Source organism: Coturnix japonica, chromosome W (genome assembly GCF_054131305.1).
Source record: "Coturnix japonica strain WE chromosome W, WE-NBRP24, whole genome shotgun sequence".
NCBI classification, from domain to species: domain Eukaryota; kingdom Metazoa; phylum Chordata; class Aves; order Galliformes; family Phasianidae; genus Coturnix; species Coturnix japonica.
The window spans coordinates 4,325,112-4,396,086 of record NC_140701.1 but is presented as its reverse complement, the minus strand read 5'-3'; the positions used below and the strand labels follow the sequence as shown (position 1 = coordinate 4,396,086).

The 70,975-nt window shown below is 44.1% G+C and overlaps 2 protein-coding genes, 1 long non-coding RNA gene and 1 pseudogene across 8 annotated transcripts in view; 3 read left to right on the top strand and 1 right to left on the bottom strand.

The window, feature by feature from the left end:
* LOC146754306 (uncharacterized) overlaps window positions 1-6,751 on the bottom strand; it is a 17,864-nt gene extending 11,113 nt beyond the window's left edge. For 2 of the 3 annotated variants that reach the window (XR_014938888.1, XR_014938889.1), the window contains exons 1-2: window positions 3,245-3,697; window positions 2,194-2,314 (exon numbers count right to left, since the gene is read on the bottom strand). This is a non-coding gene — a long non-coding RNA (uncharacterized LOC146754306). Of the gene's footprint in view, window positions 1-2,193; window positions 2,315-3,244; window positions 3,698-6,500 lie in introns of those variants that run through there. The other variant, XR_014938890.1, reaches the window with a different exon arrangement.
* A 37,004-nt stretch (window positions 6,752-43,755) lies between these two features.
* LOC146754305 (uncharacterized) lies at window positions 43,756-46,542 on the top strand. Its single transcript, XM_085527512.1, has 5 exons — window positions 43,756-43,777; window positions 44,213-44,363; window positions 44,554-44,637; window positions 46,222-46,308; window positions 46,431-46,542. Exons 1-5 carry the CDS (start codon window positions 43,756-43,758, stop codon window positions 46,468-46,470), a joined length of 384 nt encoding a protein of 127 aa, XP_085383638.1. The 3' UTR covers window positions 46,471-46,542.
* On the top strand, window positions 46,497-56,795 carry LOC146754304 (kinesin-like protein KIF20B; annotated as a pseudogene).
* Window positions 56,642-69,747, top strand: LOC146754303 (kinesin-like protein KIF20B). Of its 4 annotated transcripts, none has more exons than XM_085527602.1 (12): window positions 56,642-56,794; window positions 58,014-58,209; window positions 60,655-61,858; window positions 62,299-62,437; window positions 62,859-62,981; window positions 63,381-63,542; window positions 63,933-64,097; window positions 66,360-66,560; window positions 66,983-67,063; window positions 67,792-67,918; window positions 68,456-68,598; window positions 69,612-69,747. In XM_085527602.1, the coding sequence occupies exons 1-12, from the start codon at window positions 56,642-56,644 to the stop codon at window positions 69,690-69,692; spliced, it is 2,775 nt and encodes a 924-aa protein (XP_085383728.1). In that variant the 3' UTR covers window positions 69,693-69,747. The 4 variants fall into 4 exon arrangements, with proteins under 4 accessions (XP_085383728.1, XP_085383729.1, XP_085383730.1 ...); XM_085527603.1 differs by lacking the exon at window positions 66,360-66,560 and adding an exon at window positions 64,732-64,851; XM_085527604.1 differs by lacking the exons at window positions 63,933-64,097; window positions 66,360-66,560 and adding an exon at window positions 64,732-64,851 and having other exon boundaries at window positions 69,612-69,746.
* Window positions 69,748-70,975: the final 1,228 nt, after the last annotated feature.

Here is a 70,975-nt window from a genome sequence, read left to right as displayed (position 1 = left end):
GTTGTGATCTTCCTCTCCCTTAGTGACAAGGAAGGGGCCAGGTAACGGGATGGGAGACTCAGGCCGTGATTGCCAAAGCTATAGAGGTGCCAGGGTGACCTGGAGCCTGGCACTCAGCAGCTTTACAAATGCTCCCTCCTGGCCACGTGCAGCACCCCTCTGGGACCACGTGGAAGAGCATACAAAGAAAAGGTGCCTAAACCCATCTGGGCTACAGCTGGGGGTCTCTGTTGGGAACCGGGATTTTTCTATGGGGAGCATCAGGCAGCTGGAGCAGAAATGCTCATGCTTTTCCCAGCACACATCTTACGAGTTCTCCCCTAGGACACCCCCAGGATGAAGAGCATGCTCCAGCCATCCAGCGGCAGAGCCGTGGGAGCACAGGGCTTCCTCATGCCCTTGCCCAGCTCCTGTGGTGCTGCCTGTCTCCCCTCTCCAACACACCCCCCATCGAAGGCAGCCCTAGGGCAACACGGCACAGAGCCACTGCAACCAGAACCTGGGCTTCTCACCCTCAGTTCTGCTCATTTTTTACCCAACTCTGCCCACCCACCTGCTTCTTCTGCTCGCCACGGAGCAGCACAAGCCTCCTGACAACACATGGCTATCAGTACGAGGAGGAAGGCAAGGCAGGTGGGGGCCGAGGCCCCCAGAACTCGTGCCATGCTGCTACCACCACCGCTACAGCCACGATGAGTGCTGCTACTGGGGCACAGAACTCCAAAGGCACGCAGCTGGGCATTGTGACCTCATTGTGACAAGGCAGCTATGCGGCATCGCATAGTGACCTCACATCCCCAGGCTGCAGGCTGGGCCTCCTCACGGGCTGCTCCTCCTGTGCAGCAGGGATGCATAGAGTGGGTGCTTGTGGCACCCCTTAGTGGGTGAGTGCCAGGCTGCTGCGGAAGAATTACTGGGAGCGTGTCCCGCTGGGCAGATCTGTTCCACCGCAAGGACCAGGCTCCCCCTGGGCTTGCTATGGACGCTGTCCCTGTGGCTGAGGCTTCCCAGTCATGTAGAGCAGCAGGAGACCATGGCAGATATTTTCACATTTACATTGTGGAAATATAGAATTGTGGAATGGTTTGGGTGGGAAGGGACATTAAAGACCCAGAGACGCTGTCAAAAGATAAAGAAAATCGATTCGGTGTTGTTTTTACTGCTTCATGCAAATCAAAAGATTGCGTTTTGTCTTTTAATGCCCAAAAAAGCCATTTCTTCAGTGACATTATATTTGTTGTCACAGACTCTAACAAAAATGCAAACTGAGCTTTATCTGTAGCATCAATATTTTAGTATTTCATATCTTGAATTTGACAGTTCCCTCCCAGCCAGTTGCCTGTGCCTTTCCCTCAGCCCATGAGAGCACCACTTACTGCCTCTGGGGACTTGGAAACTGGCAGCATGATGGCCAGCACACACACAAACTGCAAAACGGCTCCATAGAAGAGTCCGTGGCGCAGCATGTTCTCCATTAGCATGGGCTCAGGGATCTCAGGTGGCCAGAAATGCAGTTCAGCAGCCATAGCGAAGACAGCTGCTGCTCCACTGCTCTCACAGAGGCTGCCTGCTGTAAGGGGGGAAAAAGAGGCATCGTTACTCTCAGGCGCTGCGATGGGGTTAATATTAAACTCTCAAACTTTCACAGCAAATAATAACATCCGCTCACAAAGAAAATGTGGAGAGGCCACAAAAGAGAAAAACCAGTCATTAAAATCTTTGTATTTAGACATTCAAACTAACAATGTACTTTGTCTTTACCTAACCGTACCATTCTGTGCTAGAAATACGATGTTTTGCTGTAGAGCATAACTTGGAGAGACCAAAAGCAGTTAAAACCTGGTCCACTCTGTAATTTGACCATCCGCTGATATTTGGTTCTTATCTCCCTTGCTTTCCAGTCACTCACTCTTTAGACACACGCAAATCACATTGTTAAGGACTACAAAAACACTGTCAGCCAAAAAATTTATGCTGGCAGAATCTTAACATTAGAAATGTGTCTAAGTTGGTTGCAAAGAAGAAAGTGAAGAACAACACAGTAACCAAATACTACCTGATACATAAGGCTTCTCTCACACATCCTGAAAACAGAACCACCAGCCTTAATGAACTCTGCTCTTCAGACTCTGACTGAAATTCAAGTATTACGTGTAGCAGCCTGGATCTGGCAATAGTCAAAGAATCTTTTACCTCCAGCTCCTTAGCATCAAAGGACCGCAGATACTGCTGCGGCAGAATTTCATTGAAGCCTTCAAAAGAAGCTTGTGTCTGTTCCTCAGCGCCTCGGGAAAGTCTCCATTCTGCTACCAGCCTGGAAAAGACACAGAAGGATCATTTAAAACGGGCTACGCTAACCCAAGTTCATCTTTGTTAGTTTGTTTTGAAATGAACTGTAAGCTGTGTTAAGAAAAATGCTGGAAAGTGCTGGGGATAGAGCAGTGTGTAACTGTATTCTAATTGTGTTCGCAACCTTCACCCTGCACAAACAATTTTAAGTTAAAACCCTATGTTTCCAACCACTCAACTATGGAAAGCATTTTAGGCTCCAACAGGAGGCAGCAACTACTCACTGTTGATATTAATGAGAGCACAGGAGTCCCTTGCTAGCCGGAGGAAGAAAAAAATGCAGAGCTGTATTCATCTAATATGTTCCATATTTGTTTCTGTTAATCACGAAACTTTGCTCTGTGGTAGAAACTCCACTCTCCATTAAGAAAAGGGAGAAAAGCAGGCAGGAGACCCAAAGAACCTGAACCCAGGGAGAAGCAGATATTATGCTGAATTCAAGCCTAACCTGTCAGGAGAACTGGAATCAAAAGGAGAGATGAAACTCTGGGGAACGCAACACAGGACCCATAGTGTGACAAAAGAACATTGCTTAAGCTGCAATCTGAGCCCTCCCCGGCTTCCTCAAAACCAGAAGAGAACGATCTTCTGCAGGTACTCCCTCCTCTCTATCCCAATGAGTATTTTGCACAACAGCCAATGCCAATACGTTCCTTCTGCAAATGTCGCTGTTTCTGTGAAACCTTTCCAGATGACTCGTGACTAAAGCAATTTCTACTCCCTCATTCCTCAAACCCTTCCCACACAAAAGCCTTCACAGATCAGATGGTAAGAAAGAGGGAATTCTACGGCCACAGCAATAAAGCGCGCAGAAAGCCCATCTGTTGCAGACAGAGGAGTGAGCTGTACTTAACCAACACTGCTTCAGCGCACGCTTACAGTAAGGCACACCTACCTTGCGCTGGCCACGCACGAAGCTCGTGATGCAGCTCCAGACTGCTCTCCTGGGGCCCAGCTTCATTTCACGGCCACTCACGCTCTGCTGCTGGACATTCTGCAATGGAAAAGCCACCGGATGCAAATCCCATCCCTCGCAGATGGCATCAGACCTCCGCTCTCATGGCAGTCACCACCGCCCTGCCCTGGGCAGCGCTTCCACTGCCCTTGCTCCTGCCACAAGACACCAACGTCTGCTTCTAACGCGGCTCCACCATGGGATCCTGTATGCAACAGAAAAACACACGGAGGCTGCCAGTCACTGCAACACGCGCGCTGTGAAACCCCTGGCACTGCTGAGTCCCAAGAGAAGATGAGAAAAGCGTTTGCCTGCCATGGACGGGCTGTGGTGGGATTGAATCCTGCCTTCGAATCGGGACACCCCCAGGGAGAGCCTCCTGGGGACCCAAAGACTTACGGCAGCGCCAACACAGCAGGCAGAAACGCGATGTGCTCCTGACTGCCCGCACTGTTCAAAGCTCCCTCCCTCTCCCTCTCCCTCCCTCCGCCCTATGAAGGCAGCCCTTCAAAGCAACCAACACTTGAAAAAAAAACTTAGACTCAGTTAACCTGGACAGTGTTACCCAGGGTTGTGAGAACAGCTTAATGATATCTGAGAACCGGTCAACTCGTGAGCCTGAGACCTGGGATCCTCCATCCTAGGGTGGAACTTTACTGGTGCATGTGGATGCCACAGCAACAAAAGGGCTGTGTATAATAAACTGAGAGTTTGCTGAGTTTCTTGGTTTACAGAAAGCAGAAATAACTCAGAAATTACAGCTGGACTTTGAACCTTTAGGACTGCCAAGAAAGAAGCCATCTGCTAAACCCCTGAGCTGCAAACTGTCAAGGAACTCCATACGTTCCCAGGAATGACAGGAGGGTGCTGACCATGGATACACAGCTACGGACTGATGGTAAACCTCAAACAGCTTGAAGTGAGTAAGGGATGGCCAGGGTGCCTGAGGGCAGTGGCTGCACTAGTGCTCAATATTCAAGAAGCCCATAAATCTACACTGGGCCAAAGGATACCAGTTTTAATATCTCATACATTGTTTACCGTATTGGTGACAAAAAGGGGGACATCGGTTCATTGGTTCTCACCCCAAAGATTCCTGAAATACCAGGCCATCCTGGTAGAGTAGGGTGATGTAGAAATAATTGTGACTAATATTGTCAACCCAGTATCTTTCCTTAGTGGAACTCCCGGAGAACCAGGATTACACGACTGCTTTGAAACAACTGAAGCTGCACATTCCAGCCGGTCAGTCGAACTTGAAGGACGAACCCTTAGAAGATGCAGAAGACGCCTGGTTTACCAGCAGCCGCAGTTTTATGAGACAAGGAGACTGTAAGGCAGGACATGCAGTAACTGCTACTGACCAGGTGACCGAAGCACAACCACCAGCTGTGGGGACTTCCCCTCAGAAGCATGAAATAACTGCCTTGACAAGAGCTTTAATCATATGGACAGATGCTAAATATGCATTTGGGTGCCACACGCTCATAGTACCATCTGAAAAGAGCAAGGATTGCTCACACACAAGGAAAACAGCCTGATGTAAATCTATCAATGGCTATTATATGTTGTAAAGGACATCAGAAATGTAACACTGTACAGGAAACAGAAAATAAGCTGATAGATCAGATGGCAGAACAGGCAGTTGAAGAGGGCTTCAATTCCAGACGGTAAACTTAAAATCTCTGAAGCCAAGTCAAAACCTGTAAAATACTCTAAAGAGAACAGGAGTCCAATTAATAATTTAGAAAGGAAGAGAGCAAGATGACAGATGGGTGCATGCCCAAATGGACACACTGTTATGCCCTTTAGTATTTTATGGAAACCGGTTATAAGGTAAGATAAGAGAATATATTGGGCAAACCAACACTACAAAGTACAGTCCCAGTGCCAGGAACAGGGCACAAGTGGGCCTCACGGGAAAGGGCCTTCCAGGGCAACAGTGGCAAACTGATTTCACAGAACTCCCAAGAAAAGGGGGGGTATCGCTGTATGAAAAGTTCTGTAACCTTAGAAACAATTGAGGATGCTGCTGCAGGTGCCTGATGGACAATCCAAGAGGAGGTATCCTGTTTATCCAAAGTTGCATGGCAACATGGAGTAGGCAGGGATAACACCGATTGGGGAATAGTTTTCTCTGAACCTTGGGATAAACTTACTAGTTGCCAAATTTAGGATGACTAAAACAGTTTTTCTTAGTCTGCATCACCTTGCTACTCTTGGTGTGTTTTACTTGTGTTGTTATAAGATGCTTTTTGTGTCTGTGCCAGGATACCAGAAGGGAATATGGGGTTTGGAAGAGACATGAGCTGAGACAAAAGGTAGAGAGTGGAGCCTATTTTGAGACCCATTAAGAATCTAGCAGGTAAAAGCCTGCTAGATTAATGAAAAGGGGGGAATTGAAGAGTGAGCAAAGCCCCAGAATGGAGGCAAGGTAACACTCTGCTATAGAAAGGGAAAGGAGAACTTCACAGAAACCAAGACAAAGGGTAACTGCAGATAGTTTACATTTAAAAGTGCAGGGATAGGGGGAATTACAGACACTTAGTCAAAATAAAACCAGAGAAGAGGGCACTAAAGATAAGAAGAAATTGTCCGGAGACCTCTGACAAGAAGAAGGATTAGATACCCCCGGGCAAGATGATGCTGACATGGGAGAACAATAACAGCAATTAACACCAAGAAGAAAACAGAAGAAGAATTTCACCCCAAAACAACGGCAAGGGTCACGGGGAATGGGGTCAGAGGGAATGAGGGAATGGGGTTGAGAGGAATGGGGCCATAGGGAATGCAATGAATATGTAATCAAACTGAGGAGGAGACTATTGATTATGTATTAGCTTAACCTATATCTGTAACACACTTTTCTCCTTACGGTGTGCAGCTTTGGAGGAGCTATCCCCCTTGCACCCGGCGCTGCGCAACGCTGGAATAAACATACCTGCTTTACAACCCATCTCTGCATTATAGAGTTTGATTCCGCAAGTCAACCCAAAGACTTACGGCAGCGCCAACACTGCAGGCAGAAGCGCGACGTGCTCCTGACTGCCCGCACTGTTCAAAGCTCCCTCCCTCTCCCTCTCCCTCCGTCCGCCCTATTACGGCAGCCCTTCAAAGCAACCAACACAACCACGCCAAACCGCAGCCCGGACTCGTCCCGCTCACTGCAATCCAGACCCACTCCATCCGTACAAACCTTCATCCACGCCCACTGCCCCAGCCCAACACGGCACCGAGGCGTGCGGATCCATCGGCACCAATTCCAGCGGGGAGTCCTCATTCACAGCCCCGGAACAACAACGCACACCAACACGGCCGGGGCCGGCTCAGGCTCTGCCTCCAGGCTTTTGGCTCCACTTCGGGTGCGGCCCGCAGCGCCATGTTGGGGCCTTGGGGGCGGCTGTTGGCGGCCCTCAGCCCACAAACCTCTTCCGCTCCCCCGGCGCTTCGCTCCGCTCCCTCCGCCATTCCCCCCCCTCCGCCCCACGCCACCAGGTGAGGCCGCTCCGGTTTCCATTCCCCCTTCCCCCCATTATCCGCAATGGGTCCGTGCCGTAACTCGCTCCCCCTGGGAAACGCGATCCGCTTCACTGGCGTTCCGCCCTCGCTTTGGATCCTACGGCCTACAGAGCCGGAGGAAGGCGATCCTGGGGAGGGAGAGGGGTGGGGACGTGTCAGCTGTGTCTCCACGGAGGGCTGTGTGTCCCCCCCCCTACAGGTGGAGCTGCTGCTGCTGCTGCTCGAGTACCCCCGTGAAGCATGCGGGGTCCCGGGGGGGTCCCGGCGGTATACGAGGCTCTACTGGAGCTGCTGACTCTGCCCCACAACCCTCCGGGTCACCCCCGGGCTCTGCTCCTTCTGGCCACCGTCACCGTCCTATTGGCCACCGGCACGGGGGGGTCCGTGGGTGTCGTTGCCCCCTTTGTGACCCTCCTGCTGCAGGAAGCCGAGGGGGTGAAGCAGGGGGGGACCCGGCGGCAGCAGCTGAGTGTCTGCGGGAGCTGCTGAGGGGCCGGGGGACCCCCCCAGGATGTTGCCTTGTGGGGCTCGGAGGTCCCTGCTGGGTCTCTGCCATTCAGCCCCTGGTGCTGCTGCTGGTGGAAGGTGAGAAGCTTTGGGGGGGGATGAATCTTGGGGGGGGGGAGGGCTCTGCATTGGTACTGGGGAGGGTCTGGGGGCTGAATTTGGGTGATGGAATCCCAGGGATCATCACGTTGGTACTGGAAGGGATCAAGGGATCCATTGGAATCCCATTATGGGGGTGGGGGGGAATCCAGGGGATCTTTGTATGGATGGAGGATCTCACCCCCCATCTCTTTTCTTTCTCATCAGATCCTGTTGAATCCTGCCGTGCTGATGGACCAGATCCTGGAGCTTCTCCTATGTCTGCAGGTGACTCCTTCCACAACCTGCTGCCAGATCCCGGCCTCACACTGTGATCCACTGGGTCCCAACAGCCCTGGGCAGCCTCGTGTCACTGTGGGGCTGAGCTCCTCTGGATCCCAGTGCACCCCTTACCCTTCTAATGCACCTCCCTGCCATGCAGCCCTTACAGACCCCAGGGGTCCTGGTGTTGTCACATCACTGGATGCTGGGGATCCGCTCCGCATCGCACTGCTGGATCCCAAAGGACCCCCTGGCAAAGCAGTGCTGGATCCCAAGGATCCCCTTGGCACAGCACTGTGGGATCCAGGCCCCAAGGATCCCCCCCATGGCACAACTTCCAGGGTTCCCAATGATGGAGCACCTCAGGATCCCAGGGGGGACCCCTGTAGCAGCCCGTCGGTGGATCCCCTCCCCCCACTTCCACGCCACCTCCTTGCTAACTCCTTCCTCCTGACTCCGCAGCCCAGGCCCAGCTGCTGTGGGTGCTGAGGGACTCCGAGAAGCCCCCCCGAGCTCTTCCCCTATTCTAACCCAACTGCTGCCCACTGCAGAGTTGGCATTGCTCCATGCTGCTCTCTGGGGGTCCCAGGGGGGTCTTTGCCCCATCCCTGCGTCCTTCCAACACCACTTGGCTTCCTTAGCCCAGCACCCAGCTCTGCCCCCCTCCCTGCGCCTCTTCTTCCTCCTCTGCCTCGGGACCCGCCCCTCGCCCCCCTTACCCCCCCATTTGGCCGCCAGCCTCTTCCCCATGTTCTCCGAACCCCCCCGAGCTTCTCCTGTCCCCCTTAGAGCTGGCGGCCGCTGCTTGTTCTGGGGGAGGGGATGAAGGGCAGTGGGGCAGTTGTTGGCTCCGGGCTTTGGTGGTGGGGTTGGTAGCTCGGGGGGGTCCTCCCGGTGTTTTCTGCCGGGCTCTGGTGGCCTTATCTAAACACTTGGGGGACAGCGGGACCCCCCCATCGAGTTGGTTACAGCCGCCACCTCTTTGCTGCTGCGCTGTCCCCATTTCGCACCCCAGATCTTAGAGGCCGCGGGGGGGTTCGGGGGGTTGGGGGAGGCTCTGGGCGCCGCTTTGAGGCAGGGGGTGCTGAGCGCTGCCTCCCCCCTGCTGCCCCACGGAGCTCCTCTGTTAAGCCCACACAGCGTCGGGGGGGGCGACATCGACGTCGGCAACCGGGCTGCGCTTCACGCTGCTTTAACGACCGCTTTGGGTCCCCCCAAGCTGGGCACCGTGTTGGCCGCCCCCCCACTCCGCCTTCCACCACCTCGGGTAAGCACGGAAGGGGGGGGTCGGCTCTCAGCCTCCGCTCTGTACCCCCTCCTTTCCGCCTCCATCACCTCCCCGACCCACCCCCCCCGCCGCTCCGCCCCCTTTCGGTGCCCCCGGGATCCCAGTGGTTACAGGAGGGCTTTGGCACGATGGGGAGCCCCGGGGGGGGGGGTTACTGCTTTGCCTCCGTTTGGAGCCCGACGACGCGACCCCCCCTCATCGCCTCCACGTCCTGGCGCTGCTGCTGCAGGTGGGGGGGGGCTCAGGGCCGCTCGGTGCGGTTGGGGTCGGGGGGAGCAGAATTAAGGCTCACCCTGCACCCCTCTCGCTCCCCCCCCCACCCCCCCCCGTCCTCCCGGTCAATGCCCTCCCTGATAGCAACCCCAGTGATACCCCAACATCGCTCCTAACATCGCTCCCCAACATTACTCCAACGTTATCCCAACAGCATCACACCAGTGTCACCCCAACACAGCCCCAATGTCACCCCAATACCACCCCAATGTCACCCCAATGTCATCCCTACGTCACCCCAATGTCACCCCAACAGCATCACTCCCGACATCACCCCAGTGTCCTCCCAATGACTGGCCCCCAGCTCACCACAGCCTCCCTTTGTGAATTATAGGGAGCAATAAGACCCTCACTACCCCATAGCAGATCAATCCATGCCCCCACTTGGTGTTGTCTGATGGCTGTTTGCTGGCTGGCTCTTGCTCCATTCAACCACCACTGTCTGGGCCCATCCTCCAGTCAGTTCCTCACCCAGCACAGAGTGCACCAATGCATGCCAATGACCCCAAATGATCCGAAATCCCCCCAAGTGACCCTAAAATGACCGTAAAATGATTCCATAAGTGCCCCCAAATGGGCTGCAGCTTCCGCAGGAGAAACCCATGGCGGATGGTGTGGAAGGCTTTGCTGAAGTCAGTGCAGACCAACAGACACCAACAGCCTCAGCTGTCACCTCCCCCAGCACTCATGGATGGATCCCATCCGGCCCCATGGACTCGTGGTGCTCCAGGTGGAACAGCAGGACTCTGTTTCCTCTTGAATCGTGGGGGTTTGCTCTGCTCCCCATCCCAGACAGCCAAGTCAGAGAGCAGAGAACCCATCAAGAGCCTTTTTGTCCCCCATTTTCCCTTCACATCCCTTACCCACTGCAGCCTTCGCTTCCCTGAAGCTGCTCTCCCCATACACTGCTGGAAGGAGCCTTAAAGCCACAACTACCAGCCCTGGGGCTCAGGGTTTGGTGACAGGGATGCCTCATTGGGCATTGGGGTGCATCTAAAAGGGCTTCAATCTTCGGTTCTTGGGTTCAGGCCTTTGAGAGGGGTTCACCCTTTGATTCCTTGGGGTTATACACTTTTCTGACCCATTTGGCATCAGGGTTCTGCTTTTAGTTGCCCTTTCTCCCCCGTTTTCCATCTCTATCCCCCTCCAGGGCTCCATAGCAGAGACACTTTGCTGCAGCCTTCATATATAAACTTCATATATAATCTTCATGTATGAACTTCATATAAAAGCAGAAGAGAAACATGCAGACCAAGCAGCATCTGAGTGCAGAATGGATGCTGCCCATCCCATCTCTCTTCCTATCTATGTCTGCTCTCACTCTGTGCTTTTCAAGGGGGGAATCTTTCCCCATCTCCAAAGCAAAGGGTCCCAAACTCCAAAGTGAGGGGAATAATAGATATGGATTTTATTGAGGGCTTTCTTAACAACTAACAACAACCAATTGGGGGTAACATTGGCTAATGGGTTAATATGGGCTAATTACAATTAGAGGCCGTTCTTATAGGCCATGGCTGCTCTGATGAGCCATAGAATGAAAGACGACCAAGAGTAAAGACAGAAGAAAGGGAAGGAGGGACAGAGAGGCAGCAAAGCGAGGCGGTTCAGCGCTGGTAGATCCATTCACATCCTGCTGTCGGGTGCGGATCTTCAGTCTGATGGGCCATCAGAGGTTTGTTGTTTGACAGCAACTCCCGATGACAGTCCAGACTGATTTCCAACAAATCCAACGTGGTGGCACTCAGCCGCCTGCCAGCACTGCCCCACTGCTGTGCCTGGGGGCAGGAACACAGGAGAGGCCCCTTCCGTGGGGACAGAGCCCTGTCCCGTGCCCCAGCACGCAGCCCCGAGCTGGGAGGGGTTACTGAGCTGGGTGGTCAGATGGGCAGCAGCCCATCACAGACCACACGCAGGGTCCTGCTTGCAAAGTACGCCACGGAAGCGTACATTGGCTGGGGCAGCACCCGCAGCAGGAGCCGATAGAGCAGCTCCTGGTCATAGTGCTGGGCATAAAATAGGGCAGAGCCCAGCACAGCGATGAGCAGCAGCTGGAGGCAGACGAAGATGAGGCAGATGGTCCTGTGGGGTGAAAGAGGGTCGGGAATGAGGCGTCTGTGCCCCATGGCAGCACAGCCCCATATGGTGCCAAAGGGGCTGCAGAGGGGTCCAGGCCATCAGCACATTGATGGGAACCCAGCTGCTGTTGGCAAAGAGCAATGACAGGATACTCACTGCATCCAGAAGGAGAACCCACGTCTCCTCGCCCGCTCCTTCTTCTCCTGTAGGTGAAGATGGGGCAGAGATGGAGGTCAGGGTCTGCTGCACAGCAGGGGGATCATGCAGGACTCGGGAGCCCAGCAGCACAACAGTGCTGTAAGGAGCCCTGTCCTCAAGGAGACCCCATTGCATGGGGAGACCAGTGTTGGATGGGGACACCCCTGTTGGATGGGGTGAGGGTGCTGTGTGTTCTGCTCCTTACCAGCTGTACTTCCACAAGCTCCGGCAGCACAGCCCCAGGCTCACGCTCCACCTCCATCTCCATCTGATGCTGCTGCCTGTGGGCAACAAGGCTTGGTTGGAGTCTATCACCACAGGGGGCTCCCAAACACTGTGTGCCCTCCCCCCAGGGCTGGGATGGGGCTGCTCTGCCACACCGTGCAGGAACCAGAGCCCCATCTCCAGCAGCACTGCAGTCCCATTGCTGCCCCAGGTGTGTCAGAGACCCCTGTGTGCAGGTGTGGGGTGCAGGATCCCACTCACCAGGCACCCTCCAGCTCCAGCTCCTCCCGCTCCTCTCGCAGGCGCTGTTTCTCCCTGCGCAGCACCTGGAAGACAAAAACATGAGCTCCAGGTCCACAACATGGGGGTGGGCAGACCCCACCCCTCCCCTCAACCCACCACCCTACCTCGATCTCCATTGTCTGAGTCTTCAGCTGCTCTTCCAGCTGGGCAATGAGCTGCTTCTCCTGCAAGACAACGCGTGTGCCATGAGGGGTGGCTGCGTTGGGTCCCATGGACCCGAGGGATTGGGACCGAGGTCCTCCTGCACAGCCAGACGCGTGAGGATGCTGAGCTGTGAGGACGAGCCCTCACTGCCCCCTACCTGCTCCAGCTCCTCTTTACGGGCAGCCGTTCTTTCAGCCCTTATTTGCTGGGCATTCTGTGGGAAAGGAGAAGAGCAGCGGCTGTCAGGGCACCGGTGCTCCCATGGGGCTCCGTCCCCTCCTGCCTCCTCCATCAGGGCAAGCAGGACCTGCAGGGCTGGAGCTGCAGACCCACATGAGGGGACTTCTCCCACCCCACACCACACAGCAGCATCTCCTCACCTTCAACAAAGACTCCCTGGCTGTGGCCGTGCGGTTCTCCATGATCCGCTCATGAGCCTGTGGGAGGGGAAAGGAGCAGCGTTGTCCCCTGGCCCTCTGCTGCCATGCCATGGGCAGGGTGCCCTCCAGCCGGCAGCTTGGCCCTTCTGTGCCCGTCCATTCAGTGCTCACCTGCTCCAGCTCCTGCAGCAGCTCCACCCGCTGCAGCGCTGTTAATGTTCCACTGGCAAACTGGGCCCGCATTGCTGCACCACTCGCACAGCTCCTTGCAGGACCTGCACCGCCTGCAGAATGGGGCCGGCAGGTTAGGTGCTGACCCACTGCACCTGCCCCACCCCAGCGGGGCTTCTATGAGGTCAGCGTGTCATTGTGATGTCACCTTGAAGGTCACAGAAACAGAGCATGGTTTGTGCTGGAAGAGTCCCTGAAGGTCATTAAGAACCAGAGAATGGTTTGTGTTTGGGATGGAGGCTCCTTGAGGATCAAAGAACGAGCTTGTGTTGGAAGGGTCCTGGAAGGTCACAGGACTGTAGGATGGTGTGGATGGAGGTGTTCCTTAATGAAAATGGAAGTATAGAAGGGTTTGTGGGGGAGGATCCTTGACAATCTTAGCACTGCAAGGAGGGTTTGTGTTGGAAGAGTCCGTGGAGATCTGAGGAAATACAGAACAGGTTGGTTTGGAAGGGTTCTGGAGGATCAAAGAAGCATGAAGTGGTTCTTAGTGTTCTTGAGGGTTGTTTTTAGGTTTGGAGTTTGGGTTTGTGTCTCTGTTGGGTTTGGGTCATTTAGGGTTACTTTTAGGTTTGGGGCCTGTGTTTGTGTCTCTGTTGGTTTGGGTTCTTGAGGGTTGGTTTTAGGTTTGGGGTTTGGGTTTGTGTCTATGTTGGGTTTGGGTTCTTTAGGTTGTTTTTAGGTTTGGGGTTTGGGTTTGTGTCTATGTTGGGTTTGGGTTCTTTAGGTTGTTTTTAGGTTTGGGGTTTGGGTTTGTGTCTATGTTGGGTTTGGGTTCTTTAGGTTGTTTTTAGGTTTGGGGTTTGGGTTTGTGTCTATGTTGGGTTTGGGTTCTTTAAGGTTGTTTTTAGGTTTGGGGTTTGGGTTTGTGTCTCTGTTGGGTTTGGGTTCTTGAGGGTTTGTTTTAGGTTTGGGGTTTTGGTTTGTGTCTCTGTTGGGTTTGGGTTCTTGAGGGTTGGTTTTAGGTTTGGCGTTTGTGTTTGTGTCTATTGTGGGTTTGGGTCATTTAGGGTTACTTTTAGATTTGGGGTTTGGGTTTGTGTCTATATTGGGTTTGGGTCATTTAGGGTTACTTTTAGGTTTGGGGTTTGTGTTTGTGTCTCTGTTGGTTTGGGTTCTTGAGGGTTGTTTTTAGGTTTGGGGTTTGGGTTTGTGTCTCTGTTGGGTTTGGGTTCTTGAGGGTTGGTTTAGGTTTGGGGTTTGGGTTTGTGTCTCTGTTGTGTTTGGGTTCTTGAGGTTTGTTTTAGGTTTGGGGTTTGAGTTTGTGTCTGTGTTGGGTTTGGGGTAGGGTTGTTTTTAGGTTTGGGGTTTGGGTTTGTGTCTCTGTTGTGTTTGGGTTCTTGAGGTTTGTTTTAGGTTTGGGGTTTGGGTTTTTGTCTCTGTTGGGTTTGGGTTCTTTAGGTTGGTTTTAGGTTTGGGGTTTAGGTTTGTGTCTCTGTTGGGTTTGGGTTCTTTAGGGTTGGTTTTAGGTTTGGGGTTTGGGTTTAGGTCTCTGTTGGGTTTGGGTTCTTTAAGGTTTTTATGTTTGGGGTTTGGATTTTGTTTTCGTGGGTTTGGGTTTGGGTTCTTTAGGGTTGTTTTTAGGTTTGGGGTTTTGGTTTGTGTCGCTGTTGGGTTTGGGTTCTTGAGGGTTGGTTTAGGTTTGGGGTTTGGGTTTGTGTCTCTGTTGGGTTTGGGTTCTTTAGGGTTGGTTTTAGGTTTGGGGTTTGGATTTGTGTCTATGTTGGGTTTGTTTTAGGCTTAGGCGTTCGATTAGGGTTAGGGTTTGGTCTAGTGTTTGGGATAGCGTTTGGGTCAGGTTTAGGGTTGTGAATCATGAGAGCAGCTGTTTTATGTTTTGCGGATAGCCTCTTGCACAACTTGGGCAGATACAGCCTGAAGGACAAAGGGCTGGCATTAATGTCAGCTCAGGAACAGAACTGGGAGGTGGCCACAGAGTTTGCTGTCAAGGGAAGATTAGAAAGTAGAAATGTGCTGGTGTTGAAGATAAGATGGCAGAACAGATGCCTCAGGTGGATGTAACATCAGCGGGAACCGCCCTGGGCAGCCTCCTTTAAAGGGTTGGGCATTTACAGCAAGAATGGCTATTAGCATTCATCCCACCACCATCAGAAATGTTAATTAATGCTTGGAATTTCTGCCCATGTTCTTGGAATGAATGACCACAGAAAGGCTATGCCTATCAATGGAATGTATGACCACAGATAGGCTATGCCTATCAATGGTATCAATGGTAGCCTATTGATAGGCTATGCCTATCAGTGGAATGAATGACCACGGATAGGCTATGCCTATCAATGGAATGAATGACCACGGATAGGCTATGCCTATCAATGGAATGAATGACCACGGATAGGCTATGCCTACCAGTGGGTAGTCACTGCTTGTCTGGGTGTGTGGGTTGATGCAGCGATCCCCATGCACCCAGCCCCGCAATAAAGGGAATAGAACCCATTGGCGTGTCACATTCCTGTGTTGGTTTTCTCAGCTTCACCATGGCCATGGCTTTAGGGTCATTTATGGGTCATTTGGGGTCATTTGGGGTCTTTTAAGGTCATTTGGGGGATTTGGGGTCACAGATCAGCCTCCAAAGCCCCTTATTTTAAAGGAGATGCCACTATCCAAAGAGAGGAGTTGTTGAGCTTCTTTTACCTCAACTGGTTAGCTGTATAGGAAGAAACAATAATTAACATGTGTTACATATACACATACCTATATACGTATATATACATGAAATCACTGACGGCACTCCCCCAGCATCAAATTCCCTTGTGGTACACACTGGACGTCCCTGTGTTTCTCCAGCACCCACCGAGTGCACCCAGCTCCCTGGGGAAAAGCAGTTCCACGGAGAGGTTTGCCCTTTCCAGAGGCTGGAAAGACCCAGACTGCTTCTCCCAACATGTTCTTTACATGCACTACAGGGACCTCATCTCCCTCTGCAGTATGCAGGGGGATGGATTGGCTAGGACCATCACGATTGACAGATCCTCTAGTATTGACCAACCAAGTGGCTTCTGCCCAATGCTTCTCTCAGTGCTTCAATGTTCCACCATCCACTGCTTTCAACATAGCTTTCAACAACCCATGGTATCATTCAACCTTACCAGAGGCTGGTGCGTGGTAGGGGATACGATAATCCCACTCAATGCCATGATCTTTGGCCCAAGTATTTATAAGGGAATGTTTAAAAGGAGACCCATTATGAGATTCAATTCTTTCTGGGGTGCCATGTCGACACAGGACTTGTTTCTCAAGACCCACTATGATGTTTTGGGTGGTAGCATGGGGTACTGCGTGTATTTCAAGCCACCATGGCAAGCGCATAACACCATTGTGAGATTGTGGCGAGGTGATATAATCAACCTGCCACGCCTCCCCATATTTGTCCTTCTGCCATCACCCTTCCCCCCAGAGAGGTTTCATCCTCTTGCTTAAACATGGCACACATGTGTCAGTCACGAATAACCTGTGCAATAGCGTCCATAGTTCAGTCCACCCCTCGGTCTCCACCAAACTTACATGTCATGCCTCTTCCTTGATGGCCTGAGGTCTCATTGGCCCATCGGGAAAGAAACAATTCAACCTTGTTCTGCCAGTCCAAATCTATTTGAATCACCTCAAATCTTGCTGCTTGATCTACCTGATGTGAAGGATGAGAGAAGGGCCCCACAGTGAGGGAGAGAAAGAAACTCACAGAAACTGGGACGGGGGGGTGGGGAGGAAGGGTAGTCTGGTAAAAGAAGAATGGGGAGTGCAGACACTGGGTGTGGAATAACAAGGGGGATGAAGGCCATAAAGATAAGGATGCAACAGCCCAAGTACAGTGAGGTGACTGGATGTCCACAGGGCAAAGTGGAACCAGTTTTGGGGGGGGGCCCTCCTGCAGGGTTGAATGTGTGCTAATGGGGTCTGAGGAATGTCATGAATATGTATCCCAATTCCTGCCAACTACTGATGATGTATTAGTTCAGCCTACATCTGTAGCACACTTTCTCCTGACCGTGTGCAAGTGAGGTGGAGCTCTCCCCCTTGCACCAGGGTGTGTGCGCATCACTCATGAAACATACCTGCTTTATAACTACTTGGTGGTTATGGAGTTTGATTCCGCAAGTCAGCTGCACTGTCAGGTGAGTTGTCAGTTCTCAGCTCAGGTGAGCCCAGTGAGCTGAGAGCATTGATGTAGGTGAGAACTGCTGAGCTGCAGGCTGAGGTCACTCTGTGAGCTCTGCACTGAACCAGCATCTGCTGGGAAGGGAAACTGATGAGCTGTGCATGTGCCTTTTCACTGTCCTGCTTGGCTGGTGACACTCGGTTTTGTGCAAAGCCAGTGAGGGTTCCACAGGGCGATTCAAGCCAAACACATTTACAGTTGAGTGACAGACAATGTGCATTTGGACTTCCAGAATTCTGCCTTAACAACACTTTCAAACCAAGGCATCTAGCATTTCAAAATGACTACTGCTCAATGCACTGGGCATGGAATTCTTCTTCCAAGCCATGCCCGATACCATCAGTCCTGCTGAGGTTTCCTGTGCAGAGTTGTCTGTTTCCTAATTACTGTGCCTACTCTGCAAGGAGTAAAACCATGCTAACCGTATGGTCAGAAAAAGAAGCTGGAAGGAAGAAAAGAACTCCAAGTAACTGTTTCTGCCATTCATCTCTTGCAACTCAGTGCTGGGGTTGCTGACACAATACAAATGAATGCTGGTGACAGATTAGGGCATTCCTAGAGAAGAATCACACTGCTTTGTGTTTGGTATTTCTGTTTGCCTCACTTGTTTTCAGCACAACTTGATATCTCTGTTTAAAATAAAACTGTATCCCAACATACCAGAATCTGTGCTCATCTGATAGAATCCATCAGGAGCACCAGAAAACAGGCCCTTACTGGATATATTTAGGTGACTAAACAAGAGGGACACACACTGGCATCCCAAAAGGAAGGTCTTCCACACCAAAGAAAATACAAAACCTTTCTGGTATCTTCCTTCAGAAAGTAAAGAAGTTACGAACTGGGTCGTTTCAGACCATGCAGGCTTCAGCACCTGGGAAGCCTCTGTTATTAGAGGAGGAAAGGGCTCATGCACCTGAATAAGAGCCATGACTTTCAGGACAGCAGCCACTCCCGTTCTTCTCCATCCAAAGCTGTCATTTAGCTTTCACGGCGTCTATTTCATGCAGCCATTCATTAGTTCTGCACTGCAAAGAATGTAGATCAAGGGAACCAATCTAATGTCCTTAATTTCCTGATGAGAAATCTCTCTCAGTCTCTTGCAATAGCACTGATCACCTGGAGCAGAGGAAATTAAAGCGCACAGGAAAAAGTTCCTCGGGTGGCAAAAGTTGAATCACAGCGTCACCTGCTGGAGACCGACATCTTGAGGGAAGCAGGATGGATGTTGCAGCCAAATGTGCTCCTCCACCACTGGTTTGCTGAGACGTACCCATGAGCACCACACATCTGTGCAGTCTGTCTGTCCATAGAGCTACAAAGGCAGAAGCAGAACATCTAAATGGTTTGTTGTGGTTGTGTGTTGTGACTGATATCAGTCCTTGGATCTGTTAGACTTCACAGTTGGGTTCAGAGTTTTCACAGCTCATCCTGGCTTTCTGGTGCTCCCTGCACAGTGACACCATCCTTTCTGACCCCTTCTGTCACCCCTTTTAGTCCAACTGATTGTGATTTGAATGTAACTCCTCCATGGTGCTTCCAAATTCCTAACCGAGTGGGAAACGAGTCATGGGACCCATCTAATATCTGTTAGATGTGGCCGCAAAATAAATCTATCATCAAGCCCTTTGCACTGATGCTTTTCAGTGTAATTCCTAGCATGGGTTTGTTTACCTTTCCTTGAGCCTGCAGGTCATTTCTAGCAGTAACAATGCTTACTGCAGGTCACTCAACAACACCACGTTATGACTATGGGTCTTACTTGAAATCCATTCCTGACCAGTATGTGGCCACAGAACAGCCCTGGAATTTGCTACTTCTTTCACTTGACACCAGAGGGAGTGCTGTATCATTACATGCAGCAAAGACCTTGGCTACTGCTAAAGCAATGGCTGGAAAGAATTACCGTCACCTCTGGTCTCCTTTATCACGCAGGCCATCTCTCTGATTAAAATACAACAGAGAAAGAAAAATGAAAAGATCAAAAAACAATTACAGAATCACAATGAAAAGATTCAATAATGTCATGGTTTTGTAATTTTGTAATTTTGCTATCAGTATTCCACATCATAACATCATGTAAAGTATGGATACTTCTATTGAATGTGCAGTCCACAGAAGAAGACTACATATCCCAGAGAACAACAGGGTTAATGATAAGTCACGGGACCAGGACTCTATATAATCTCGTTTCCAGGCTGGAGTGCCCTCCTTCTTCTCTCGAACTTCTTGGAGAGTGGGAAGCGTTCCAGCCGTGTCGCCTAGAGTTCACAGTAGGCCTCTCGGTTTTCGGGGACTCTCTCTCTCTGTTTCGTTCGATTTGTTAGCCTCAATTATATTATATTGTGTTATCTTGTATTTCGGTATCATATTTAGTAAAATAAGTTTTTCCTCCTTAGATTGTCGCTGTTTTATCCCACTCCCTTTTTTCCCCTCCTTTCCGGGCCCCGGGGGGGGGGGCCCACGGAGTGGCTTCCCCTGTCACGGGCATAGGTAAATCTAAGTAACCCGTGACAGATTTTTGGTGGAGGATCCGGGCATAGAGCTTTTTAGCTTTTAGAACGACTCTCTCTTTACTCTTAAAGAGCTTCGTTAGGGGAGTGTTATCTTTTCGTAGCTGCTCACTGAGAACGTGACCTTGAAATACCAGACAAATTGTAAACATTAAGGGCTGCTGTACATTCTCAGCACTGCTATCTAACTTTTGTGTAGAAAACAAAGGGATTTCTTTCTCCCTTAGAGCAAAGCTAGCTAGCTCTGACTTTTACAGAGCCTGCCAGCTATGAATCCACTCTTCATCCCAGTTGCTCTGTTTAAGGGATTGAAAGCAATTATGATCTTCTTAAAGTATTGGTCAACTATTAACACCATAATTTGGTGTTGTGGAATTGTGCAGGTATATAGCCTAATAAGGTGGATACTGATGGAGACACCTGCCTGGTACTTTTATGAGATGTGGTATGGTCAGAATTTTGGCACCTACACCCCAGATGGAATTGTGAATCTTACAAACACTTGCATCCCAGATGGAATTGCGAATCTTACAAGTACTTGCATCCCAGATGGAACAGGCAATTTTACAAACAGCACCATGTTTAATTCATTGTACAGGCTAAAAAAACCCTTTTTATTTAGGTTGTACTCTCAGGTTTCCACACGCCTTTCAATAACTGAGATAGGGTTCATACTTGCATCCATGTTATCACTATTAATGAATGCATATATGTTCCTATGCATTCGTTCTATGCGGAAGTCTCCTCCAGAACCAGAGAATGATGACTGGCAGGGAATATGGAAAGGTTTAGGAAAAGTCTTGGAAGCATGGGGACCCGCAGTGTCATGGGATTTCACTCTTGAACACTTAAGGGACCCTAAGAAATTAAGTGAGTATTTGGGTCAGAGATCTAAGGAGGTAAACCTTATGTGGGGTTTGGCTTATGCATACCGTGCTTTGTATCATACTATTCTGGAGAGAGAGAGTTTCCGATCTGAGATTCAAGCCCAAGTTAATTCTGATCAGTCACAGGAGGCATCAGTAGCAATATCAGTTGCCCCTGTGGAAGGCAAGAAATGGAAACGGGTGTCCATGCGTCTAGAACGAAAAGAAGGAGAAGCACAGGGGGGGGGCAGCAGAAGACCCAGGTGCCGGGCATGGAGCAGTACCGAAAAAAGCAAAGGCAAAAACCAAGAGGCATGAAGAAGAGACTGATGATGAGGAGGAAATCACCTATTGTCGACCTCTGAAGCTGACTGAAATCCAAGGCTCAAGAAAGGAGTTCACACGGCGTCAAGATGAAGGTATCCTTGCTTGGTTGCTTCGCTGCTGGGACAACGGGGCCAACAGCTTGTCTCTAGATGGTAATGAAGCTCGCCAACTAGGAAGCATTGCCCAAGATGCAGGTATCGACAGAGGGATTAGCAGATGTTCGGATGGAGCTGCCACTCTCTGGTTGCGGCTGTTAGAAGCCGTGAGAGAAAGGTACCCCTATAAGGATGCTTTGAAGCCTAAATTTGATAGTTGGAATACCGTCCAAAAAGGTATTCAGCGCCTGAGGGAATTGGCCATGGCGAAAATGTTGTACAGCCCTGATCCAAGCGAACTTGACCCTGAGAGAGTGAGGGCCGATCCTGACATGTGGCAGAAAATCACAAGTACAGCACCAGAGAGAATGGCACAGTCATTGGTAACAGGTTCTAAAGGGTTCGTGGACAGATGGCCCCGAGTTGTTGAGCTGATTATAATGCTTCAAACCACCGATCAGCAGCTCCCTCAACTGCATGCCGCAGTTTCTGCCATCTCACGGCTAGAAAACCGAGTAGATGAAATGTGCAAGAAATTGTTTCCATCAACTAATTGCAATGATCCCGTAATAGTATCAGAAACAACTGATGAAGGTCAATCCTCGTACGGGCCACCAGGTCTAATGAAGGATCTGATCAAAGTATTCCAGTCCTACTCCTCACCTGCATCATCAAAAGTCTCAGCTGTTAAACGCACACGCTTCCCAGCTCGAGCAAAGAACAACAGTACGATTGCACCGCGTGTTTCCATGTGGCGCTACCTACGTGACCGTGGAGAAGACATGAGGAAGTGGCATGATCAGCCTACTTCTGCACTACGAGCACGGGTGAAAGAACTACTAGACATACCAACCACCAGTGGAGTTGCTCCAGTCATCACAGGTAACCAATAGAGGGGCCCTGCCCTCAGTCAGGGGAGGGAAAGGGATAATAGAGTTTATTGGACTGTGTGGATTCGATGGCCTGGCACATCAGAACCACAGAAATATAAGGCACTGGTGGATACCGGTGCACAGTGCACCCTAATGCCCTCCAGTCATGAAGGGACAGAATCAATCCATATTTCTGGAGTGACTGGGGGCTCTCAAGAATTGACTGTGCTGGAGGCTGAAATAAGCCTCACTGGCAAAGACTGGCAAAAACATCCTATTGTGACTGGCCCACGGGCTCCATGTATACTGGGTATTGATTACCTCAGAAGGGGGCATTTCAAGGATCCTAAGGGGTATCGATGGGCCTTTGGGATAGCTGCTGTAGATATGGACAACATTAAGCAGCTGTCTGTTTTGCCTGGCCTGTCAGAGGACCCGTCTGTTGTGGGGCTGCTACGAGTAAAAGAGCAGCAGGTACCGATTGCTACAAAGACAGTGCACAGACGGCAGTATCGCACCAACAGGGATTCCTTGCTCCCCATTCATGATTTGATTCGCCAGTTGGAGAATCAGGGAGTGATCAGTAAAACTCACTCACCTTTTAACAGTCCCATATGGCCAGTGCGTAAAGCCAGTGGAGAATGGAGGCTGACAGTAGACTACCGTGGCCTGAATGAGGTCACACCCCCATTGAGCGCTGCTGTGCCGGACATGTTGGAACTCCAGTACGAGCTGGAGTCAAAAGCAGCCAAATGGTATGCCACCATTGACATTGCCAATGCCTTCTTCTCTATTCCTTTGGCTGCAGAATGTAAGCCACAGTTTGCCTTCACCTGGAGGGGCATTCAGTATACTTGGAACCGTTTGCCCCAGGGGTGGAAACACAGCCCAACCATTTGCCATGGGTTGGTCCAAACTGTATTGGAACAGGGTGGTGCTCCTGAACACCTGCAGTACATTGATGACATTGTTGTGTGGGGTGATACAGCAGAAGAGGTTTTCACAAAAGGAGAGCAGATCATCCAAATTCTTCTACAAGCCGGCTTTGCTATTAAGCAAAGCAAAGTAAAAGGACCTGCCCAGGAAATTCAGTTCTTAGGTATAAAGTGGCAGGATGGACGTCGTCACATCCCAACAGATGTGATCAACAAAATCACTGCCATGTCTCCACCAACTAGCAAGAAAGAGACACAATCTCTCCTGGGTGCAGTAGGCTTTTGGAGGATGCACATTCCAAACTACAGCCTCATTGTAAGCCCCCTTTATCAGGTGACGCGGAAGAAGAACGATTTTGCATGGGGCCCTGAGCAGCAGCAGGCTTTCGAACAGATTAAACAAGAGATAGCCTGAGCTGTAGCTCTGGGGCCAGTACGGACTGGACAGGATGTAAAGAACATCCTCTATACTGCTGCTGGAGAGAAAGGCCCCACTTGGAGTTTGTGGCAAAGAGCCTCAGGAGAGACCCGAGGCCGACCCCTGGGATTCTGGAGTCGATCATATAAGGGGTCTGAAGAGTGCTACACTCCAACTGAGAAGGAGATCTTAGCCGCGTATGAGGGGGTTCGGGCTGCTTCCGAAGTAGTTGGGACTGAAACACAGCTCCTTTTGGCACCTCGACTGCCAGTGCTGAACTGGATGTTCAAAGGACAGGTTCCCTCCACTCATCATGCTACCGATGTCACCTGGAGCAAGTGGATTACGCTGATTACACAGCGAGCGCGAATGGGAAACCTCAATCGTCCAGGAATCCTAGAGGTAATCATGGACTGGCCTGAAGATAAAAGGTTTGGAACATCACCAGCAGAAGAGGTATCACGTGCTAAAGAGGCCCCACCATACAACGAATTACCAGAAAATGAAAAGAAATATGCCCTATTCACAGACGGATCATGTCGCATTGTAGGGAAGCATCGCAAATGGAAAGCTGCTGTGTGGAGCCCCACACGACAGGTTGCAGAGGCCACCGAAGGTAAGGGAGAATCAAGTCAGTTTGCAGAGGTAAAAGCTGTCCAGCTGGCCTTAGATGTTGCTGAACGGGAGAGGTGGCCAATGCTGTATCTTTATACTGACTCATGGATGGTGGCAAATGCCTTATGGGGGTGGTTACAGAGGTGGGAACAAAACAACTGGCAACGGAAGGGTAAATCTGTTTGGGCCGCTGAATTATGGAAGGACATTGCTGCCCGAACAAAGAATATGGTTGTAAAGGTGCGTCATGTGGATGCACATGTGCCCAAAAGTCGGGCTACTGAAGAACAACAAAACAACCATCAGGTAGATAAAGCTGCCAAAATTGAGGTGGCGCAAATTGACTTGGACTGGCAGAATAAGGGTGAATTATTTCTAGCTCGATGGGCTCATGAGACCTCAGGTCATCAAGGAAGAGACGCGACATATAAGTGGGCCAGAGACCGAGGGGTGGACTTAACCATGGACGCTATTGCGCAGATTATTCATGATTGTGAAACATGTGCCATAATTAAACAAGCCAAAAGGATGAAACCTCTCTGGGAGGAAGGGCGATGGCAAAAGTATAAATATGGGGAGGCGTGGCAGGTTGATTATATCACCTTGCCACGATCTCGCAGTGGTAAGTGTTATGTACTCACCATGGTAGAGGCAACCACTGGGTGGCTTGAAACATACGCAGTACCCCATGCAACTGCTCGAAACACCATATTAGGTCTTGAGAAACAAGTCCTATGGCGACATGGCACCCCAGAAAGAATTGAATCTGATAATGGGACACATTTTAAAAATTCCCTTATAAATACTTGGGCCAAAGATCATGGCATTGAGTGGATTTATCATATTCCCTACCATGCACCAGCTTCTGGTAAAATTGAACGATATAATGGGTTGTTGAAAACTATGTTGAAAGCAATGGGTGGTGGAACATTTAAGCACTGGGAGAAGAATCTGGCAGAAGCCACTTGGTTGGTCAATACTAGAGGATCTGTCAATCGTGATGGTCCTAGTCAATCTAGCCCCCTACACACTGTAGAAGGAGATAAGGTCCCTGTTGTACATGTAAAGAACATGTTGGGAAACGCTGTTTGGGTCCTTCCAGCTTCTGGAAAGGGCAAACCTATCCGTGGAACTGTCTTTGCCCAGGGACCTGGGTGCACTTGGTGGGTAATGCAGAAGGATGGGGATGTTCAATGTGTGCCACAAGGGAATTTAATGCTGGGGGAGTGCAGTCAATAATTTTATGTATTTATATATATATGTTTGCATGTGTAGTGTATTTTAGTTATTATAGTTGTACATTTAGTTATGTTACATGTAATTCTACTGTTTAGCTATCATAATTTTACATATGTGTATATATATGTATATATATATTTACCATGATGTAATAATGTAGAATAAGGGGTGGAATGTCATGGTTTTGTAATTTTGTAATTTTGCTATCAGTATTCCACATCATAACATCATGTAAAGTATGGATACTTCTATTGAATGTGCAGTCCACAGAAGAAGACTACATATCCCAGAGAACAACAGGGTTAATGATAAGTCACGGGACCAGGACTCTATATAATCTCGTTTCCAGGCTGGAGTGCCCTCCTTCTTCTCTCGAACTTCTTGGAGAGTGGGAAGCGTTCCAGCCGTGTCGCCTAGAGTTCACAGTAGGCCTCTCGGTTTTCGGGGACTCTCTCTCTCTGTTTCGTTCGATTTGTTAGCCTCAATTATATTATATTGTGTTATCTTGTATTTCGGTATCATATTTAGTAAAATAAGTTTTTCCTCCTTAGATTGTCGCTGTTTTATCCCACTCCCTTTTTTCCCCTCCTTTCTGGGCCCCGGGGGGGGGGCCCACGGAGTGGCTTCCCCTGTCACGGGCATAGGTAAATCTAAGTAACCCGTGACAAATAAGAACCAAAACTTACCTCGTGTCTCTGCTGTAAGCACAACCATGTGTGACAGAAGCCTCATAGGCATCAAGGGACTGGTCAAGAAAACAAGCGCTGGTTTTGATTTGCTCTTTGCACAGCGTCCAGAAGAACTGTGCACATCTCTCTCCATTGCTCCTTATGCCTTCCAAAACACTTTCAGCAAGTCTCGTCATCGTTTCTGCCATTGTTGGGTCCTGTATGAAATGACGTGCACGTTGAGGGTAAACATGAAAACACATGGAACTCCAGTCAACTCCGTTCCCCTAAGGATTAAATGTGAAGCAGCAAATGGTTTGACCGCGTATCAAAGCAGACTCTGTACAGAGGATACTACTTGTGTTACAAAAGAGACTGAACAACATCAGCACAGGGCCTTATCAACACTGACTGCACAAAGAGACTGGGAAGTGAGGGCTCATGATACTCTGACAGTATATGGAGCTGCCTCTGGTTCTAGAGGAAACCCCGTTTCAGTCAGTGCTGCCTACGCTGTCCTGTGCAGATGCCCGAAGTCACGTGCAGCAAAAGCATTTACAGATCTCAACTTGAACCTTCAGATCTCCATTCAGGTGAGGTCCAGCAATGCTCATTTTCATCATAAACTGTACAGAAATATTACTTCAGAACCAAACTTTACAGCGTGATCATTTCAAATAGCTCCCCACTGGCAAGAGGAACAGCAATTGAGTCTGTGAGACATTTGGCAGAGCACAAAGCCAAAATCCCCATGCTGCTTTGTCACACTTTGCCATCAATCTCAGCTCACCTCACACATACAGTGAACAAAAACCTGTTTCCTTCCCTACCTCATAGTCTGCTAAACACGCTGATGAAACCATATTTCCTGAGATGCTCAGACACTGCTGCAACAGCGATCGCATGTGTGTGTAAAAGTGTGTTTTGATACACAGTGCAAAAACATCAAACATGATCTTGGGAAAGTTCAGCTCATGAGAAGTGGTTTCTTTATGCTGTATTTTTCCATCTCTGCATTATGAATTTTGCAAAGACAGCCGAGCTTCCATCCTATGTACACCCTGAAAATATCCCCTTTGTATTTGTACTTCACATACAAAACATGCAACTTTGTCAGACTGTATTTGCAAACACTCACTCATCAGGTCCTGTAGAGGTCAAAGAATTATCACACCCTAGGCAGATTTTTAAGCTTTACACAGGTTTTCATGCAAAGCGGAGATTCATCGTGTGAGCTCAACCACCAAGACCAACACCAGTGCCTACAAACCCTTCAGAGAATGAAGGAAAGCAGTACAAGTAGAACTCCTGAACACCGCATTGATTTCCATGCCTTGGTGCCCCTGGAGAGATGGAAGGAAAGGCTTTCAGTCTCACATAGTATGATCTGTCATAAGTCATTCACTGAAACTTCAAGATCCAACAGAGACATTAAAGTATTTTCAATTGGCTTTGAGCATCTCTGTAGAAAAAAAACAGTTATGTACAGTGTTACACATAAAATACAACAGTGTTACACATACAGGTAATAAAAGGCTGAATCCTGCAAGCTGAGACTGGACATGACACTTTCCCTTCAAAATGATGGCTCTATTTTACAAGTGGCAAATCAGCCATTGCATTTGACTGCTGGGATTAGTACTGCATTAGTAACTGTTGTTTGGCTTTCATTGCTCTATCCAAAGTCTACACTAAACAGGCTGACTTTTCCCATTTTCAAAATCAATCAATACATACGTGAATCTGAAAACACATGAAGCAGAGCAAATTCCAGTCCCTCTACCTTCTCCTGGATGTGGGTTCTTCCAGCAGACTGAGGCTTCTGACCATCCTTGCTTTCTTCTCCTCTTTGGAGTTTGCTCAGGTGCTCGTCTGAGATCCAATCCTTAAGAGCAGTCAGGAGCTCATCAACTTCAGAATTTGGTGGTAGTTGTAATATAGTGTCACGGGTTACTTAGATTTACCTATGCCCGTGACAGGGGAAGCCACCCCACGGCCCCCCCCCGGGGCCCGGAAAGGAGGGGGAAAAGGGGAGTGGGATAAAACAGCGACAATCTAAGGAGGAAAAACTTATTTTACTAAATATGATATCGAAATACAAGATAACACAGTATAATATAATTGAGGCTAACAAATCGAATGAAACAGAGAGAGTCCCCAAAAACCGAGAGGCCTACTGTGAACTCTAGGCGACACGGCTGGAACGCTTCCCACTCTCCGAGAAGTTCGAGAGAAGAAGGAGGGCACTCCAGCCTGGGAACGAGATTATATAGAGTCCTGGTCCCGTGACTTATTGTTACTCCTGTTGTACTCTGGGATATGTAGTCTTCTTCTGTGGACTGCACATTCAACAGAAGTATCCATACTTGACATGATGTTATGATGTGGAATACTGATAGCAAAATTACAAAATTACAAAATTACAAAACCATGACATTCCACCCCTTATTCTACATTATTACATCATGGTTAATATATACATATATATACATATATATACACGTATGTAAAATTGTGATAGCTAAATAGTAGAATTGCATGTAACATAACTAAATGTACAACTATAATAACTAAAATACACTACACATGCAAACATATATATATATATAGATACATAAAATTATTGACTGCACTCCCCCAGCATCGAATTCCCTTATGGCACACATTGAACATCCCCATCCTTCTGCATTACCCACCAAGTGCACCCAGGTCCCTGGGCAAAGACAGTTCCACGGATAGGTTTGCCCTTTCCAGAAGCTGGAAGGACCCAAACAGCTTTTCCCAACATGTTCTTTACATGTATAACAGGGACCTTATCTCCTTCTGCAGTGTGTAGACGGCTAGATTGACTAGGACCATCACGATTGACAGATCCTCTAGTATTGACCAACCAAGTGGCTTCTGCCAGATTCTTCTCCCAGTGCTTAAATGTTCTACCACCCATTGCTTTCAACATAGTTTTCAACAACCCATTATATCGTTCAATTTTACCAGAAGCTGGTGCATGGTAGGGAATATGATAAATCCACTCAATGCCATGATCTTTGGCCCAAGTATTTATAAGAGAATTTTTGAAATGTGTCCCATTATCAGATTCAATTCTTTCTGGGGTGCCATGTCGACACAGGACTTGTTTCTCAAGACCTAATATGGTGTTTCGAGCAGTTGCATGGGGTACTGCGTATGTTTCAAGCCACCAGTGGTTGCCTCTACCATAGTGAGTACATAACACTTACCACTGCGAGATCGTGGCAAGGTGATCTAATCAACCTGCCACGCCTCCCCATATTTATACTTTTGCCATCGCCCTTCCTCCCAGAGAGGTTTCATCCTTCTGGCTTGTTTAATTATGGCACATGTTTCACAATCATGAATAATCTGCGCAATAGCGTCCATGGTTAAGTCCACCCCTCGGTCTCTGGCCCACGTATATGTTGCGTCTCTTCCTTGATGGCCTGAGGTCTCATGAGCCCATCGAACTAGAAATAATTCGCCCTTATTCTGCCAATCCAAGTCGATTTGAGCCACCTCAATTCTAGCAGCTTTATCTACCTGATGGTTGTTTTGTTGTTCTTCAGTAGCCCGACTACTTTGGAAGCAGCCTGAACCCCCTCATACGCGGCTAAGATCTCCTTCTCAGTTGGAGTGTAGCACTCTTCAGACCCCTTATATGATCGACTCCAGAATCCCAGGGGTCGGCCTCGGGTCTCTCCTGAGGCTCTTTGCCACAAACTCCAAGTGGGGCCTTTCTCTCCAGCAGCAGTGTAGAGGATGTTCTTTACATCCTGTCCAGTCCGTACTGGCCCCAGGGCTACAGCACGGGCTATCTCTTGTTTAATTTGTTCGAAAACCTGCTGCTGCTCAGGGCCCCATGCAAAATCATTCTTCTTCTGCGTCACCTGATAAAGGGCCTTACAATGAGGCTGTAGTTTGGAATGTGCATCCTCCAAAAGCCCACTGCACCCAGGAGAGATTGTGTCTCTTTCTTGCTAGTTGGTGGAGACATGGCAGTGATTTTGTCGATCACATCTGCTGGGATGTGACGACGTCCATCCTGCCACTTTATACCTAAGAACTGAATTTCCTGGGCAGGTCCTTTTACTTTGCTTCACTTAATAGCAAAGCCAGCTTGTAGAAGAATCCGGATTATCTGCTCTCCTTTTGTGAAAACTTCTTCTGCTGTATCGCCCCACACAACAATGTCATCAATGTACTGCAGGTGTTCAGGAGCACCACCCTGTTCCAGTACAGTTTGGACCAACCCATGGCAAATGGTTGGGCTGTGTTTCCACCCCTGGGGCAAACGGTTCCAAGTATACTGAATGCCCCTCCAGGTGAAGGCAAACTGTGGCTTGCATTCTGCGGCCAAAGGAATAGAGAAGAAGGCATTGGCAATGTCAATGGTGGCATACCATTTGGCTGCTTTTGACTCCAGCTCGTACTGGAGTTCCAACATGTCCGGCACAGCAGCGCTCAATGGGGGTGTGACCTCATTCAGGCCACGGTAGTCTACTGTCAGCCTCCATTCTCCACTGGCTTTACGCACTGGCCATATGGGACTGTTAAAAGGTGAGTGAGTTTTACTGATCACTCCCTGATTCTCCAACTGGCGAATCAAATCATGAATGGGGAGCAAGGAATCCCTGTTGGTGCGATACTGCCGTCTGTGCACTGTCTTTGTAGCAATCGGTACCTGCTGCTCTTTTACTCGTAGCAGCCCCACAACAGACGGGTCCTCTGACAGGCCAGGCAAAACAGACAGCTGCTTAATGTTGTCCATATCTACAGCAGCTATCCCAAAGGCCCATTGATACCCCTTAGGATCCTTGAAATGCCCTCTTCTGAGGTAATCAATACCCAGTATACATGGAGCCCCTGGGCCAGTCACAATAGGATGTTTTTGCCAGTCTTTGCCAGTGAGGCTTATTTCAGCCTCCAGCACAGTCAATTCTTGAGAGCCCCCAGTCACTCCAGAAATATGGATTGATTCTGTCCCTTCATGACTGGAGGGCATTAGGGTGCACTGTGCACCGGTATCCACCAGCGCCTTATATTCCTGTGGTTCTGATGTGCCAGGCCATCGAATCCACACAGTCCAATAAACTCTATTATCCCTTTCCCTCCCCTGACTGTGGGCAGGGCCCCTCTATTGGTTACCTGTGATGACTGGAGCAACTCCACTGGTGGTTGGTATGTCTAGTAGTTCTTTCACCCGTGCTCGTAGTGCAGAAGTGGGCTGATCATGCCACTTCCTCATGTCTTCTCCACGGTCACGTAGGTAGCGCCACATGGAAACACGCGGTGCAATCGTACTGTTGTTCTTTGCTCGAGCTGGGAAGCGTGTGCGTTTAACAGCTGAGACTTTTGATGATGCAGGTGGGGAGTAGGACTGGACTAGTTTGATCAGATCCTTCATTAGACCTGGTGGCTGAGACTTTTGATGATGCAGGTGAGGAGTAGGACTGGACTAGTTTGATCAGATCCTTCATTAGACCTGGTGGCCCGTACGAGGATTGACCTTCATCAGTTGTTTCTGATACTATTACGGGATCATTACAATTAGTTGATGGAAACAATTTCTTGCACATTTCATCTACTCGGTTTTCTAGCCGTGAGACGGCAGAAACAGCGGCATGCAGTTGGGGGAGCTGCTGATCGGTGGTTTGAAGCATTATAATCAGCTCAACAACTCGGGGCCATCTGTCCACGAATCCTTTAGATCCTGATACCAATGACTGTGCAATTCTCTCTGGTGCTGTACTTGTGATTTTCTGCCACATGTCAGGATCGGCCCTCACTCTCTCAGGGTCAAGTTCGCTTGGATCAGGGCTGTACAACATTTTCGCCATGGCCAATTCCCTCAGGCGCTGAATACCTTTTTGGACGGTATTCCAACTATCAAATTTAGGCTTCAAAGCAACCTTATAGGGGTACCTTTCTCTCACGGCTTCTAACAGCCGCAACCAGAGAGTGGCAGCTCCATCCGAACATCTGCTAATCCCTCTGTCGATACCTGCATCTTGGGCAATGCTTCCTAGTTGGCGAGCTTCATTACCATCTAGAGACAAGCTGTTGGCCCCGTTGTCCCAGCAGCGAAGCAACCAAGCAAGGATACCTTCATCTTGACGCCGTGTGAACTCCTTTCTTGAGCCTTGGATTTCAGTCAGCTTCAGAGGTCGACAATAGGTGATTTCCTCCTTATCATCAGTCTCTTCTTCATGCCTCTTGGTTTTTGCCTTTGCTTTTTTCGGTACTGCTCCATGCCCGGCACCTGGGTCTTCTGCTGCCCCCCCCCTGTGCTTCTCCTTCTTTTCGTTCTAGACGCATGGACACCCGTTTCCATTTCTTGCCTTCCACAGGGGCAACTGATATTGCTACTGATGCCTCCTGTGACTGATCAGAATTAACTTGGGCTTGAATCTCAGATCGGAAACTCTCTCTCTCCAGAATAGTATGATACAAAGCACGGTATGCATAAGCCAAACCCCACATAAGGTTTACCTCCTTAGATCTCTGACCCAAATACTCAATTTCTTAGGGTCCCTTAGGTGTTCAAGAGTGAAATCCCATGACACTGCTGGTCCATATGCTTCTAAGACTTTTCCTAAACCTTTCCATATTCCCTGCCAGTCATCATTCTCTGGTTCTGGAGGAGACTTCCGCATAGAACGAATGCATAGGAACATATATGCATGCATTGATAGTGATAACATGAATGCAAGTATGAACCCTATCTCAGTTATTGAAAAGCGTGTGGAAATCTGAGAGTACAACCTAAATAAAAAGGGTTTTTTTAGCCTGTACAATGAATTAAACATGGTGGTGTTTGTAAAATTGCCTGTTCCATCTGGGATGCAAGTGTTTGTAAGATTCACAATTCCATCTGGGGTGTAGATGCCAAAATTCTGACCATACCACATCTCGTAAAAGTACCAGGCAGGTGTCTCCATCAGTATCCACCTTATTAGGCTATATACCTGCACAATTCCACAACACCAAATTATGGTGTTAATAGTTGACCAATACTTTAAGAAGATCATAATTGCTTTCAATCCCTTAAACAGAGCAACTGGGATGAAGAGTGGATTCATAGCTGGCAGGCTCTGTAAAAGTCAGAGCTAGCTAGCTTTGCTCTAAGGGAGAAAGAAATCCTTTTGTTTTCTACACAAAAGTTAGATAGCAATGCTGAGAATGTGCAGCAGCCCTTAATGTTGACAATTTGTCTGGTATTTCAAGGTCACGTTCTCCGTGAGCAGCTACGGAAAGATAGCACTCCCAACACTCCCGTAACGAAGCTCTTTAAGAGCAAAGAGTCGTTCTAAAAGCTAAAAAGCTCTATGCCCAGATCCTCCACCAAAAATCTGTCACGGGTTACTTAGGTTTACCTATGCCCGTGACAGGGGAAGCCACCCCACGGCCCCCCCCCGGGGCCCGGAAAGGAGGGGGAAAAGGGGAGTGGGATAAAACAGCGACAATCTAAGGAGGAAAAACTTATTTTACTAAATATGATATCGAAATACAAGATAACACAATATAATATAATTAAGGCTAACAAATTGAACGAAACAGAGAGAGAGAGAGTCTCCGAAAACCGAGACGCCTACTGTGAACTCTAGGCGACACGGCTGGAACGCTTCCCACTCTCCGAGAAGTTCGAGAGAAGAAGGAGGGCACTCCAGCCTGGGAACGAGATTATATAGAGTCCTGGTCCCATGACTTATTGTTACTCCTGTTGTTCTCTGGGATATGTAGTCTTCTTCTGTGGACTGCACATTCAACAGAAGTATCCATACTTGACATGATGTTATGATGTGGAATACTGATAGCAAAATTACAAAATTACAAAATTACGAAACCATGACATATAGTCACATCATCAGCTATTTCAGCTTTCAACTTGATGATCTTCCAAGCCAAAACCTGAGCAGATGGGCATGCGCCAGAGCACATCAGTTCTGCTCATTATCCACTGAATGATGCATGATATGTCAAACAAATAAGAAGTAGATACAGACACCCCATAAAATTCAAAAGATGGTCCTAGCAGCAAGCTTTATTTTCTCTGCCCACTTCCCCCTCATAGAATCTATTCTTTCTCCAACTAATTAACTCATGAAACAAATGAAATTAGAAAAGTTTCCTTATTTCAACAGGTATGCAGAGAATGTTCCATTGCTGAATGGCTTTTGAGTGAATTTCCCACTTTGCCCAACTCTTACTTGATCCCTTCCTGATGCTGCCCTCACTTCCTCCTGCATGAAAGGTGTCATCTGTTGTGCCACTTCACCAGTATCCTTACGCATCTCTGCCACTATAAACTGATATTTACACTACAACAAAACAGAACAAGGAATTCTGTTTTTCTTCTGACCTACAAAGGAATCTTATGCAGATAAGAAAACACCTTACCTTCAAGATAGATGAAACAAGCCTCTGCTGTCCTTATCTATTGATTTGAGTACTTCTTCCCTAGAATCCCGTCATTTACCTGAAATAAAAGAAAAATACTCAAATATCTGTGTACAGAAAACTCGATTTTTTTGGTAAACAACACTCCGAAATCCTTTGACGGAGTTCCTGAGCAGCAGAGTGATTAAACCAACAACTGCTTTACCCTTTCTCTTCTTGTAAACAAGTGACAGAACAGTAGAGACCACGCTGCAAAAATGCCTCAAGAACTCAGAAACACAGAGGGGGAAAGTAATTGACTGCATTCACACCCTTCCTGTCACAGAAAAACCAAGTCATCAGCTTTGCAGACATCCCGTTCAGACAACCAGCAGTGTTAACTCAGACTTGGAGAGTTACTGATCATAGGAAATAATTCCTCTCGATGGATTTCATATGGATTCATTTGCTTCCTCAAGGTCGTCCTGACATTCGGCAATTTCCTTCAGCAGCATTTCAATCCTTTTCACTTCTGCATCTTTCTGCTGTAGAAATATCACATTCCAAACAGGATGAACCAGATCATTTTAGAAACGATTACAAGCCAAGTTGCAATAAGCGTCCTTACATTACCACAACTCTTTCAGATTATCCAGAGAGGCTTCTTGCTCCATCAGAGCTTCTTCTTTTCCATGGAGCTGCAAAAATCAAGGGGAAAATGTTGAAATAGCTCCAAAACCTGTTCAATTTTCACTTAATGCCAATTTGGCACTAAAAAAAAAAAAAAAAAAAAAAAAAGGTTGTTGACTGCTATACCTTTGAAGTAGTATCACTCCATAAAATTATGTACTGTTTTCCTCTGAAATCTCTCTCTGAAATCAGTTAATTCAAACACGGTTGGAGTTTTAGTAGCTGAAGCTGGATCCAGGTTTGGAAACAGCTGTGACTCCTTTCTCTCCCTGAGAAATGTAAGACCTGTGTCTCCCTTCCAGTGTTTGAAAAGACCTGAGGTGCAGTGAGAGGAGCCAGAGAGTGTTTCTTCTGCTGCGTTTTATTCCTCACAGAGTGAAAATAGTCACGTCTCAGAGGTGTGAGAATAATCCTATGAATTTTGTGACCAAAGCTTTTGTAAAGGCTTCTTTTTTACTCAGTGATGTTCCAAACACAGAGAAGTCTAAGTCTGTTACGCCCTTCAGACTTACAAGCCCAGCAAGCATATAAAAAACTTCTGCATAAGTGTTAAGAGCTTTATGCGTCAGCAAGCAAGCTTCCCATTCCTATTTGTGTACAGGTGCCTTATTACACTATTGACAGCTTTTCAGCCTAGAGGTCTGGCGTAGGTTTTGTGTTTCCAGAGAAAATAGTGTGTTGGTAATTTTATTAAGAGAGCCACGAGACAGATTTGGGAAGGGAGACGCATGATCCTCTCCCAAAAGGAAGGAGGCAGCAGTATTGCTGCCCATCAGTCCAAACGGTATCAGCATCTGTTGGTTCCAAATGTCCTTTCCCCACAAAAAAGGCAACACAAAATTCAACTTGGTCTCTCCTTACCATCACCCTCTTCAGGTACGTATCCAGGCTTATTCTTATAACAGAAGAACATCGAAGGCGCATTGAGAAAGCCAGCACGAGTACTCTGCTCTGGGATAGGTGCTGGTTCATCAGCAATTATAGCACCATCAGATGGAGGATTGTCTGATGGCACAGTCGTCATCTCAGCTTTGGACAGAAATTGAGCCAAACGTGAAGACTGAATTACTTCAGAACAGCAACACTAACCCCACAGTGCCCTTATTTCTGAGCTGAGCTGTCTGCAGCAATGTGTACTACTGAATCACTGAGTAACTGTGAGGGTTTGACATCCCAGAAAACATTAACCAGCAACTGAAGAGGACTGGTTTCAAATTATTTGGGGGAAGTCTGTGCTTCTTGCCAACTAACCTCAGTCTATTACCATGGTAGCTGTTACTGAAACTTTTACTGTTCAAGAAGTCATCCTTTAGTTGCATGCTCCTGAGACAACCAGAACACTGCTCTCAGTCTCTGAAATGTAACAGACAGGTGCATAACAAATATTATAGGTATTAGATATTTGAAACGCATGTAATTACGCACCTGAACAACAGATACTAGCACACTAGGTTGACATTGTGAGTTAGGATTCTGACAGGATCAACAGTTTTCATCACTTGCTTCATTTTGGACTAGGCATACAGAACAGCTAAAGAAAAAGACATTTTCGAGTAATTCTGAGTGGTCTTTGGAGCATCTACTTGCTCAAGTTTAAAGGAGAATCGCTGAAGAGAAGCTCTGGTATTAGTTTTGCTTGGATTCCGGCAGACAGTGCATTCGGAGGCAGCATGATTGTTTCTCACCAAACAGATTATACAGTCCCATTGACCTTCCTGCCTTTTTAGCAAAGACAGATCCACATTTCTCTTGTGCAGTATTACGGCTGGCTTTGAAACTTGCAGCACATTCAGTAAGAGAGGGCCATTACTGTGTTTCCCACATAGCTGGATTTGGGCTTTGGCATGAAACAGTGCCACAGTGTAGCTGTAAGCAACACCACGGCATCTCTCCAAACAAGCTGTAGAGCAAGAATGACTTTGTCAGCTACTGACAGATCTGAGGAGCATTCATCAATGATCTTCATTAGGCAGTGCTTTCTTTGAAGACAGGGTTTGTGCACTTCTTGTGCTTCTGCCAACACACCATCATTCATAAACTCATCTGCCTTTCTTTGCCAAAGCTAAGCAACAGTATTTAGATTAATGAGAATCAGCTGGAATGCAAGTAACAAAAAGCATTTGGGGTAATGCAAGCTAGGAACCAACCTCGGCAAGATTCCAGTGTGAACCACATTCTTCATAGCTTCAAATGCTAGGAAAGCATCATCAGTTTTGCCTTCAACTGCATCCAGCACTGCAAGTGCTATACGTGCCTCTTCTTCATAGGCTGCAACCTGAAAGACCTACAAGCAAAGTGAAAAACAAGTTATACCTAACGTACACACTGATACTTGGAACAGCTGGTGCATGCCAACAGCCAGGAAGGAATTAGGTAGGAGAAAGTTAACGACATCGCTCATTTTCCTCTAAGACAAGAAAATACTTCTGGAAGAAAGTCGGTGCTCAGGGAGGTCAGTGTCATCCAAGCAGATACAGTTCTACAACTAAGAGAAGTTCTCAACAAATACTGTTTCCCCCTTCACCAGATACATTCTGATACTACCAAATCTCATCGTTAGCACAACCCAAAAGAAACCCAACAACAACAACTACAAAATAAATAAACAAACACAACAAAAAGCCCAAGCAATGTAAATGTGGCTCATTTCCAGCTGGGACAGACCTGCTTTCTTCAGCTTGTCAGGTATGATGCAATGTGTTGGTTCTAGGAGAAAAGCAATGCTGATAACACACCAATGTTTATAGCTCCTGCTAAGCATGTTGTGCACAGACAAAGCTGTTCTAAGGAAAGGATCCAAGGAGCTGGGAAAGAACAGAATTAGGACAGCTGGTTTACGCTGGCCAAAGGGGTGTTCTGTACAGAATGGCATGGTGCTTAGCCATCTTCTGGGTCTAACCACAGCCAAAAGCTTGTATATTGTCATATAACACCCTCTACTCTACTCTTAGATCAATCCATCTGCACCTGAATGTCCACATGATGGAAATGCTTGTAGAGAGGATCAGTCAGTTCAGGAACATTTTTGTTCTCCCTGATGGTTTCCAAGCTAATCAGAAGTTTCTTTGCCCAATGTATTCCTTCTGGTCACAGAACAATTCAGACTAGCACCCTGTTGAAGAAAAGAAATAGAAGCTATCTCAACAAATCCAAATCAAGTGTTACCTTGTTTGGTTCTTACTGGTTTTTCCCCATGTGCCGGACTGTGTGCTCTGCTGATTCCCATTCCTGTCTGTTCATGCAGCAGGAACCAGTGTGCAGCAGTCTGGTATTTATAAGGCAGACTCTTCTAATGCAGTCTTCAAACAAGAATTTGCCAGCAGTTACTGTTAATTGTTTATTGCCTTCACCCAGGACTTGGAAAACCAAATCTAGAAGGAATTGCATTAGAAGACCATTAGTGGTCTAATGGAATAATCCATTAGTGGATTATTCCAGCTTGCAGTGCCCACATATTTGGGAAGCTTGCTTCATCACTTCATTCCTACCTTGGCAGTGAGTAGTTACAATTGCTTTATCTTTCTTGTGTAATCATAAATGTTTTAGAGCAAACAGCTGTGTCTTGTGTGCTTTCACAGTGCCAGTACGTGTGCTGGTGACCCACTTTGGAAGTCTGAAAGCAACTTTTAACTACAGCATAAGCTCTTAAAACTCAGAGGATCGAGGTGTACCAGCAATTTAATCTGGTGATATTATCCTCAGGATGATAGGAAAAAGACTGGACTAATGTGACACTGCCTGCTGTAAAACCAAGTTTCTGTAGAACTTCAAATACATTTATTAAAATCCCCTCTCCAAACCAGAAGCACATGATGTCTGTTCAGCCTTTTAATTTCACGTCTTGAAACAATCAAACCCAGCATGCCCCATAGTACCTCTGAGCATGTATTTCTGTGCTTCATGCTAATATGTTCCCAATGCAGCGTTTGCCCCCACACACCGTGTGCACACAGCGTCACCTGGCATAAACAGCTGTATGCGCACAGTGCTGCTGACTTCCCAGCACAGAATGCCCTACCACAAGGTCTAGCCTGGTTCCTTCCAAGCTGCTAAGAGCAGACATAAAACACGTGTTGTTTTAGTTTTGACCCTGTGTGTATAGTTATACAACTGAACACTTAGACAGCCAATAGGAAATGTAATGTAAATGTAAGCACAGGGTATACAGATGCTTCATAGAAATGATTAATATGATAGAAGGATAAAGGGAAAATGCTCACCAACATTGAAGGTCCACAGTAAAGTCAAAAAAAAAAAAAAAAAAATCACCAGAGGAAGTAATCCTGCCTTAGAACTGGTCAGCCCTTACATGAGATCTGGGAGAGTTGGAGCCAAGCTCCGCCCCTTCCAGTAGCACAGCTGAATTACCTTCACCTGTGCTCCTGCAGCTGACTCATTGCTTGCCTCAGGTGGTCAATCAGAAGTTCAGGCTGTGATCAGTAGTTTCCTATACACTTTGTTAAGGTCAAAATACACTTCAGAAAAGCTGGTAAAGCAATTGCTCTGCCAGTTGTCCTCCAACTTTGCTGTCACTCTAATTTGGCTGTTAAGATCTGCAAGCTCCACCACAAATTACACACCAACTTTGCTTTCTTTCAGAGCTGGTTTTTGAGCACCTGCCATGTGTTCAAGGGATGGACTTGTGCAGGGACTCTCCAGAACTGGTTGGGAACGCAGCTGTCTCAAGCAAACACAAAACAGTCCAAAACTTACCTGAGAACATCTGGCACAACTCCAAACTTGAGTTTCTCACAATGGTGATGTGTTGGTGCGTCTGGGAGAAGGTGACCCAAATTTACAAGGTGGGCATCTCTGTCCTTTTTCCCAGCTGAAATGCGTTTGAGGATCCAGACTCAGCAAATATCTTCTCGTCTTGTTTGCATTATCACTTCTGTCTTCAGATTCGTTGTGCTGATTCCCTTAGTTGTCAGAGGGAGCGGGGTGTGACCAGGACTCAGCCGGGCTGTGATCAAACTGCATGTACAGCCTCAGAAACTGCTCAGGAAATGGTTAAAAGAGCTGCTGCTTCTTCCTTGAAACTTCTGGCCTGCTGCAGCTTTGATTCTTTAGGGAAGAACAGACATAGCTGTGATTGTCAGGGTCTGTGTGGTTTGATTCTGGTTTTTGGGACACGATGAAGTGCGTGGAGTGCAGGGTGATGGCACTCTAAGGACATTTCCATTTGGGTTGGATTTCCAGGCTGCTGTGTTCAGTTAGGGGAGTCGTGGCACTGAGGTCTGTGTGCAAGGTCTTGCAGGCAGGCTCAGACTATGCTGATGGCTGCAGTTGCTGTCACTGTGTGCTTGCAGCCAGCACCCTGCTGCCCAACTCATGCCACCCACGTGTTTCCCTGGCGTGTTGAAACAAGCAGGAAATCCTGAAACTTGGGAGTTTCAAAAGCAGCGTGATTTGTCTCCTCGGGCAAAGTCCTCAGCCAGAACTGCAGTAGAGACACCCCCTGGAGCCAGCAACTTGGGGTCGAAAGTACTGGATTGGAAGGGGTCAGTGCCAGGCACCCAGCTAACCTGTGGAGGTAACAATGTGCCTAGAACTAATTTGGCCCTGGACTTCCAGAGAGCCTACTTTGATTTTTTGCTGTTGCCTACTTGGAGGAATCTCACAGGCTAGAGTGCTCAAAGGTAAGGGGGCCATGAGAGCTGGGCAGCATTTAAATAGCGCTTCTTCGGAGCTCAGGATTGGTGCATCCCTAAGAGAAGGAAATAGGGAAGGGGGGTGTCCTGGAAATGGGTGATGCTGAGATGGTGAAGATGTTGAACACCTTCTTTACTTTGTTTTTCACTTCAGTGACTGCCCCTTGGGACTCCTGGGCCCTGGAGGGAAGAGAGAGAGCTTGAGAAATGGAGAGCTTCCCTCTGGGTGAGGAGGGGGTGATCTGAGAGCATCTGGTTGGGATCAGCGTGCACAATCCATAGACTCTGATGGGATGCATCCACATGTGTGGAGGGAGCTGGCAGAGGTGGTTGTCAAACTCTTTATCATCTTTGACAGGTCTTGGAGAAGTGCCTGAAAGCTGGAGGAGAGCCTGTGACACTGCAGCCTTCAGAAAGGGCAAGGAGGAGGATCCGGTAAACTGCAGGGCAGTCAGTCTCACCTCTCCCTGGAAAGGTGGTGGAACAGCTTGGTCTGGATGCCATCTCCAGGCAACTGGAAGGGAAGAAGTTTACCAGCAGTAGACAGCTTGGATTCACCGGGGAAATGTCATGCTCAGCCAACCCTGCAGCCTTCTGTGATGGCATCACCAGCTGGGTAGATGTGGGGAGAGCAGTGGATGTCATCTACCTTGACTTCAGCAAGGCTTTTGATACTGTCTCACATGACATCCTGGTAACAAAGCTGAGAAAGTGTGGGATAGATGAGTGGATGGTAAGCTGGGCTGAGAACTGTCTGACTGGCCAAGCTCAGAGGGTTTTGATCACCAGCACAGCGTCCAGTTATAGACCTGTGTTCCCCGGGGTTTGTTGATGTGTCTGGTCTTGTTCAGTATCTTCACTGATGACCTTGATGAGGGGATAGTGTCCACGCTCAGTAAGTACACCTATGATACAAAGCTGGGAGGAATGGCTGACACACCTGAAGTCTGTGCTGCCATTCAGCAAGACCTGGACAGACTGGAGAGCTGGGCACTAATAAACAAGAAGTGGTTTAACAAAAGCAAGTGCAGAGTCTTGAATCTGGGAAGGAATAGCAGCAATTATCAGTACAAGGGCATGCAATGTTGTGTGGGCACATGGGTGTGCAAAGGAAGAACAGTGCTGGGATGGGCTGTGGTGGGCCAAAGATGCATAGTGGACCGAAGATGGTAGATGCAACTCTGGACCAAAAGTCATGCAGCAGCTCATGGAGTGTCACTGGACAAATCAGGCTGTGCGCTCTTTGTGAATCTCTAATTGTGATGGTTTATTGATTGACTGCAATCAAACTACAAGTACTGAGTTGGGCAGCAACTGAAACACCGCGCACTGCAGCCGCTGCCTTGTGATGTTTCTCCTCTCAGTCTTTCAGCTGCAGCTTCTGCATCATCTCTGCAAGGCTGTTCATCGCTGCAGAGAACTGGAAAGAAACAAAGCAAGCGTAGAAGTAGGACAGAAACAATCTAGGGAGATCTCATGAAGAAACTCTGACCAGTAAACATCCAGAATGGCCCCGTGTGGAACAGCATGTTCCTTTCATTCAGGTCACTGACACTACTTCCCAGGACACACTGCCTATGCTCTGTCGTGGAAAGGCTGTTTCAAAGGTTGCAGTGCCCGACATGGCAAGCTTCTTTATCACAGCAAAACCTTCTGGCTGTTACCAACCACATCCTTCTCAAGCCAGAGGAAGGCGTCCAAGCTCCCCATGGCAGCTCTCACTGACAGTGTCATTTCCTCAAACACACAGCTGGCTGCTTTTCTATTCCATTGCTTCCCTCAGGATTTTACCATCTCTTTCATATCTGACAGATGGAGGCACTGAGACCAACAAGAGAATGTGTGTCTGTGTTCACCAAGGACTCACCTCTATATGTGCAGCTCTCTGAGAAGCCTTTTTCAATTCCCTTCTCCTTTCTTTTTGTCGTTGTCTTCTTTCTATAAAGCAAGAATACCAATGAATTCATTTTGTTAACAGCAAAACTGCAGAAACATGGGTGCTGTGAAAACAAATGGCAGTCCAATGACAAAGCAAATGGGACTAGTAAGCCTCTCAGACATTTCCAGGGGGACATACAGAAGACCACTGTGAAATTAACAGAAAGAGATGCATTTAGGTATTCTGGCACCTCACTGCCTTTGGACTTTGTAGCCTTCAACTCTTATCCCCTCTACAGAGCAGGAAAAAGCAAGCCCTAAGCAAACTCAATGTGTTGCACTTCACCAGGACGGTACCGCAGCACCTTCTTACCTCTTTGCTTGGAGCTCAGTGCTGGGGCAGGCCCAGGGTGGGCTGCTGGGGCCGGCACACTGTCTCTGTTCTGGCCTCTGGCTCTTTTGGTAGCAGGCAACTGCGCTGCAGTCTGTTTCTCTTTGTCCAAACCCTTGCGTTTACACCCAGCCAGGGTCCTGGAGACAGAGCTGGGACCTGCTGTTACAGGAAGCCCTCCAGCCTGAAGATGAGCTCCCTCTGAAAGCACTTCCTGCACCACTTTTGCATAGATGTTTCCATTTGGCTCCAGGCATACATCTGTTTTAATCAAGAAAGGAGAAGCAGTAAGATTTAAAGAGTGACCAAGGCTAATTTCTGTAGCAAAATGGGCCACAATACTAGGAAATCTCATCTCGCGTGTTCACAGTAGCGGATCTTAGGATCTGAGCTGAAGGGTGGGTTTGCATTTCAAATCTGGACAGGGAAGGTAATTGTAAATCCCAGGGATGAAGACCTCAAGCAACACGCAGCAAAAGGAGTATGAAGAAAGAATGGACAGAAAGCCTAACTAGAAAGACATTGAATCAAACCCTGATGCCTGTTGTGCATCTGTACCTCTCCTGGGTGCCACGTCACAGGCTGCAGTCCTCCCCAGACTTTCCGCAAGGCTGCTCTTGGCTGGAAGACCGCTTGTGTCAGCTTCTGGCAGAAAGGAACAAGAAATACTTGAAGAGCATCTCCTGGGAGGAAGATTTGAGCGCAGCCAACCACCAACTTCCACTCTTCAAGTGTAGTGCCTACCACTTGCCTTTTTGCTGCTACAGCACGGTGCCATTTCTGCAGTAAGCACAGATCTGCAGTGGACTTCCTTCACTCTTCCATCACACACGCACCCCTTCATGCAGCCCTATTTAGAAATACCCACATTCTGGAAAATACAGACAAAAAAGAAACAGGCAGAAAAGCGGCACTAATACTTTGTCACTGGTGGGAATCTCCACAGAAAGTGCTGTGCTAAAGGTGTGAGGTTAAGGGATCATCACTATCAAGATAAAAGTCACAGCATGGAAGATTTAGCGATGGCGTGCTGACTAGAAGGAAAAAACAACACTTACCTTGGAGCTTGTTCATTTTCCCTCCTATCATCGGATATCTTATCATCATCTACGTAGCTCTGAGGTTGGCCAAAGCCTGTTGCCATGAGCTTTGCTAAACGCAACAGTGCTGTGGCTCAGAGGTATTACACCGGCACATAGCATAGGAGAACTCCATAACACAAGTGTCATGGGAAGAAGAAAGGGGAACTGTTACAATTAATTACGTTCACTAAATTGATAATTGTAGGCTTCTTGTCACACACTACTGCCTACAGCAAAACAGCACAGATGTTGACAACTGTGATTTCTGCATACAAGCAACCACTCAAGGCTGAGCACTCTCTCCTGTCTCTTTGCCATTCCTAGAAAGACCCAGAAGAGCTCAGTGTTCTCTTGCTGTTAGTTTACATCCTCCAAGCACTTCCAAAGGCACGCTGCTCTGTAGAAAAAGCTGAGCTGCCCAGAAAGTTTGTGCAGGAAGAAGGCAGCAGTGTCAGTGCACGTCATCCTGGGGGATCTGAAAGCATTTGTGAAGAGAACAGGGAAAGAAGAGGGAAGAGAGCAAAACCAACAGGCACTAGCACTGCTGCCCACAGGGGGCGGGGCTTGAGGCAGGGCCTGTGCCAGAGGGGGGCCTGGCACAGTTAGGGCCAGCTCAGGGCCCAGAGCAGAGGGGGAGCAGGCAGAGGCAGGGCCTTGGGGCCCAGGATGGAGGAGGACCAGGCACAGCTGGGGCCAGCTCAGGGCCCAGAGCAGAGGGGGACCAGGCACAGCTGAGGCCACTGCAGGGCCCAGGTGAGAGGGGAACCCAGCACAGTCGGGGCTGCTTTGGGGCCCGGCACAGCCAGGGCCTATCCCCCTTTTTTGCACATATGAAATGCTCCCAGCTGTGCTGCACAGCAGAACATCTTTCAATGGAGATGAAAGCCTGTGAAATGAAAGAATCCTTTCTTATTTCTTTCACATTTGTGTTTGTTGACTGCAGTTCCAACCAGGTGGACTCGCAGTGTCTTGCAAGTGCCACCTGGAAGCAGGTACAGACTGGAGACCCAGCACCCTCAATGTCCAGGTGAGTAACAGCAGCCAAGGAGGCCTTTGGGCTCTGCAGGGTCCAAGTGTGGAGCATTACACACAGGAATAGCTGAGTATAAAGACAGTGGCAAAGCTGCAGAGCTTGCCATAGTAGAGAGCCACAGTGGCTCAGCTCATTTCCCACAGTAACACAGGAAATAAGAGCCATGAGGGAAATGCAGATGCCTTCTGCCCCCATCAGAGGGGAGGAATGAGCTGCACTTCCACAGAGACATTCCTCTCACAGCCACTCACACCTCAGGTGTGGAGGGACGAGCTGGGGCTGCTGGTGGCAGCTGTGGAACACTGCCATCTGTGGTGCTCCATCCTGCCCTGGAGGGGCATATAGAGCTGAGGACCTTTGTCACTGCACAAATGACTGCAAGCAAGATGTAGCAGAGGGAACATAAAGCATTTAATAACTTATCATACAAAGCAATGAGTAATAGAAATGACAGTATTTCCAACCAAATATCCCCCATCCTAGCAGTCATATCTGATCTCTACAATCCCACCCAAACAATTTCCCAGCCCCCTCCAATTCATCCTCACTATCCCACCCCTGAATTTCCCTCCCCCAATTCCCACACAGTAATTGCCCACACTAATTACCAGCATGCAGGGCATGGGGAACACCTGTTCCTTGTGTGCAGGCACCTGGAAAAAAAAGAAGTGTCAGGGAACTGGCGGTCTGTAGCAGGTTGTCGAGGCTCCGCATAGAACATAACCCCAGACCACAACCCCATCAGCTGCTAGGGCAGCAGCATCCCTGTCATTGGGGGATGTTGCCAGTGGTGGATAGGGACACAGGGAGAAGCCACACCTTGGTGTAGCTCTGATCTGCTCATGTCCAGTCCAATCCTCTATAGCACTTTCCATCTTCTGTCCTTTGTTCTTAACCGTATCCTTCCTTCTCTTCTGCTCTTTTTCTTTCTTTTAGGTGTCTTACCTGTATCTGCTTTTCCCCTCTTCTGTTCTTTTACTGCTCTTTTCAGCATCCAGTGTCTGCACCACAACTCTAGGTTTTGGGATCGAGAAAGGTACACAGGGCATAGATTTGTACAAGAAAAGCTCTCTTGCTGTGCCCAACAGGTGACAAAAAGGGGCCCTCAGGACCACAAAGGCAGCTTGTTTCTCCATAAAAAAATAAACTTAATTCTTTTCTTTATAAGAAGCATTAGAATCTTACAGAGAAGATGAAAATCATCTTCACTATGCTTTTAGACTGCGCATAGACTAGACCAAGATGTGTGGTGTTGCTTTGATACCTTATGAGGAGCACCGGTATCAGTGGATGAAGCTAACATTGTCTCAGAAGCACAATAATGGAGTACTTTTGTTTATAGTTGGCCTGAATGCAGTACAGGAGTGTGTTGCAGTAGTACTTGTTCTGAAATTCTAGGCTCTGACTAAGAAGTTTAGCAGGGTCCAAAGCACTTGTGAAAACAGTAAAATATTATTACTTCCTGTGTTAACAAATGAGTCTGTTACAATAGGATGATGAAAATAATGCTGCTTTAATGTGCTAATCATCAAACAGAGGATCTAGTCAGATTTCTAACTTCCAGCTCTTTAATTTTAGAGGTCTAGTTTGGAGCCTAGGGGACACATACAAGTTTGCCTGCGTATTAAACCCTTTACGGCACGGGAGAGAGCAAATGGGTCACAGGTAAGGCATTTATTTAATCATAAACAAAAAAACAACCCTTAAAGTATATATGTTTTCTTCCCTGTAAGATGACCTTTTAAAACTTTTTTCATGCCTGCATTACTTGTGCTTCCTTGTAATAGGGATGTGTTTCACTTGAGGACTCAACAAGCATTATACTGAAGTCCCCTAAGAGCTCATTGGGAAGAATGAGCGATAAAACTTTAGGACAGGCAACACAGAAGTTCACCTTTTCACAGGAAAATTAATTGTCTTTAAATGATTTTAAGTTATTTATGGAAAAAGTTGCTTGTCTTCTGTTACTTCATATAAAGCAAACAAGTTTTTCTTAACTGTCTTTAGAATTATCAACGTGTATCTGACTCCTTACAAGTACCTAAATATTGCTTAAACAAAATAAAGAGATTAACCAGCTTCTTGGTAACATTCAGGTGTTTGGACCTGAAGCAACTCAAGAAGAATTCTTTGAAGGTACTGTGAAGCAACCAGTGAAAGAGTTCTTAGAAGGATGTAATTGCCTTGTTTTTACGTATGGCGTTACAAATGCTGGGAAAACTTACACATTCCAAGGTATGAGCAGAAATGCTTTTTCCTTGAATTAATTTCTTAAAGTGAGAACTACTTCTAGAAGAGAGAGATGTTATGACTTCTTACCTAGTTACTCAACAGGCCTTGTACGTTGCCTTCTTTTGAATACTAGTAGCCTTGAAAAGTCGTCTTCTTCCATAACAAATATTACTAAATTTACAAGTGTGTAAGACAGCATACACTACAATAACTTTGGTTTTTGTTCCTACTATAAATGCGTGCATCTTAAATGCTGTTCTTTATTTGAAGGCAAAGTATGTCTGAGTTTGTTTGATTTATTGTAGGCAGAAATTAAACATTCTGAAACATTTGATCAAGGTATTTCAATCTTTTTTCAAATTTCTGATTTTAGTAATAACAGCAGCATAGAAGATTGTGTTCCCTGAGCTTTAGTAGTACAGAAATAATACATCAATCTCCTTTCTGGCTGGGAGCAGTTGTTTTTTATGTTTAATATTGTCATAACAAATGAAACGATTGGGTTCACAGGAAACAAGTTCCCCTTATTTCTGTTATTTAGTGTTCTGTTACTATGTATTTCCAATAGTTTTATATGCGTGGAGCTGAAGACTTTCCCATAGTAATACCTTTTTAGGACTTAAATATTAAGAATCAACAGGGTAGTATGTTCAAAAATTATCTTTCTATGCACCTTCCATACAGCACTATAGAAATTCTTCTGCGTATTGTCCTCTCTTGTGTTCATGACTGACTTTAAAACACTGAAGCTTGCTTGGTATTTAGTGACAGTGGAAAAACTAAGGCGTGAAGTAGGCAAGATGTGGAGGTAGTTGTGTGCTCCAAGAAAAGGCAATGGCAAAGGAGCTGAGTTACTCTAACAGTTTTTATGAGACTTGTAGATATTTCTAAATAGGGTTTGTGGGACGAAGGGAATGTTGTAGCAGAGACATCACTCTGGTTGTTATTTCAGGGTTGTTTCAGAGCGGGAAGGGAGCCTGGTAAACAGTTGAAAATCTGCACGTCTGTTAAATGTGGGAGTTTGCTGTGGGTTATTTTTTCTTCTTAAGGCTAAGCTTATGCAGAATATTCTGGCTGTTTTAAAGTGATGCCCTGTAATGTCTAAGGAATGGGATGTGAGCTGTTGCTTAAAGCCAGTATTTTTCAGGGAACAGTCTAGTAACACTGCAAACATTGCTTCAGACTGTAACTGGCCTCTAAATTCTTTGTGTATACTTTGAGATTAGAATCAGTTATCTTTGTCTTCATTTATGTTTATATGTTGCTTACAATAGTAACCTGGCCCTTCTTTTGTGTATTGCTTACAGGGACAGAAGATGATGTTGGTATTTTGCCAAGGACGATGGATATGTTGTTTAAAACTGTTGGAGGAAGGCTATACACAAAAATGGATCTGAAACCTATTCGGTGGAGAGATTACGTAAAACTGACTAATGACAAAGTGAGAGAAGAAATTGCTCTTAAAAATTCGTTGCTTCGTCTGACAAAAGAGGTAGGAAACTACTTTATAAAGAAATGATGAGTACATGCATCTTGTGATAGTTCAGTGTTATCCTTTCCATTCTGTAATGAAAGAGGGTTCTGTATTTACACACAGTTTTCTATTTGTCTTTCTGTTCCTGCTGAAAAAGAATGAAGCATCTTATTAGTGGTGTGCTACACCACACTGGGGTATTTTAGTTGTGGAGTATGTTAACTTGATCTTACTGATGAGGTGGTTAAGTGTGGACTTCACAGTGTGAAAGGCAGGTGGCAGTAAAATTCCTTCTGAATTATTTCAAGAGCACAGCTGAGTATGAAGTCTGGCTCCAATGATCTTTAAATATTTCGGGGAAAAACAACACCTGTCTTCTACATGAACCAAAGATGTGTAAAACTGTTCTAGGTTTAGTGAGTATGTGGAAAGAAAATGCAGTGAACAGCTATATGCTGATCTCATCCTACTCCATTAGAGAGTTAAGATGTGATCGTGCGATATAGGTGCCTCCTCTAGTTTCAAGACCCGTGTTCCTAGGTAAAATACTTGACCTTATAAGCTAAGTAGGTACAAGCTTTGCTGACTATACAAAGCCAGATCTGGGTGAGTGTCATGTAGATGAAAACTTCTATGTTAAAAGTTTTACTTCTAAGCATACTGTATCTGGTAGGTGAGATTCCTCCTCTTCAGTAGATGAGAATTTCTTTCTACTTTTGTGCTCTATAAAAAAGCAACACAACCTGAAGCCTGGGAACTGAGTATACATCTATGAACATCATGAGATCTACATGTTGGGAGCTATTCTGTATTTTCTATGACCAAACTACTTAAAAATATTATATTTACAAAATTTAGTCATAACTTCATTTGTGTAACACTTTGATAGCCTGAGTTAAGAAATAATAAGCTGCTTATCTACATTAAGTGATCAAGTATTCTACCTTAACTTCCTTTTCTGAGAGTTGACCTAATAAGCCATAGGATATGGAAGTCCTGAATTAAGAAAATCCCAATAAGAAAAATATTTCAGGAGTCCAAGATTCATGAAGGGTAAAATGCAGATTATAAATAGGCTTTTGAAAATCATCTTACTAAATAACTCCTTTTCCTGTTGGGGATTCTCTCCCTATTTGTTCTTTTTCTTTCTGAATCAGGAAGCTGAAATGCATCAGATCTTATAGTAAAGGAATTGTCAGAAATGAGTAGTAAGGTGAAACCAGTCAAAACGTGTAGCCAGGATTTTTGTGTTGGCACCTTGGAACTATACTGTATTGTTTTCTGGTAGAGCAATACAGCTGCTTTTAAAATAAAATAAATAAATAAATAAATAAATAAAAGCAACCAGTGGTGTATTGGTGCTGTACATCAATAATAAATCCTAAAGTCTCTGTTTTCTTTCGTAGGTAGATCATCACAACAGCACTAATGACAAATCCCCAGCTGATTCTAAGGGTATGTTTTATATTAAACAGTAGCAATTAGAAAAGCTTCTGTAAGGTCAACGACTGGCTTTTTTGGCTAATGCTGATAATAAAAGGATTATTTAGCTTTTATTTGTAACAGAACGGAATAATGGGCAGGACATCTGGGCAGAAAACAGAAGGAATAAAATGGCTAGGAGACTACTGGGACATCTATCATAACCTGGTTTTATGAGGTGAAAGTAAAACAAAGAAAAAGAGTATGATTTCTGATAAGATCCCTAGTGGTTTTCCGACAGGCCTTTAGGGCACTTAAGAACTCACTAAATACTTTTTTTTCCCTAAAAAGTCAGAACGAAGTGTCCTTACTAGTTCAGTTCTCTATATTGTAAAGACTGAAGAGTTCTGAATATTTCTAACCCAACTATAGATGTTAGATTGGGTTTTGGAAGTGAAAAAGCAAGCTTTATAGCAGGCGTGTCTTTGCAAATGTGTAGGGCAAGCGTCTTGACTTCCAGATACTTGGTGTTTGTATGAGAGGTGGGGATTCTCTGTGTTTATGTTCTGGGAAAAGTTTTAAGCTGTAAGCTTAACTATTACTTATTTTTAAATGCAGCTAGTTTTACTGTCTCTACATTGACTTGTAATATTTTCTACTTTGCAGGTGCAGAAAATCTCTCAGAAGGATCAGACCAACTTAGCAGATTATCTATAGATGATTTTGTGAAGTTCTCTGGGTTTCATTTTTTGAGATTTACAATGAATGTTTTTATGATTTACTGGCTCCTTTATCAAATGACAGAAAAAAAAGGACACTTTGCCTTGCTCAAGACATCAAGGGATATTCTTACGTAAAAGGTAACTAGAATACTTTGCAAACTGCCAAGCTTGTCATGGAATAGTGTAACATGTTTCTTCTGAGATAGAAAACTCTTAAATGTGTTCAGTGTAGCTCTAGAAGTGTCTGCTTGAATGTGAAGGCAACAAGCTACATGTACGTATCTGCATCTTCAACAGTATTCTCCTTATTCCTGTACTTTGCCCATAAAGCCTGTGTGAACTCCACTGCCTTCATCATCCTTGAAAATGAGAGCCATACAGTCGTTATAATGCAGACAAAATCCAGATAACCCATCCCCAATAAAAACTACAAGCTAAAACAAAAAACTTCTCAGATTGACTTCTGCACCAGTGAATACAAACTTTGGGCTTCTGTAGTTTAAGAACTTAGCTTTTGTACTTTCAGTACTAAGGCTGCTTGCTTAATTTGGATGGAACATACTTTAGTATACTGGTAGGATAAACTGTTGTGCTATACTATACCTTGCCCTTTTCTGTGGGAGGAAGAATCTTAGTCTTATCTGCCATCAGCTTGTCGTATGTTTGAGGCAGAGTTAATGAAGTATTTTATTGTCTTAACTAAATGTTCTTAGTTTGTATACCTTATTTCTTGTTCACTTTCTCTTTTGCTAGCGAAGCTTGCAAAAATCACTTTTCCTTCTTTTGAAAGGTTTGCAGTGGGTTCAGATTTCTGATTCTAAAGAAGCTTTCAGACTTTTTAAACTGGGACAGAAACACCGGAGTTTTGCAAGCACAAAGCTAAATACTTGCTCCAGCTGAAGGTGGGAAACCTTCACTAACATTGGGTGTAACATAGTGTGGGGAAGAGGGATGAATGAAAATATTCTTTATGGCTTTTTTTCGGGGAAGAGGCTTTAAAAAGGCTTGATATCTAGTGTTCCATGTGATATTTTGTGACAGTTTGTGATTCTAGTGCTTTGAACTAGAAGGATTAGTCCTTCAAGCAGATAAGTGCATACAAAAGCTAAGTGTTTTATCAAAAACTCTCAACAAAATAACTAAGCCTTCTTCCATGTAAGTAATGGTGGTTCATGAGGGGGAAGAAAAGCAAAATAAACCAAGACGGAATGTCTCTTTAAAAGGTTTAATGCATCTAGTAGAATTATTGTTAATTGAATCTGGAATAAATCCAGCAGTGTTTTGAACAGATGTTACAGATTTTAGAAAATGTGTGTATTTCTGGCTATTGACCTTGCTTCATTTCTCCTTTTAGCCACAGTATATTTACAATTAAGGTACTAAGAATTGAAGACCTTGAAATGCCACGAGTGACACGAGTCAATGAGTAAGTTCAGAGCAGAGTTCCCTTCTTCTTTTAGGATGAAATTGTCAGTTACTTTCAGTATTGATGTATTGATATTGGGCTACGGACACTAGGTTCCCTGATACAGCCTCCTGTATGAGTGGTGGTTCCCCATTTCCTGTCATTATGCAGTACTAAACCATCAAGTTGTAATGCTGTTCTATATCTTGTGCCCACTGTTCCACACAGTGTTCCTTTATCCTTCTCACTCAACTTCTGAACTAATGTAAATCCTCAGAAGGAAGAATATGGCAGAAAAATGGAAGCTGTGTTGGAAAAGAGTTTGGCAGGAAGTAGTGTGCAACTTCACTAGGAAAGCAACATTAAAAAGCATGAAAGGGTTCAAGAAATTGTTCCTCTAGGAGGAGTGGTTGTGTTGGAAATGATAAATAATCAATGTACATTCAAAGGCAAGAAAACTTAATTTTCCTTATCTGCCTTCAGATTATCACTGTGTGATCTTGCTGGTTCAGAAAGGAATACCAAGACGTGCAATGAAGGTGACAGACTGAAAGAGAGTGGAAATATCAATGCATCTCTCCTAACTCTAAGCAAGTGTATTAGTGCACTCAAGATCAGTCAGCAGTCAAAGTAAGTCCTTGTACAACCTGTAAACTAGTTGTAAATTTCAGATATCATGTACAATGTTTAAACTATTGTTTAAAATGCAGAGTACGAAACTATGTTATGAGTGAAAACTATCTGTAGGCTTCTGCAGATGTGTGAAGACTTAATGATCTAAGAAAGTGATCTATAAACTTGCCTTCTTTTTGTTGTTGTTTTTTGTTTGTTTGTTTGTTTTTTCAAATAAAACCATTCCAGTTCTAAATTTCTGAATGTGTTATCATAGACTTAAGCAAATTAGCGTTGTGGTTTTTTTGTTTTTTTTTCTGGCCTTGCCTTCTCAAACAAGTCCTGGGGCAGATTATAAAATTTGTTTTCACTATTTTCACTTTAAATGTGTGAAATGTTAGACCTTTTCCTCCTTTGTTAGTTAGTTGCATTTATCATTTAGTTCTGCTGTAACAGTTTTCCTCAGGGATATTGCTGTGCTTTGTCCTAGCCAAGAGACATGGTCAGAATATATATAATATATATATATAATTTGGAAAAGAAAAATTATATATAGATATATATAATTACATATATACATATAGATATATATAATTACATATATACATATATATATATTTTTTTCCAAACCTTGATGCAACTTCATCATTCTTTCTGATCTAGCTAACCAAATTCAGAGAGAAGAAAGCCTGCTTGCTACTTCTGTCTGAGGTTGTGCTCTAAATGAGTGCAGACAGAGCTTTCTGTATTTTAAACAATGTAGTATTTATTTACAGTCACAGCTGGATATAATTGCAGAATTCTCTGCTGATTCTCATTTGAAGGTGTCTTTCTGTCCCAAAGATTAGGTGAGCTCTGTGTTCATGAAATGCCACACTGTGCCTGGTAGCCTATTCAAATTCTGTTATGCTTAAAAGTAGATGAAAATAGGCCTTGCTACTGGATTAGTCTCTTATCTGTCTGTCCTTTCTAGGGAAGAAGGATTCCTTAAAATTAGCTGCTGCTTAAAGTGCTTTGATTTATTCAGAACTGTTTTATTTGTTGGTCCTGATCACTTGAAATTTTAACAATATGGGGGAAATGTAGTGATGACTTTGATAGTAATTTTCTTTAAAATAAGAACTCATTTACCACTCCTGCACTAAAGCTACTTATGGGTCACGTGTGTTGTGACAGGAGCGTAGCTATGTGAAGCTTTTAGCTCTGTTGGCAGAATTCAGTAGCTGTAAAGAGTCCAGCAGGTAACCTCACTAGAGAACAGTGTGTTTAGTCACGCTTTAGGAGTTCTCTCCTAATTTTCTGTACATCACCAGCTGTTTGATTCAGTGACTTAACCTTGGTTTAGGAAACACCAGAGATGTTGTGATAAGTATATGCTTCTTTATTTCCAAAGTATTTACTATTGTCCTTTCCTAGAGACAATATACTGAGAGAGTGGTTATCTCTGATTTTGTTGGGTACTGTTTTCTTAGAAGTAGATAGGTCAGTTTGCCAGATGTGGTAAGGGAAAGAGAAAGGTGAGAGAGAATTTAAGCTAACGTGAGGCTGTATGACCTATCTTAGGCTGGATGTTGAATGTACTTTTTGTTTTAAATGTTCTCGTGGGTTGTCTAAGAAGATAATGGCTGCATAGTAGCTGGAACAATCATACAACCTGTCTGCAAACTAGCAAAAAGATTAAATTCTAAACAACCCACAACTCAAAATGATTTAAAGACTAGTGCAGTTATTAATGTGTTGTCTTCCACTTGGATAGCTCTCACATTGAAATGAAGCTGTTAACTTCTGCTAATGGGATTTGTTGTGGTTTTTCTCTTCAAAGGGTGCAGCAGCACATACCGTTTCGTGAAAGTAAGTTAACACACTTTCTTCAGGGATTCTTGAGTGGAAAAGGGAAGATACACATGTTAGCAAACATCAGCCAGTGTGCTTCAACCTATGAAGAAACACTCAATGTGCTAAGATTCTCAGCTATTGCACAAAAAGTGAGTATGTTGTAGTCTATTTTGTTGATCAGTACTTATGATTTGCATTTAAAGAAAAAATTCTGTTCTTCTAAGAATATGAATCTATTTGTGTAGTATCTGTAGTGAATCTGGGTGTTTGTCTCCATACAGCAGTCAGGATTTTTAATTTAGTGTTTTAGTTGAGCTTAATTTTCCTACAGAGTTTTCTAAAAATCTCTACTGGGGTCTTTGTGTTTCTTTGGGGCGTGAGGGCAGAAGCATCTTCTGAGAATCTCATTCCTAAAAAGTATTCAACCTAACAAGAAGCAACTTGTTACATCTGGAGGAGATTTTATGCTATTTACTTAATTTTTCTCTCTTCTCAAAATATGATCCCATGTAGGAAAGCAAATCCAGCTACCCCATATGTTGCTGCTGTTGTAATTTTGAATATTGTCCAGTTCAAGTGTTGACAAAAGAAGTGGAGCAGTAAAGAGTTTGAAAAGCTGTGTTATGGCCATCAGATGCTTCAGTGGGAAAGTGGGGGTTAAGCGGAATGGGTAGGAGTGAGTGCTATAACACTGAAGAAGTTAAGCTGTCAGATCAGTGCTACAGTCTTGATGGAAAACTTTGAAGTGCTGAGAGTTTGTGTTTGAAGCACAATTGATGGATGTGTGCCCTTGGATTGTGGCCTTATCTGAAAGAGGTTAAGTGTGAAAGTAGAGGGAGCAGCCTATGAGGGTGATATGGCGCTGCAAGACAAAGAACTGAAAAGATGATGATCAGTTGCATTGAATGCAACTGGAAACTCAAAACATAAAAAAAGCAGAAATCTATGGCTGCATGAAGTGGCAGTTCTTGTACATTGTTGGCCTAGTGAAACTCTTGAGGTTAAAAGCAGGATTGGAGTCTGCAATAACTCTTTTGTAATTTCTTGAAAACTGGTTTAAGTAGTGACCAAACATCAAATACTATGAAATATATTAGCTGTTACTAGAATGCCACTTATCTTCCCCCCATATGAATCACTGTCATGTTGTATGTGAATTTGTGAGGTGGGTTTTGAAGCTGAAATTAAAAACTTCTTGTATGGCTGTGTTCATAGTGGCTATCCAGACTATCTGTAGAAATAACAGCTATTATGTAGTCAGCTATTCACCAGTTTTAACTGATTATAAATTACGTTTCAGGGTGGAGAACATAGCATAGTGCCTGACACCTGTGTTGATCCTGAGGGCATTCTTGATTCTGTGCATTATGATGTCATGGATATTAAAGAGCAAGCTGAGGCAGCACATAGTTCCATTGTATCCCTGGAGGACCCGAAGGAAGATACTGGCTGGTTTGAAAAGCAGCTGGAGAAAACTAACTTTGAACTGATGGAGACCAAAGAAGAGCTAACAGAGAAAAACACCAAACTACTTAAAATTGAAGAAGAGCTGATGCAGAAGAACAAAGGTGAGTTATGCGATGTGAAAGGTAGAAGACAGAAATAGTTCATTAATATAAAATAGAAATAACCAGTTTGAGTAGGAATTAGAGGAGGTGTTCTACCTTTGGAACCATAGCCTGTAGATAAGTGATAGTTTGTTCCTTGTGTATATTCAGGTTCAGCAATTCCACGGTTTTTGGTTATTTCTTTTCTTTTTCCCCCCCTCTCCTTTAAACTGCAACTAGCAGCTTTACGCTTTTGTAAGTATGGGGTTAAATGTCTATATCTTGATTTTTACTTTTATATTGTAATCTCTACTCTTCTTTATGTCTTGTTGATGCAATGTTTTCGTTCCAAGAAATATAGAAAACTTTTGAATCACTCCCAATAAGTCAAGACCACATGCAAATTAATTAATCTGTTCAAAAGCTACCTAAACGTTAGAATATCTGGAAAAATTGATTACTTAATAAACTATCTATTGGCTACTTATGTAATACAACCTTTTCTGTGTGTTACAGACTTTGAAATGCAGATGATTAAATTGGATGAGTCTGTTGAGCAACTTAAAGAAGCAACTGAGGTAACTTTATCAAGAAGATGTTGTGTAAAATTGTTTTAATACCAACTTGTGGTAGCTTAAAATGCTATTCCAGTAGGCTCCATTAATAGATTTCTTACGGAGCTTAGCTTAACTGAATTTGCCTTTAATGCATTGTGTAATTCAGCTACTTAACACTCCATTAGAAACTGATGACTGAATTTTTTTTATTTTTTATTTCCAAGAAAATGAATGCACAAAATGAAAGGATTCGAGAGCTAATGGACATCGTGGTGCAGAAAGATGACATTATTACAGAGCTACAAGACTTAAAATCTCATTTAGAAGAAAAAGTAAAAGATTGTGTGAGTTTTACACATCTCTGTATCCTTATACAAAAAAAGGAAAACACTAATTCTATGCTTGTAATCAACACATTTTTGGAAAACTGATTTTCTGTATGTAGCTGGTACTCGCTTGAAATTGTAAACAATTCAAATTTATCTGAAGGTAGTTGTTGTTAACACAAACAACAAAAATATCAGTGTGTTCCACTAACTCCTGCCTCACACTCCTACATCAGAGGAAGAGCAACAGTAAAAGTATGTTGAGTAGAGTTGGAAGTACGAGTATGAATGGTCAGGATATCTCCACGTTCTATGCAGTCCATAAAACTTTATCCTGACTAATGTACTGCGAGCTACTGAATATGTGAAGACTAGCTTGATTAAGTATGTGTGCATACCACTTCTGGTGGATTTTGTTCATTTTTTGATGTTTGGTAGCCTGAAGTAGCTCTGAAAACATTTATAGTTAATTCTGTCACTCAGATCTCTAACCTTGTAAGCTTAGCAACTTGACCCTTCTTAGTCTTTGACTGTCTGCATCACTGCAACTTAGTATTTCCATGGTGTTAAAGCTGACTGTGATGAGTAGTCATGTCCTCACCTATTACTTCTTCCAAGAACAAGGCTCCAACTCTATCTGTGAGATTGTGTGGCCTGAACACTTCTGAGGCTTTTCTTTTCATAAGCTACTAAAGATGAATAATCAGTTCTTGGCAGTGCCAGCATGGCTTAACAATCGTCATCTTGTAAGTAAGGAAGCTTCACTTGTGGTCAAGGACACAATCTAAAATATGCGTGACAGAGCTGACTAAGCTTTAAGGTTGGATTATATCTGTCACGATGAAAGTGATTTTAGCAGCTTAGCAGAAGTGTGATGTGATGAACTTGTATGAGAGCTGACCATTTGCTCTTTGACCATGTTTGTAATTTTGTTGACTTCTTGGAAACAGGAAATTCTTTGATAAACTGGTAAACTCTTGATTGTGTGCAAGTCTTTTACTTTGTAACCTGCTAGGCTCTTGCTTTCCCTTGTATACTCTACTGAGTATTGCACTTGTCATTATCTGAAGGTGTACTTGTTCTGTCTGCTATTGAGATTTGTAACTGATGTCTATAGAGTCACCGGGTAAATATTTTAGCTGTATGGTTTTGTGTAAATATTTGCCTACAGAAGATTACTGAGACTTAAGTGCTCCTTTTGTTAAGCTTCAATGTAACTGATCTTATATCAATACAGGAAAAGACTACCTACCATTTAACTACCATTAAAGCAGAACCGGCAGAAGAGAACACTAATAAAGGAACTGAAAGCAGCCAATTTTCAGTGCTTTCAGTTAAAGCACTGAAACAAGAGAAAACTGAGTTGGAAGTGGGAAGAAAGCACAGTACTGACGAGGATAAGCCTACTGTGGAAGAGCCACCTCCAAAGAAAGGTACAGTTTCTTCCATCGTTGAACAGGGTGTCTTCCAAAACAATAAATTGCTTCCTATTCCGGATAGGAAGCAAAAGGCTGTGAAGCGCGTACCTTATGGTATAAGGAGAAAAGCCACTGTGTTAAACTGTAAATAGAAGTAACTGTTATGTAAATATCCCTTTTTCAGAAGGTCCGATGCTGTTCATTTTTGAATGCTTAGGATTAAAAGTTTTTTGCACTATTTTTTTTCCTTTTTGCTGCTTTTTCCTCATCTGTTGATGCACTTGCAGATTTGGTAATAGTTTTAAAGCAGTTTCTTTAGGATTGTTTCAACTGCTGTTGCTGATCTTCTGAGTAGCATCAGCTGCTCAAGTGCTTTTTTTTGTTTGTTTGTTTTGTTTTTCCTGTAGCAACTATCAAAATTGTTGACGACCTGCTAATTGCTCGCTCATGGGCAATATTTGAGCAAAATGGTTTGGATAAGCTCTGATGCATTTAACTTCACTTCTGGGCACAGCTGAGCATCAGTGTTCCTAGAATTACGGAAGGCATATACAATGTAGAAGGGAAAATCTAAAACTTAGCTGTAGTCCCTTCCTTTCTTGTATTCCTCTTGCAAAATATGTGCAAGGGAGAAAGTCAAGGCCTTCTTTGGATGAGATGCTGTTCTTGGATGATTTGTCCCTGCTGCCTTTATTTGGCATAAATATTGAATCCTAATGTGACCACTGAATGGCATCACATATAAGCATCTTACCTGAGACTGAGGGAGGGATGTGGACTCCTCCATACTCCAAATAGTAGTGGGTTTGTTCTAATCATATGACCAAAGCTCTCATTTAAAAATTAATGACAGCAATGCTCCACATAGGAATTAAAATGGGTAGCTGATAGTCACAATGTCAGCATGAAGTTTTCTGTTAAGAAGTACTGAGTATTCAATCATGTTAAAATTTTCTTCTATTTGTGAGTATTAACAGCGTCCAATTTCAAAAACCGCTTAATATATATTCTTTAGCTATGTTAAATATACACAGTAGAACAATGAGCACAGGTATGTTGTACTGGTTCTTTTATAGAATTAGTTATATAAGTAGCACGAGCAAAAGTGTTTTAGGAGATGCTAGGTTATCTCAGCTGCAAGTTCATGGTATTTACACCATTCTCTGAGCTTTTAGGTCTTGTTTCCTATGCTCTGTAATAATGCTTTTTCCCTACTTCCTCTGTAAGGAGCTTCTAGACTGAACATTACACATCTTCTCCCTAGTCTTTATCTTGCTTTAGTGCTTGCTTGTTGTTTTCAGCATAAAGTGTTTAGATTACTTATAAATCATATTCCCCTCACTAGTGTTGCTGGGAGCAGCAATCAAAACCCAAAACCTGGTTTGGGGTGGAATACGCCACTGCTGTTTCTTCTGTATGACTTTTAAATCAGTTGAGGGCTGTATATAAAACTCCTTAGATGAGTTAAGAGGCTGTTTCCATGCAGTACATGTGAATCTGTATGTAATGCAGGCTGCACGTGGGCGCTATAAAATTCTTCCTTTCTGTAGTTGTAGTAATAAAAGGACTGTACAAGAATCACCATGGAATATATTGTTGTGGTGACCCAATCCCTAGTAAGTCTTGACTTATATTTATTTTTCTAATACTTAAAGTATGCATATTATGGAATGGACATAACTGGATTCTAAAGCAGTGATGAAATACAGCAGAAGTCGCTTTTGATAGAAAGAAAATGCATGTGATTTTAGCTAATTGCTCACCAGTTAAAGAAAAAAACAGCCCCAAGCTAATGGAATATTTATGGAAACTTGAATCTGAAAATTTGTACAACTTTATGAGTGAACTTTATATGCAAAAGAGTAAGTGTGGACAGAAGTAGGAATCCTCATATTTTGTTTAGAGATCAACTGAATAAGAGAGACAGATATCAACACTTAAGTGATCAACTTGTCCAGAGTTTTATCTTTCTTTTGAAAGTAAGAGGACTATGAGTTGGAATGAAATTTCTTAGAGAACTTTTTATCTACCATTTAGATGTAGATGGAGTGATTCCTGGCTGCCTTATAGGGATTGCTGAAGCACGGAATATAGAAAGAATATAGCTGTGAATTATCTATCTCATTCCCATGTTTCTTAAATCTAATTAGATTTTCTACTGGTGTGGAGTGGAAGGTTTGAGTAGTGCCATGGTAAAAGTGTTCTTCCAGACTGAAAACCTTTTGCTGTTAATTCTGTATAGAAATCTGAGGCACCTGATTACGTGTTCAGAGGACTTTAATTCCTTCACTAGTATCAAATACTATGTGATGTGAGGGCATGGCTTGCATATTACGACAGTTTTTCACTTAGAAGTTGCTACTTGGTGTTGTGAACTGCTATGTAATAATGATTTTAATCAATCTGAGCTACATTCCTTTTCCCTTTTTTTTTTTTTTTGTTTGTTTGTTTGTTTTACAGTAGTTGTAAATGAGAGAAAGAAAAAGAACACTGTAGAGCAAAGGACAATTGAACACATGAAACAAAAGTGCTCCGCGTACCGAAAGGAAGTACTAGCACCGAGGGAAAGAACTGAAATCTTGGAACGTCATTTAACTGTGCTTGAAGAACAATGCAGAAGAGAAAAAAATAAAAAAGAAGATTTCAGTAAGCAGGTAACAAGCCTGCGTATTGAGCTTTCTTTTTCTGAAGAAACAGCTGATGCCCTCCGTGAACAAATTCTGCAGGGTCAAGCTGACTATCGGGAAATTGCTTCTGAACTGGATGAACAGAAATCTATAAATATGACACTAGAAGACAAAAATGCCCAACTAACTAACAACATAGAATTTGCCCAAGAATATATAATTGGTAAAGTGTCACAAGTAAAAGAAATGCGGACCAAATTAGATGAATTATACAAATGTCACTTAGAGTTTCACGCCATTGGTACTGACTTTGTCAGTGTAAAGGATTCCTCAGACTGTGAAAAAGATGAGCCAGGGACATCTCAAATTAGTTCTGCATGCATTCAGTCACAGACTTCTTCCATCTCAGATCTTGTGCAGGACCTCTCCTTTAACTATAGTCTTGAAAGGATTTGGGAAGTATGCAGAAGTATTGTTGATGTTTCCTCACAAAAAAGTCAGCACATCAAAGCACTGCTTCAAGACAATGAAAACCTAAAGGCGGGACTGAATAATGCTGAATATCATAATCGTCAACTTGTAATGAAGCTATGTGAGATTACAACTCACACTAGTCAGGAAGATGATCTTGTGAATCAGTTACATGAGCAAATAGAAAAGAAAACTCAGGAGTTTGAAGAAAAGACTGCAGAAGATCAGAGAGTGATTGCACAATTTCAGGAGGAAGTTGCCAACTGTGAGGTAAAAATAAAAGAGCTTGAATATCGCCTGGAGGCTTACAAGACAATGGAAGACAATGTGTCAAAACTCAATGAATTACTTAAAGAAAAAGAATCTATTATTGTGAATCTGGAGACAGTTACAGCAACTCTGCAGGAGAAGTCTGCAAATGCAGACAAAAAGTTTGAAGAGTTAAGTAGCAAAGAAGCAAATCTGATTCAAGAAGTTTTGCAGCTGAAAAACAGCTTGGAGCAGATGAAACACTCTCTTCGGGAAAAGGAAAAGAGTGAAATGGAGAAAGTGCAACGTATAGAATCGTAAGTAACCACTGAGTTAACTTAGAGCCCTTTGAGAATGAACTAGAGTTAAAAATAGTTAATGGGAACATCCCTTCGACTTAATGCATTTGCATGCTTATCAATGGCCAAACTACTACTTTAGGATGCTTTGGTATGCTACTTGAGTTCCAAGGGAAAACAGGAGTGTGCAAGGAAATAAAGAATAATATGGGGATTGCTGGTGGTTTTGTTGTACATCCCTCAGAATAGCATCTGAATAATTTATTGCTTCAGAATCTGATTATGAGAAGCAAGCTGAAATTCAAAAGTAATTGTTTAAATCTTGTCACTGGTCTAGATAGATTTAAGAGTCTATTTACAAATAGAAACCAACAGGCAGGGCATGGATTAAGCTGTAATTGCTGTTTCCATGAGATGTGTAACAGTAATGTTCTTTGTCTCTTTATTTTTAACATAAGGCTAGAAAATATTCTTTCTGAGAGTTCTGCCCTTGTACTGAATTTGAAAAAAGATTTGCAGAGGAAAGAAGAAGAGTATGCAGATCTAAAAGACAAACATTCTGATGCCAAGAAACAAATTCAGCAAGTACAAAGCGAGGTTTGTAACTCCAAAGCCTAAAACCTAAGTCTTGTGAAAAAACGCTGATAACTGGGAAGAAGAATGCTATTTACTTGAAGAGAAATAGACTAATTTCCAGAGGCTCTTTAATATAAGCATGTATATTTTTTTTCTTCAATTTCAGCTTCAGTGATGTTAATAGTTAAAATTTAATTATTAAACAAGAAGATATCTTAAAACCCATTTTGCAGGTACTTAGTCTGAAAGTTTATTGGGTGTGCTTGGGGTGGAAAATTGAAGCTTAAAAATGAATTCATGTCTTCCTTGGTAACCTTGCACTTGCTGTCGTTTTCCTACTCAGCACTTGTTTGTGAATTCCTCTTTATTTAACAAAGAAGTATTTGGCCAGGTTGGATTACAGAAGTCTTTTAATGAACCGTGAGCTGTGCTTACATTACAGGTGTCCACGATGCGTTCTGTGGAGGAATCCCTCAGGAACAAGATGGAAGAACTTGAAAGGATTAATAACCAGTTTAAGGATGAGCTGGATTATAAAGACTATACTATCCAACAACTTAAACAGGTATTTTTCTTGCTCTTAATTTTTATTAAATGAATGATGCAGGTTTTCCAAGCAACAGGAAAAAGGTCAAAAAAAAAAAAAAAAATTGGAGCAAAATGAAAGTGGCCAACTGAAATTAGTGGTAGACCATGAAAGATATTCAAATAATTAGTCACTACAGAGCACTGGCAGATTGCTTTAAATACAATAATCTGCATAGTAAATACATATGTTATACATGCATGTAACCTGATCTTGTTGAGTGACATCACGATATGTTAATTGAAATGTCTTACCATAAACTCTTTTTATCAGCTTGAGTCCTTATTTATGCTATATGAAAAACTTATTAATTCTAGGCTGTCTTAAAAATTCTGCTTGTTTCTACTGTGTATGCTTTTCTTTCATCATGAAATATAGGAGCTGGAGGAAAAGGACCATAATCTTCAAAAGTGGCGTGAGGAGAGAGATCAGTTAGTAGAAGCTTTGGAAAAACAGCTCAAAACTTTGGCTTCTAATGTCATACAAAAAGAGACAGAAATAGCAGAACTGAGACAATCTGCCTTAAAGGATTCAAGCAAGGTCAGCTCTCCTTTCCTCCTACCTGATTAGCTACCCATAAATTCTGTAAGACTCCTGTACCTGCTCTTTGTATTCTGGGTGTGGTTCTGTTCTTGAACACTGTCGTATTGACATCATGTGCAACTAACCAAAAAAAGCACCAGCTTTTATTTTTGTTCTTCAGAAACAGAATTTCTGTTAATTACTAAAATTTCAATTTTTTCAGTAGTTCAGATAAGCAGATGTCAGTTTGATGCTTATGATCCTACAATCAGACTGGACATCTGTAGCTTTTTCCGATAATTCACAGCATTTCTAGATCCCAAGCTAGGCTCAATACTCAGACAGTAGCTTGTGTGTGTTAATTCCTTTTGCCAATCCCACAACTCAGCAGTTTTTACTGTTTATTAGGATAATGCAACTGTGATAGAAGAGTTAAGAAAAGAACTGGCTGACAAAGATGACTTTATAAAGGAATTAAAACAACGCATTAACCACAGTAGCCCTCAGTGTTTGCCAGAAATACCTTTACTTGAAGAAAGACAAAGTAGAAGAAATGACTCTGTAAATGAAAAGGTATGATTATATTTATAGAAAGTAAGTACTTAACATCTTGTTAACCCCTTTTTGTTCTTCTGTTTTCCTAGGAGATACTGGAGCTAGAATAATTTTTCTTAGCATATAGTCCTTTAACTACATATTCAGTGATGAGTACTTGTTGGTTCTTTTTGTCGTCCACTCAAACATGAGCTCTCATCTTCTCAAAACTATTTTATTTACTAGAACACCATCTCTCTGTGTACATTATGGAACTTTTCCATGCAGTTTTCCATGTATTCGTATGTGGATGCTGAAGATTAGGCAGAGGTTTAGCCTTTGGTGTTCTAACATAGCAGCTGTGAGCGTGCAGAGTATGGGGGGAATGGATGACAAAACGACCAGCGTTACAGATTTTGTCCCTAAATAATGTCTCGCTTTCTCTCTTTTGGAGGCAGAATCCTGCCTGAGACTGTTAGTGAGACCCAGTAGGGTGTATCTGAAGATCACACAATGAATAGATGTTACTACCTTCCCACACTTGTGCTGTGTTTCAGCTTACGTGTTCATGTGGTGTCTGAGCTTGAGGTTTTACACTGTAACTTTAGAAAACTCGAGATATTTTGGAGGTCTAATGCATAGCCTAATCTTTACTCCTTTTAAATATTTACAGCCTAGGAAACAACAAAGCAAAACTAAAACTGGAGAAAGTATTCCATTAAGATGCAAATCTGAAGACAATTATTTGTCACGTCCATGTACTAGGAGCCTCACTTCATTAAATGAATCTGAGGTTAGTATGAAACTTCAGATCTGAAAATGTTGTGATTGTATTGCTTTTGATAAGGAATGAGTAGCAAAAGATCTCACGTTCTCTAAACAATTCCCAAGTTTTAATTTATTTATCCCTTTCAAGGTGATCAGATCACCTGTTTTTATAGCCTTTGATAGGAATAAAAGCTGTTGAAACAATTGTGTGATGAATTTTTGTCAGGTGCTGTTGAAAACTCTCCTCATGTTAATGCTTATGAAGTGGCTCATGATTAGATAAGTTACTTGGAAAAAATTCATGGAGCCACTGAAACGGGCACAGCAAATTGAACTTATTTTCTTCCTCTGCAGGATTTCTGGATATTGTTTTGTTAGCAGATGATGTTAATCATTCCTATATAAGTTTTTAATTGCTAACTTTCATAAAATAGCAGTTACATATATTTTAAAAACAAAGTATTTATTAACCAACTTAATTCTTGGAAATACAGTGGGTGGTGATACTCCATTCAGATTCTTAGCAGAGCCTGATAAAGTGGCTCTGACTACTTTTTGTCTTTCTACAATCTTTGGTAACTTTTTGAGAGGAAGAAGACTCCCCTCAGAGGGTCGGAACAGTGTAAGTAGTAAAAGCTGCTAGTCTGTGTTTGGGACACTGGAGTTTGCTAGTTACTAGCAGCAGTAGAAGCAGCCATCTACCATTTTCTGATGTCCCCAGCAGCCTGTCTTCCATGTGTTCAACCAGCATCTGAACTCATTTTTGATATGCTAGCTGAATTCCTGCCATAGAGAAGGAGGAGTCCAGGTGATCTCAGTTCTGACTTTGTTGTTCCTGTTGAGAAAAACAGGATTGGGTGGATTGTGGACAGGAAGTGCTGCTGGGGAAATGCATACTGACATTTCCCTGTCACTTAGCTGTGCATTTGCTGCCATTTGACCATGAGCAGGTACATGATAGCCTTCAGCTTAAGTACGGTGTCATTGCTTGAATGTCTGTATTCTCTCCAGGGAAAAGATAGCAATGGAGTTCTTTAATGACTTGTACTGGGCTTGCACCTTGCCAGCTGGACCTTACTTATGTAAATAACATCTCTAGTGTAGAAGAGGAAGGGCAAATTCCCTAAGATTAAGCTGGAAGTTAATCGAACACTTCAATCAAATGCTCCTGTTCCTGCCCAGTTCTGACGCAGCAGAGTTGAGATGAAGAAAATCGTGTCAGTTCTACCACCATTCTCTATTAAAAAAAAGTGTAGTTGTCTGTGCCCTTGAGAAAAAATGACTTGTAAAGTATCAGGCTCAGTTTAACATGGAGAACTTTTTTTGTGATCATAGATTGGAAATAATTTTAAATGTAATAAGTTCTAGGAAAGAAGGGTAAAACTCTGCTGTAACTGAAATAGACTCCTTCTGTTACAAGTGTTCTTACAGCAGGAAAATCGAATGCTTACATATCCTTTTCCAGATGCTTTATAGCTCTTTAATCTCATGGCTACCTTAACACTTGCACTTAAAATTCTTCTGTGCTATCAGGAGCATTTGGAAACTGTCCTCGACTCTTCTGGAGTGTCCGCAGAAAATGGCAAAACTAGTCGGTTCCCAAAACCGGAGCTGGAAATCCCACTGACACCTCTGCAACCTGATAAGAGGGAGATAAAGCAGCACGGCAGCATGATACCTTTAGGAGTGAAAATGCCTAAGGCAAAAAATAAAAGAAGTGATGACATGGATGAGGTATGACCTAGACCCAACAGAAAACAAAATATCTGATGCCTTTTTACCATTCTCATTTAAGCATTAAAAAAATGCTATTTCTACCTCAGTAAAGTAGTTGAAGAATTTAATCAATGAACTGCTTTAATGAACAAAACTAACAGCCAAGCTCAGTGATAATGGTTTAAGGGAATTTCTCTTAACTTCATTGTGTATTTTCTTTGAAACCTGTAGACATAAATCACCTTTTAAACATCATGAGATGTCTAATACTGATATCCTAATGTCCTGTTTTTATAATTGGATGCTTATTTATTATTTGATTTACAGTGGAATAGTTACCACTAGCAAATACTTCCCTACTATTAGGAAACGTGTTTAAAGTGTGACATCTGTTGTTCTTTCCAAAAGAATCATGGCTGAAACTTGTCTTATTTTCCCAGGATTTTGTGAAAAGTGAGAACACGAAAAATACAAAATCTGTCATGGCTTTTAATTCACCCTCTGCAAGTGACAAGAAAATGGTTGGTTTTTGTTCTAGTTTTGAAGCTAGCTTGGGACTTCCTGTAATTGTGTGGTCACACGAAAGAAGCAGTGTCTTATCCTTATGTGTATACCTGAATGGGAATCTTACATGCTTATGAGCTCTTCCTATTAAATTCCATAAGCTAACCAAAGGGCAAGTCAGTCTGTCCCCAGAGCGTGTAATGGCTGTACTGTGTAATGATTTGGAGGGAAGGATATTGCACACTGAATAGTTGGGAAGAGAAGCTTTAGTGTATTATCGTGTGCTTTTGTAAGTGAAGCCCTTGTATTAAACTAAGGTTCATATCATTAATATGCATGGCAGTTATTAAAAACAGATGTTCACATGTGATAGCAGTATCCTTGGCATGGTCAGAGTATGAGTAGTAGATTTTTCCCATCTGTTGTCTTCTGTTTTGTATGTTTGTTTATTTTATGTAATTAGAACAGCTTATGTAAGAAACAACTCCACAGCTTGGGAGCTACTTTTAAAGAAACTACTGCCTTATTAAGAAACTTTCAGAAACGTATGCCTTGAAATAGCTGAGATTTTGACAACTCCCTAAAGGATATAAAATTGTCTACATTACTTGCCGTTGTGGTATCATCAGCATAATGAACAGAGGTGTCAGTAGTAAAGCTCAAAATGTCAACTTAAAATAACGTTGAACTAAAATGAAGTTTAAACAATGCTCTTGTTTCACATGTTCACATCTCTGTTGAACAGAAATCCGGAAAAGACTACTTCCTGAGAAAGCGAGTACATGCTTTAAGACTGACTAAAAAGAAGGATGAAACACTGCAAAAAGTTGGAGATTTTATTCAAAGCTCTCCTTCTATTATACACTCTAAAGGTTGGTGTAGAATAAGTTTTATTCCATGTTTTCTAGACATTGTAGAATGGCTTGTTTCTGCTGTAGGCTATTAATGTATGTTTTCTTAGACTTGTCTGCCATGTTAAGTTGTCCTTTGATTTATGAAGTAAATGCATTTATTCGTCTCTTCAGAGATTCATTATTACATTTGTGAAAACCTACAAGTATACAGAGAAAGTTGGTTCTGTCTTGTGCTTCTGTCAGCACGAAAGTTAGGCCTGTTGTTTAACTCCTGCTGAAGTTTCTGACTTCCAGCGACTTCTGAGCCATGATTGTCTTTCATACTCCATTTTAATGCGTGCTTTAAGCTGCCGTACCTGAAGCTATAAACTGTTTCAGCTATAGAAGCAATAAAGAACCTCGACGAACAAATACAGTTTCTGAGTATTTTCACTTAAATTTTACGTGTCATTTATAAACCAAGTTTGTTACGAAGCTTTTTTTGCATTCATTGATTTAAAGACTCACAAAACCAGTAAGTTGATTGGTTTATGTATCAAAACAAATTTCTTCTAGCCAAGAAGCTGATGTCAGCAGTAAGTTCTCCTAAATCAAACGAACCTGAAAGTCTCGAAGAAGGAGAGACCAAGCCAAAACGATCCAAAAGGAAGCTGTATTCCACTGTCGTTTCTGGCCCTCTAGATATACCTGCTTCTTCGGTAAGTGATTATACTGTAGTCTTGGCTTAAAATAAACTACTAAGGAGTCCAAACAGACTGGAGGTTTCATCTATTTGCAGGAGAAGGTTGAAAGTACTGAGGTATTTCTTTATTCTACCAAGTCATTCTTGTTGGTCTTCCTGCTGTTCTGTTTTAGTTTCTCCTCAAAGATCTCTGTGTTTGGCTGGCTTACAGTTTACTAAGTAGGTGATGTAGCAATCACGGAGATGTCTTCTAATTTGGAATCATAGATAATTTCAGTGTGTCGGAGTGGGATTATTCTACTACACGCTTTTCTAGAGCACAACTTAGACAGCTTTTTAGGTATGCTTAAACTATGATCTCCTGTCTAAGCCAACTTGCAAAGGATCTGATGTGCCAGTTTCATGACTCTGTCGGCAGCTATTGTGCTAAGAACATTCTTGCTCTGTTGGAACTGCATCTTTTAATTATATTAGAGTCCTTTTTCTGTTCAGCATAGTGATCATTTGCCCATACTGTAATATCCCTCTGAATTTTTTGATGATTTGATGAATGATAGGGGCAGAAACCGAAATGTTATTTTTTTTTGTTAGAGGATGAAGAAGATGAGACAATTTCTTCTCTCACTGTAGTTCTGAGAACATGGAACTGAACCGAGAACTGAAATTCTGAGCAAGTCATAGCTACAGGGATTGAGGCTAAAAATGTTTTCTGAAAGCTTCATGTTTCACAAAACAAGTATTATAATACTCTTTTGAAAACAAGTATTTCAAAATGAAAGCTGCCTTCAGGCTTTCCTCAGATGTGTGTGCTTTTTTAAGATAAACAGGATTTTGTACATTCTCCATATTTGTTCCTTGTGATTAAGCTGCATTAAAATGATCTCGGTATCCCATAGTTTTCTGAATAAAATATAATAAGCAAATGCCATTCTGAAATCCATTTAGGGGAAGAAATATGTTTGCGTGGGTCAAGAAGAGCTTGTCAGTCTTGTGTGAAAAGATGAGTAACTTTTGAAATGTTTTCTTCAGGAATCTGAAGAACAAAAGAAGGAAAGTGATCATCTGATCATCAAGCGACGGCTGAGATCCAGAACAGCTAAAAAACCTTGAAGAAGCATGTTTGTTCCCCTTTCTCAGGACATACTTTTATCGTATTATTAAAACTGGTTGTTAATAAACAGTAACAGTTACTCCGTTGTGTTCTTAAATTTGTATATAGGTGTACAGTGTCTCTCTGACAGTTTCAAACTGACTCCATTGAGGCTGAAATAAATACAAGCTTTCTTAAACTGGGTTTGGATTTTATTGTGGTTAAGGGTTTATTTATTTTTGTCTTGCCTCCCCTGTATAGGAACAGTATCTCTAGGACTGATTGCTATTTACCCATTGTGCAGTAATAACTGTACTTGTTCAGGATGGCCTGGCTTGCTTTTTTCACGTGACTGGTGTACTTAGCAGAACTCTGGCAGAGAGAAGAGCATGAATACACATTAATATTTATGTATACTTAATTTTTGGGCCTTTTTAAAGAATTTTCTTTGGAGAGAAGATGGTGCCAATTCCTCAGTGTGGAAGAAAGGTGCTTTCCCTCACTTGTGCAAATTCAGCTTTAAATTAATAAACTTAGAAAAATAAACCCAATACATTAGGGGGGAATTCTAATATCCCAAATACTGTTCTCCCCCTCAGTGAGCTTCAAACCTTTAGATGCTGTTGGATGAATTAGCTGAAAGGTTCTCAGCTGGCAGTATGTCCTTGTGTTGTCTCCAAGTCCAATAGTTCCTATAGATTCAATTGCTCAGGAGGTAAAACATGGATGAAAGCCGACTTGGGTGAATATTTGAGAGTTTGATGGGAGTGAATTGCCTTAAAAGCAGCTGGTGATAGAACAATATACTGATTGTATTTAAAAAAACCCACAATCGTACTATTTGTTGCTGTGCCGATAAGCTTTCTCCTTGCTTGTAGGCTTGTGAGATCCAGGTTTGCAGAAAACAATCTGTGAAAAGTCATGGGAATCATGTGGTTTTATGCTCAGCAATCTCATTAAAAACTTGAACTGACTTTTAGAAGCTTTTCTCCATGGTGTTAGCTGGACAAATCTGCATGTGGATGTCAACATGGAGGCTTTTATTGACCTGGACTAGAAAACAGCATTCGTACCTACCAGGTGAGATGGGCAGCTACTGCACAGGTACACAGAAGAAACTGATGGAAGCATAAGTACTTGAAATCACCCTCCCTCCTATTTATTGACCTATGTATGTGAATGCTGTGCATGAATGCCTCATAGCCAGATGTCAAAATGGAACAATGCTGCCTGAAGTGGTTGGTGACAATATGGAAGACGGTTCTGATTAGCTGCAGTTTGCAAATTACTTGCAAATATTTCA

Excerpts from the sequence above, each read along its gene's own strand:
- LOC146754305 (XM_085527512.1), top strand. The coding sequence starts at position 43,756 with ATGGGAAGAAGAAAGGGGAACT. Across the intron at positions 43,778-44,212 it reads GGGAAGAAGAAAGGGGAACT|TTAGGGCCAGCTCAGGGCCC; the intron begins GTTACAATTAAT and ends GGCCTGGCACAG. Across the intron at positions 44,638-46,221 it reads CCAGCACCCTCAATGTCCAG|AGGTCTAGTTTGGAGCCTAG; the intron begins GTGAGTAACAGC and ends CTTTAATTTTAG.
- LOC146754303 (XM_085527602.1), top strand. The coding sequence starts at position 56,642 with ATGACTGAATTTTTTTTATTTTTTATTTCCAAGAAAATGAATGCACAA. Across the intron at positions 62,982-63,380 it reads CTATCCAACAACTTAAACAG|GAGCTGGAGGAAAAGGACCA; the intron begins GTATTTTTCTTG and ends CATGAAATATAG. Across the intron at positions 66,561-66,982 it reads GAAGTGATGACATGGATGAG|GATTTTGTGAAAAGTGAGAA; the intron begins GTATGACCTAGA and ends TTATTTTCCCAG.